The sequence below is a fragment of the Marmota monax genome, unplaced genomic scaffold (genome assembly GCF_021218885.2).
Source record: "Marmota monax isolate L192 unplaced genomic scaffold, Marmota_monax_Labrador192_F-V1.1 WCK01_AAM20220418_F8-fsc00118, whole genome shotgun sequence".
Taxonomy (NCBI): Eukaryota; Metazoa; Chordata; class Mammalia; order Rodentia; family Sciuridae; genus Marmota; species Marmota monax.
In genome coordinates, this window is record NW_026695231.1 from 551,656 (window position 1) to 612,804 (window position 61,149).

The window sequence follows — 61,149 nt, forward strand, 5'->3', positions numbered from 1 at the left end:
CAGAGTGATAACTTCCCTCATCAGACTGATCATAGACCCTGAACACTTGGGTTGAATCCATGGACATAAGCTCCATTTGGGGTGCATATTTGTTTGCTAAAGTTGCCAGAACAAAGTGCCACAAACAGAGTGGTATAAACAGAAATTGGCGGTCTCATACTTCTGGAGCTGAAAAATCTGAGATCAAGGCATCAGCAGGGCCATGTTCCCTCAGAAGGCACTAGGGAAGCATCTGCTCCTGGCCTTTCTCCTGCTTTGGGGAGTTCTTTGGCTGTGGCAGCAGGACCCCCATACTCACATGGTATTCTTCTATGCACATGTCTGTCTCTGAGTCCAAAATTTCCCTTTTTATAAAGACATCAGTTATATTGGACTAGAAGCTCAACCTCTCCAGTATGACCTCATCTTAACTAATTACATCTGCAGTGACAATATTTCCAAATAAGGTCACATTCTGAGTTGCTAGAGGTTAGAACTCCAATGTAAGAATTTTGTGGGGGAGGGCAACACAATCCCACCCATAACTGGGTGGGTCTTCTTCTTTGTTGCCAATGGAGGCAGAAAGAAGCTGCTAGTTCCTGTGTGCCAAAGTTCCTCCTTCTCCCCCTAGCTTTTTCCTTCCCCCCTTCATACAGCCATGGCTTCTTTTCAATGTATGTCCCTTTCCCTGGCAAGGGATACGACTTCTCTTCTTGACTCTCAGACAATGAAACATGCTGGGAACAGATGTCTCCAAATCTGTTTCTGCAACAGTTTTGGATTCAGATGAAGGCCCAGCCAATATCTCTGAGCTGCTTTGCGTGTGTTTTCACATACCTTGCCTCTCTGAATCCTCAAAATTCCCCTCTAGAGTAGTATGATACCTACTTTTGAGGAAAATAAAGCTAAGACATTAAGTAGCTTATCCAAAATCACACCATTCACAAGTGGTAGGGCTAGAAATACGATCCATCTGGACAGGAGTTTGTCTTATCTTTGTGATTCCAGAAACTGAGACAGTATCAGCAGCTCTTCTCATTCCAAACCTTTCCACTGCGCTTCTCTGCTTTACCAGTCACTGTGCCAATGAATGGAAGTGACTGTGCTCTTAGAGGTTGAGCATCTAGTTACCCAGGTGTCACAAATTGGTCTCATCCCACCGCGTATATACATAGTTGTGCCAAGCTAACTATTGGAATTTTCAAAACCCCTAAATCAATATGGCCTGGGTTCACTTGAGTGTCCTGTTGATCAAATACCCAAAGAAATGAAAAAAATTGGATGTAATCTAGTGCAACTCTCAAGTGCAAAGGAACTCTGAACAGGAGTCCTGACTCACAGTGCCTTTCCTGGGACAGCACACTCCACCTCCATGCCACCATGTTGGAAAAGTAAAAATCTCAAATCTCACAACTGTCTTAATATGCTTAGGCCCCTGGCTCTCCACCCATCCCACCCATGGGAAAGAAGAAAACACATGACCGGAATATTAGAGGCTAACAATAAATGCCCTCCCTGTCAGCTGTCAGAAAATCCAAGGTGCTTTGAGGCAGAAAGATGAACAAACACTCCCCTTTGGCAGGATACAGGCCCTGGCTTAGTAGTTGTAGTCATTAGCTCCTGCTTGGAGAAAGTGTTTCCCAGGAAGGCGACCTGTGCTGTTTGATGTTCACTGACTGATCTGGTTAGGCTCTGAATATAGGACCTCATCCTGAAATTCTAGTCTTCTAGAGAGGGGAATGGATTTGAGGAATGAATGCAATAAGAAGGAAGAATGTTCCACATGAGAAAACTGAGTACTCTCTGAGGCATGTTTTCCTTTAACAGTGCAACCAAAACTGAGGCAATTATAAGGTGAGAGGATGATTTTATTTCAATTTCCTGATTTTTTTTTTTCAGGTGTGCTTGTTCCACTTGAATTATATTTCATAAACTGACCCATTTCCTTTGTCTGTATGGGCCTAAGTCATCACCGTCATTATTGAGTCTGGAAAGTCCTAGGGCGCGGTCTTTGTCTCAGGGCTAGGTCAGGGCTAGGTCCAGAATTCAGGTCTCTTCACCCCAGTCCTGGCTCTCAGCCACTCCCCAGAGGCCTCTGCTGACACGGATACCTCACCATCAAAGACCCAATCCCACCCGCCAGGTCACTCATAGGGTTAAGCATCCTTAAAATGCATCCTCTGTCTGTGATCCTTCACAATCCCATTGCCATGATGCTTCACTCTCAAAGCTGGCATCCTGGCCTGGAGTTCAAAGAGAAAGGAATTACAGCCAGGTTCCTAAGTGTCCACAAAGAGCAAGTTCTGGAATCAAAGAACCTGATAGCCAGAACTCTGGGAGGGTGAGAAATCTGCTCTCTTCTTTTCAGAAGGAGAGCAGGAAAGTGGCTTGTCCGGGTCACTCAGCTCAAAAAGACAAACCTGGACCTAGAGCCATCCCATAGATCAGTAAATCTGGTCCTTTTCCCACCTCATCTTACTCCTTTCTTTCTGACAGGGAGAGAGGGAAAGAGCGGAGAAAGAGAGTGAATGAGAGAATGAGAATCACCTTTAAGGAAAAGGTGTTTCAGTTGGGAGTGTGGGAGTTGTGGGAGGGCCTCCCACTTCACCCTGGTTTTGAAGGATCTCTCCATCCCCTTCTCTAACCAAGTAGCTGTGGCAGAACAGTGGGGGCCTGGCTGACATCCTGGGCTTTAAAGTCCCATATCAACTTGCGTTTTTTTTTTTTTTAATTTTTATTGTTGGTTGTTCAAAACATTACATAGTTCTTGATATATCATATTTCACACTTTGATTCAAGTGGGTTATGAACTCCCATTTTTACCCCGTATACAGATTGCAGAATCACATCAGTTACACATCCATTGATTTACATATTGCCATACTCGTGTCTGTTGTATTCTGCTGCCTTTCCTATCCTCTACTATCCCCCCTCCCCTCCCCTCCCCTCCCCTCTTCTCTCTCTACCCCCTCTACTGTCATTCATTTCTCCCCCTTGTATTATTTTTCCCTTTCCCCTCACTTCCTCTTGTATGTAATTTTGTATAACCCTGAGGGTCTCCTTCCATTTCCATGCAATTTCCCTTCTCTCTCCCTTTCCCTCCCACCTCTCATCCCTGGTTAATGTTAATCTTCTTCTCATGCTCTTTGTCCCTCTGTTCTTAGTTACTCTCCTTATATCAAAGAAGACATTTGGCATTTGTTTTTTAGGGATTGGCTAGCTTCACTTAGCATAATCTGCTCTAATGCCACCCATTTCCCTGCAAATTCTATGATTTTGTCATTTTTAATGCAGAGTAATACTCCATTGTGTATAAATGCCACATTTTTTTTTATCCATTCGTCTATTGAAGGGCATCTGGGTTGGTTCCACAGTCTTGCTATTGTGAATTGTGCTGCTATGAACATAGATGTAGCAGTGTCCCTGTAGCATGCTCTTTTTAGGTCTTTAGGGAATAGACCGAGAAGGGGAATAGCTGGGTCAAATGGTGGCTCCATTCCCAGCTTTCCAAGAAATCTCCATACTGCTTTCCAAATTGGCTGCACCAATTTGCAGTCCCACCAGCAATGCACAAGTGTACCCTTTTCCCCACATCCTCGCCAGCACTTGTTGATGTTTGACTTCATAATGGCTGCCAATCTTACTGGAGTGAGATGGTATCTTAGGGTGGTTTTGATTTGCATTTCTCTGACTGCTAGAGATGGTGAGCATTTTTTCATGTACTTGTTGATTGATTGTATGTCCTCCTCTGAGAAGTGTCTGTTCAGGTCCTTGGCCCATTTGTTGATTGGGTTATTTGTTTTCTTATTGTCTAATTTTTTGAGTTCTTTGTATACTCTGGATATTAGGGCTCTATCTGAAGTGTGAGGAGTAAAGATTTGTTCCCAGGGTGTAGGCTCCCTATTTACCTCTCTTATTGTTTCTTTTGCTGAGAAAAAACTTTTTAGTTTGAGTAAGTCCCATTTATTGATTCTAGTTATTAACTCTTGTGCTATGGGTGTCCTATTGAGGAATTTGGAGCCCCACCCCACAGTATGTAGATCGTAGCTAACTTTTTTTTCCATCAGACGCCGTGTCTCTGATTTGATATCAAGCTCCTTGATCCATTTTGCGTTTTATAGGGACTTTATTAATTATCACTAATAACAGAAAACCCAAAGCTGTGCCCATTTGATAATTCGGGAGAAATTTGTAGCACTTTAAAAAAATATTGAATTTTGTGCAAACATATAAAGAGCTACTTCCGGAATCACCCATCATCCCGGGTAGGGGCAGTGGACTGTCCAGCCTTTTTCAGGGAATGCTGTTCCTACAACCCTTTCTCTACCCCAGAGTCGCTTCTCTACTTCGGGAGGTTTTGCTTCTCCTATGCTTCCCACAGTTGCAAATCCTCACGTTGCCCAAAACTAAATCTTAAGTTCCATGGACAAATGCTCCAGCCCCGCGGGGCTCCCGGACACTAGAGAGATCGGATTTCGCGTGGCAGCCCAGCTTCCCTTACTCCGCTTTCCTCCCGCCTGAGATGCGCTGGAGCCAATCAGAGCGTCGCCGAGCTCTGGGTTGTAGAGTCCCGAGCCGGGACCCGCCCCTCTTTGTTGCGGTGGCCAATGGACGCATTCGGAACATCGGCGGCTGCCCGGGTGACTCGGTTATATGTCACAGAATAACATTCGAGAATGGGACATGGAATGAGGCGACGACCGCAGCAGCCCCAGCAGCCCCAGCAGCCCCAGTCCCAGGCTCTGCAGCAGGCGCCGAAGCAGCAGCCCCCGCCGCCCGGAGAGGCTCCGCAGCAATGAAGCCCACCATCCCGAGGTAGGTCCCGGAGCGCCGCGCGCCCTTTCCGAGCCCCGCCTGCGGTCAGTCGCTCCAGGTACCTGGCCCTGGAATTTGGGGTGCGGGAGGCGGATGCAGCTCTTTCCATTGGAACATAGGGCTAGGGGCGCCCCTTCTCCTGCCGGGGTCCGGGAGGGTTTTCTGGGAGAAGCGGGGCTACCTTTGCAAGCGGAGGCTGCTGCAGCGCCCTCGCGTTAGCCCTGGGCGCTCACGTGTCGGCACGTTCTGGGCTCGTCTCCTCTATCGTCCACTACTGGGACCCAGGAATGAGTGGAGCCTTGCGGGGACCTCCTGTGTCTTCACGCACCACGGGCTGTCTTTCTTCTGCCTACACGGTCCACTCCGCATCCCCCATGCTCCTCGTTTCCCCCACACCCTGGTGTTTAGGTGTGTGTGAAGCTTTGTGGCAAATTCAAGCTGCCTTTCTGTGTAATCGGAAGGCTGAAAGCTCGTATTCAATTCCTTGGGGGAAGGGGGTCTTGTCAGCGTGCAAGGGGCAGCGGGAGGTGACGTGGAGACACTCCAGGGCTCCCACTCTGTTCCTCTGGATGTCCACTTAGCCGTGGTGTCTGCTGTCTCCACTGATTTCAGGCACGGCCCGTAAGCCGGGAGCCCGGCCGCCTCCGCGGAGCTCTCGCCGCCGCTACCCCTTGGCGCGTCCTGCCGCAGAGAGAGGCATGGAAAAGGCCACCCCCGCGGGGCGCTGATCCCCGCGCCGCGCCCGCGCGCACACGCCCCCCGCTGCTGCCGCTGCCGAGCACCCCCCTCACCTTGTCCCCCGCGCCCTCTCCCCACCATGACCGGCTCTGCGGCCGACACTCTCCGCTGCCCCCACCCCAAAGGCTCCAAAGGCACCCGGTCCCGGAGCAGCCACGCACGGCCCGTGAGCCTCGCCACCAGCGGGGGCTCGGAGGAGGAGGACAAAGACGGTGGGGTGATGTTTCACGTTAACAAGAGCGGCTTCCCGATCGACAGCCACACCTGGGAGCGCATGTGGATGCACGTGGCCAAGGTGCACCCCAAGGGGGGAGAAATGGTGGGCGCTATCAGGAACGCCGCCTTCTTGGCAAAGGTCAGTGGCTTCGCATGAGAGGGTGGGATGGGCAATGATGGGACCATTTCAACCAGAACAGAGCAAATAGAGTCAATCTCCATGTCATTGGTCCTGCTACAAACTCCCTCCTCCCAATTGCTCTTGTCAGCCCTTTTCCTAATTGTCATGTTTGCCTTGGAAGCCTTAGAAATGGGGGAGCACCATCCTGGAACTATATGATAGGATTGTGGCAAGGTTTCTTTGAATCTCCAAACTGTTATTTACTCAGTCCCATGTCCATCCCCCTTCAGCAAAGACTAGCGCCACCAGGTAACACCAGCGATGCCAAAAATGCATAGACCCCAAGGATACCACTCTACTTGTCCTCTTTGGAGTTCTCGCTCCTTCCCCCATCCTCCCAGCCCCCCACCCCCAGCAAATGATTTATTAAGCTGTGAATGAATTTGCAATCAACCAGTCAGACTTCTCAGTGTGAATCATTTCTAGACTTTTTGCCTTTTTTTTTTTTTTTTATGACAGTGACTTTCACCTCTGAAACTTGCAAAACAGTGAACTGTCTCTTTACAGCGTATCTGGACTCCAAGAAAAAAAAAAAGAGTTTTGGCAGTGGCTTAAAAGGGACTTTCCAGTACACATGATGAATTAGTCTCACTGGATAAAGAAAGAGGCTCAGGAGTGAGCTGACTGGGCTTGAGGGCCAAGGATATTGTGTCAGAGGGAGGAAGATGTTCCCTGGTGGGAGTAACAGCATTATATAAAATACCAAAATGAAACTGGAGAGAAATGCTGCAGAGCTTGGGAGTTACTATGGTGGATAGTTTCCCCTGGATCTTGGGGACACTGGTATGGCTGAGAAGATTCTTGAGTAGGTCTAGGTATACAAGACCAGAGTCCTAGAGGGCCATCTGATAGAATTTGGTGACAGCTGAGCATGTGAGCCTGCAGGCTAGAAGGCTGTGTGCCCTTGGGGGTGTGACAGGGCCTCTAAACTTCCTGCAGCATCAGTTGGAGTATTTTATTACTCTTCTGGTCAAGGAGATCTTCAGTATGCCCACCTAGAACCTGTCCGCATGAGTGTCAACCAAAATTACCCATGCTCCATTCTCTTAAACAGTCCTGTTTCTGGTTTATTTTTACTTTATATTTTGAGACAATTCTGACTTCACAATTTTTCTTTACTTACTTGAGAAGCTGGAGCCCTTAAGCCTAGAAGATGAGGTCACAGGGAACAGAGGCTAGATGCTACTGTCCTGGGTTGCCTTTCTAACTTGCACACTTATTACTGTCTTGGTCTCTAATTGTGCATTCTTCTTCCATCCTTGTAGTACTTTTCCATGTAGGAATCATGGAATCTTAGTAGGTAAAATAGTCTCCCATCTCACTGAACCCCTTCCCTTCCTCTTCCTGAACACTTACTTGTCACCTCCCAGGGCAGGTGATTCCAGGACTGGCCAGATTTGAATGTGAGGAAGCTCTTTTCTTAGACTAAACAGAAATCCACCACCACTTCAGTCACATTTCACTATGGACTCTTGTATTGCCCTTTGAATCAGTGCGCAGTGTGCTGACTTCCTTGCTATTATTCACAGCAACCCTGAAGGCTACAAGGCTCTTATGGTGGAAGGCACTTGAAGTAAAAATTAGGGACCAAATTCTAGTTTTGGTTGTGCTAGCTTTGTGACCAGGTCACTCACTTAAAATCTCTGGGCTTACTTTTCTCATCTATAAAACAAAAGTAGAGCTGATTTCATGTAATGTTCTTTGCAACTCTCAAATCCCATGATGTCATGATCCAGGAGTCTGCAGGTCTCTAATGCTGACCTGTGTGACACTAGAGCCCACTGGATGAAGAACCCTTAGAACTGTGACATTTCACATTATTCTTTAGTCCTCTGTGTCTACTGACAGTGCCTTTTACCTTTTCTTATGTGTCATAGTTCCCAGACTAACTCATTCTTGTCCTCTTTCTAAGGACAATTGCTAGCTTGTCATCAGTCCTCTGAAATAAGCACATGTAAAATACAATATCCTCAATGTTGTCTGAACAGTTTAGAACATAGATTTCTATTTTCTGATATCTGTACTTAATACCTACTATTATAGCTGAAAGCTATGCTCTTAAAAGAGAATGTTTCTTTTTTCTTTTTCTTTTATTTTTCATACTTGGGATTGAAACCGGGTGCTTTACCACTGACCTTTGACATCCCCAGCCTGTTTTATTTTTACTTTTTATTTTGAGACAAGATCTCACCAAGTTGCTTAGGGCCTCACTAAGTTACGGCGGAGTCTGGTCTCAAAATTGCAATCCTTCTGCCTCAGCCTTCGAGTTGCTGGGATTACAGGCACCTGGCTCAGAATGTTCCTTTTTTTATATGTCAGCTGCATCATTACTGTACTTTTATAGGAACATGGAAACTGCAGTTAAGCCAGGACTCTGCCAGCCCAAATTCGGGCAGTTGGTCTTTGAACCTAGGGAAAGGGCTTAACATTTTTCTCTCTCTCAGCCTTGCCTCTTAATGCTTGGCTCTCTATCTTCAGTGGTCAGATGGTATCTCCCTGGGCCCACCTTTCTGCAAACCCTGACCCCTGCCCAGTCTCTGACATGGGAATGATGTCAAAAGCTCCTGTGTTCCTCTTGGATCAGGGGCAATTTCCTGTGCTTAATTTGGCAGACTCTTCTCTGGGACCAAGTCCTTTCCTCCTTCCTGCAAATCAAAGTCCCCCTGAAGCATGAAAGAACAGTGGTAGGGTAGTGGTTGTGGAGAAAGGTCGGAGAATTTCAAGGCATTTAACTATTTTTTTTTTTGGCAATTGAAGATGCACTAACAAGCAAAAAGAAGTAGACGGGGAAAGGTTTCAAGGGCCTAGGAGAAGGAATGAATGACAGACCCTTCCTGTCTACAGGATGTTCCATTAGTGGCCATGGTCAGCTTTGCCTGAGAGTCCAGCTGTCTCCTCTTGATTGAAAGAAGAGTGTTCACTGAGATCCTTCTTCCAAATTTGTGACTACAGGCCTCTTCTCTGGTGGTTGCTGAGTCTGAAGTTAGCACTTGAACAGGTCAAATCTGAGGTTTTTCAGGGATAGTTTGACCCATTGAGTTCTTAAGTCTTCAATTCTGTGAGCATAATAATTATTTCAGAGTTACTACAAGTGGTATAATTCTTGCTCAATTTATGTGTTTATACGTGTTCCACATGTGAGACAGTGGGGTAGAATGAAGGAAACAGCAAGAATCATTTGGAGGTTTCTAGAAGATGGGAAGGGAGGGGCAGAGAAAGTGGAAGCACTCCTAGCACTTCTGTCTGCCTGGGGCTGGCCCCACTCAGGCAGGAAACCAAGATGGATTCAGCAGGAAACATCCAGTGTTTCTTGCAGCCCTCACACGTTTGTTTCTCATTCTCACATTGATTCTAAACCGGGAAAGAATTCATGTTTAGAGGTCTGAATTTTGCCTCAGCCAACAAGTGTGAGTTCTTGGGACTTGAGACTTTGCTGCAAAGGGGGCTCCACATGGGCCCCCAGAGGCCTCACACGGGCAGTTAATTCCCTCCTCTGCCCTGGATTCAGAACTGTCTGTCTTGTCTGTGCACCCTGCTCTGCCCAAGGACCTCTGTACCAAGCCACCATTAACAGATTTGAGGTTGCTCCTGATGCAGAACCCTGGGCCCCACCCTGAGATCATGGGTGCTGGTTGCTCTGTGCTGCTTCTCCCCAGTTGCCAGGAAGATTCTTCTGCCTGATGCCTGTGCAGTATATTTTTCAGAGCAGGGAAGACAAAAGCCTTTGCTTACTCCTCATTCTTGTCAAAGATTGCTAGTGCCTGGGCCTCTTGCTGCCTCTCTGGCTCCTTTCCTGGCCTCCCCTTTCTCTCCACCATGACAGTGCCAGCTACACACCTGTGCTCATCCATATCCCTTCCCCTTGCTTTCTCCTGACAGATTGTGTTTGGCAAGAATGGAGTCGAAGAGAGGCTGTCTGCAGAAGTCTTGCCTGTGGTTTGTCTCATTCTTCGTCTTCTTGAACAACAGTCTTCCTGCCCACTCCCCTTCCCCCTCTTTCCTGTCCACTAAACCTCCCAGGGCCCTTGTCTGTGGAGAGGTTAGGTCTGAGCTGTTCCCTCTAGATTCTGCCTTCATCAACTTAGCTGTGGTTTGCTGAGCAGGATGTAGGTGGCAGGATATGAGACCCTGGGGGGGAAGAGCCATGGAAAATCAAAGTTGGAGTATGATGAAATCTGGCAAGGAAACAGCATGAGGAAGGACCCTTCGGACCCCAGTCAGGGAGAAGAAAAACGGTGTGCCCTGGGCTTTTCCTGAAAAGGTCGCACCAATTTATGTTCCATTATTGTTGGGTGAGAGCATCCTCACCAGCATTGGGTATTTGCATTTCAAAATGTCTTTGCTATCTAGGGAAGAGGAAAATGACATTTTGCAGGGACTTCAATTTGCATTTCTTAAATTATTAGCGAGCTTGAATGTTTTTTTCAAATATTTATTCCCTCTGCATTTCTTCTTTTTGTGATCTTTTTATCGTGATAAACCTATATAACATAATTTACCATTTTAACCATTCAAGGTGCACAGTTCTGTCGCAATAAGTACATTCATGTCACTGCCATCCATCTCCAAAACTTTTTCATCTTCCTCCATTGACACCGGTACACATTAAAAACACGATCTCCTCATCTCCTTCTCAACCCAGCCTCTGACAGTCAGTCTCTACTTCCTATGAATCAGGCAACTCTATAATCCTCATTCAAGAGAAATTATACAATATTTGCCCCCTGCTTCCCCCCCACCCCCAGGACTGGGGATTGAACCTAGGAGAGCTTTGCCACTGAGCTTTACCACGAATTGCCAGTTCTTTTTATTTTTTTAAATTTTGAGTCAGGGTCTTACTAAATTGCTGAAACTGGTCTCGAATTAGCAATTCTCCTGTCTCAGCCTCGCAAGTGGCTGCGATTACAGGCATGTGCCTCCATACTTGGCTCAACATTTGCCCTTTTATGACAAGGTTATTCCCCTACCAAATGTCTTCAAGGTTCATCTATGTTCTAGCATGTACTAAAATTTCCTTCCTTTTTAAGCCTGAATAACTATCCACTGTATGTACGTGCAACATTGTGCGTATTCCTTTCATTCATCCATAGACCCTTGTGTTGCTTCCACCTTTGGGGGCTCTATTTTTTTCCATTGAGGCCTAAAGAGTTTTCTTATCGTTCTGTATGAACTCTTCATGAATTAAGGATATTAATTTATTGTCACCACGCATCCCCAGGGGAATGTGGGTGTTTTCATCTTCCATTAGTGTGAGAAGACATCTTCGTGATTCCAAGTTCTGAGTATCTGAGAATTCAGGCCCCTGCTGATTCTGTTTTCAAGTTCTAGAAAGGTGCAGACTCTACAGGCCTCCCTGGTCTAGACCCCTGAGAACCTGTTGTTGATGAGCCATTACAGTTTAACACCTTTGAATGTTTACACATTAGCTCATGTAACCTCACAACCAGCCTGGAAGGTTTAAAACAGGTAATGATATGATTCCTCTGTTATCAGGAGGAAAGCGGAGACTTAGAGAGGTCATGCAGCTCCAAACAGGGTCCATAGCTGGTAGGTGACAGCAGAGATTTGAACCTGATTGTGTGTCTTGTGATAATACCCCAAAGAGCCCACCCGGCCTTATAGTCCAGGTCCCATGGGAACCCTGGCAGCCTAAGGCACCAGCTGGAAACTGCCCCCCTCGTCTGAGCCCCCGCCAGTTCTCCCAGACGTCGGGTGAGTTGTAGCCGATGACATCATCCCCGCAGCAGTCTCTGCTCCTCTCCCCACCACAGCTCAGCTCCCCAGCCTGGGTTTGGGGAATGTCTACATTTGTCCTCCCGACTGGGAGCAAATGTGGCCGCAGCCCTAGGACTCTGCTCACAGCCGGGCTGAGGTAACCATGCAGCTGTCTTGAAAAGCCCTTGGGCGCCATTGGGCTGTTATTCTGAGGACCAGCTGTCGCCTGACTCCCACCCCCACCATTCAGCCTGTGGAGCTTCAGGGGAGTTGAAATAATTTGGTGGTCAGCCCTGCAGCGAACTCTGAACCGTGTCACTGGCTGTGCACAGTTTCCCAAGAGGTTTACCCTCCCACTTCCCCACATTTACCAACTTTTCCATGAAGTAGGTACAAACAGCACTTGCCTGTGGAGAAATGCTCATGGCTTCATAAACTGTAATTTCCCTCCTCCCTTCCTCTGCTCCTGTACTTTCTGTCCCCTCTGTATCTGGCCTAGAGCTTGGAACATAGGAGATGCTAAGAAAATGTCTGTTCAAATCTCCCCTTCTTTCTTTACTTCTCTGTGAAATTTCTGGCACGTTTTTTTTACCCAGAATTCCAGGTATGGGTTTTTGTAGATGTTTCTGAAAAGAAACAAAAACAAAAGCAGGGATAAGCTTGACACTTCCTGGTGTTTGTTGAGCAGAAATGCAAGTGTTCTTTCCTAACCCTTTTTTTGGTGATACCAGGGATGGAACCCAGAGCCTCACTAGTGCAAGGAATGTGCTCTATCACTGAGCTATATCACCAGCCCTGCCTGTTTTTTTTTGCTTTTGTTTTTGTTTTTGAGATGGATTCTTGCTATGTTGCCCAGGCTGGCACTGAACTCCTGGGATCAAGAGATCCTCCTGTCTCAGCCTCCAAAGTAGCTGGGACTACAGATATGTACCACTGAACCCTGCTCACTTCTTATTTTGACTCTGTGTGTGTGTGTGTGTGTGTTCAAATTGAAACATTTGCTCCTCAAAATAACTCTCTCAGGCTGGAATGTGATTCATTTGAGTTGAGATGTTGTAAAGAAAATGTAGCTTGCAGAACAGTTGTGTTTGCAAGTACTGCCACTTAGCCACACCACACACACACACACACACACACACACACAGGACTCACACATAATCCTTAACTGTGAGGTAGAAAGTGTGACTTTCAGCTGAAGGAACGCTGGCTGTGAAGTAGTATGTCTCAAGGCCAAGATAGATTAGAGGCAAGATCGGAAATGAAGGTTAAGGCACATTTGCAGTAAATGTAGCCAAAGGGGCAGAAGTATGGAAAGAGCCTGCTGCCCCATAGGAACTTGTCAGGGAAACAGCCAGGAATGTCCTAGGCAACATCTGGCTCTGCTGCCCAGCCAGGCTTCCCAGGGCTGTCCTTGAATCTCTTTACCAGCAACTTCCCCTTCTATCTGCTTAGTATTATCCTAGGGCTTTCCTGGTCCTGTTTTCTCCATGGATGGGACTATCTTTCTTTTAACCAGTTCTACTTTTTCCTAAGAGGCTAAGGAACCTCCTTTCTCCTTCCTGGGTCCATAGTTCCTCTCACCAATGACTCTACCCCACCAGACAGCAGAGGCAAGGAGACTGAGAAACACATAATGGGGAATAAAACAAAACCAAACCAAAGCAGAATCTTAACATGCCAGGCACCCTGTAATCTCAGCATCTGAGGAGGCTGAGACAAGAGAATCACTAGTTTAAAGCTAGCTTCAGCAAAAAGCAAGGTGCTAAGCAACTCAGTGAGACCCTGTCTCTAAATAAAATATAAAATAGGGTTGGGGATGTGGCTCAGTGGTCGAGTGCCCCTGAGTTCAATTCCCAGTGCAAAAAAAAAAAAAAAAAATCTAACATGCGTACAAGACAAAACCATGCCCATATGTTGTTTCTTGCTTCCCAGGAGTCGCTTAATTGGACACCTCTGTTTATTCTTGCTCTTGGCCTCCTTGACAGGGTTGCTCAGAGCTGAGTGGGCGTCTTAGCTCTAAATTTCCCAGGAGACGCACTTTCCTTCCCCTTCCCAGTCCTTGCTTGCCTTTGGTCCTTTCTCTCCCTGGCAGGGGTTAGAACTTCATATACTTGAGTGTTGACCAAAAGGTAGACTAGGAAACAAAATTGGCTGGGGTGTCCTCTGGGTAAAAGCCCAAGTTCAGGATTTTCTCCCGAAGAGCCACTTCTTTTTATCTTGCTGAAGCACACATACATACTTTTACACGCACGCTGGATACATGGATCTTTGGTTCTAAATTATTTTCTGAATTATAGGAACAATTTCAGAGAGCCTCACCAACTGTGGTAGGCCTGCTCATGGTGCTAAAGGACTATGATTTATGAAAGTTACAGGTGCGATATGAGAGGTAGCGTCAGCATTTCCCCAGACACAGGGTGCTAGGAGGTTACCCAGAGGTTTGGGTGCTGCTCTTTTCCTTTCCATGGATTTTTATGAGTCAGAGGAGCTGCACTTGTCCAGGAAGAATCAAGGCAAGAAAAGGAATCTTTCTGAATCCACTTGGTTGTGGGACTTAGGGGACAGAATACAATGGGTGTTGCAGGGAAGTATATTGAGAACGGGGCCCTTAGCACTATGTTGTAGGGCACCGTGTACCTGCATTTTGTGTAAATAAAGACCTGGAGTGATGACCCATAAACTGGGTCATCATTAGCCGTGCAACAAAAGGTGTCATGTGCCGGGCGCGGTGGCGCATGCCTGTAATCCCAGTGGCTCAGGAGGCTGAGGCAGGAGGATCGCTAGTTCAAAGCCAGCCTCGGCAAAAGTGGGGTGCTCAGCAACCCAGTGAGACCCTGTCTCTAAATAAAATACAAAATAGGGCTGGGGATGTGGCTCAGTGGTCAAGTTACCCTGAGTTCAGTCCCTGATACCAAAAAAAAAAAAAGTGTTTTACAGTAAAAGTGTGGCCATGAATGGAGCACTTCTGTGTCCACCTGGGCCAGACTCAGTGGGGAGTATATGGCCCCTGGTCTCAAGGAAGTGCTTAGGCTCCCACGGGAGAGGCCAGTTGTGTTAACACAACACCAGGAGAGCCACAGGGAGCCCCCATGACCCAGAAGAGAGTATGTATAGAGGGAGAACTTCCATTGATGCACTGGCAATTCTGGGGAGACCTTGTGGAGGAGGCACCCTTGGAACAAGTGAGCATGCTAAGGTGGTTATCTGCGCTCGGGAGCAGCTCCTTCTCTGGTAGTTATAGCTCTGCGCCTGCCCCCAGAAGCTATCTCCTCAACAAAAAGATCCTTCTCTATTTCTCTACAGCCTTCAATACCCCAGGTCCCAAACTACAGGCTGTCGATGACGATTCCAGACTGGCTGCAGGCAATACAAAATTACATGAAGACACTACAGTATCCTTCCACCTGGCATCTGAGTGGACCTGGCTGGGGGTCTGGGGATGGTAAGTCTGGTGTCACGTCTGTCCCCAGTTGGTCTTTAAGGCTGGTGAGGCATACAGGAAGGCCCCAGATGAGAGTCTGAAAGTGATAACAGAGGATGTAATTGCAATGATCAGCCCTTCTTCCTTTAAGTAGGATGTGGGCAAGAACAGCAAGGGGACAGTGAGCCAGACCCTCTGGCCTCTCTTTTTCCCTCCCCTTTCCTGGGCTTTCCGTGAGATCCCCTCTTCCTTACATCTTCTTCCTTTTCTCTGCTTCCTTCCTCTTGGTCACTTACTCTCCTCCCCTCTTCCTCTACTGAACCAACTGTCTTTCTTCCCCTTCCCCCTATTCTTTTTCTTTTATTTCTTCTCTCACTTATTTACCTTGGTCCCTGGTCACTCATGATCTCAAGAGACCTACCCCATGCTGCTTTGGGCTCCCACAGCAATCCAGGATGGTGACCTTGCTCAGATTCTGCATAAATTGGTTGGGGCTCTGCAGTGGGGGTCCTGTCCCCGACTTGAGCTTGAAGAATTGCTGAGGAACCCTGTGGGCCCAGGCTGGTTCAGACTAGCTAGATTTTTTTGATCTCCATGTCCTCGGCTTGTTGACAATCAAGATTAGATCAGTTCAGAGGGCTCCTCATGAGCAACCCTGTGGGAACGAAGGGGCAGAAGTGATGGTCCTCTAGACACTTCTGGGATTATACCAAGCATAGGTGTCCAATGGGGAGCAGGCCACAGCACATTGTCCGGGAGGCCAAGCTTCTGTTGACCCTTGCTCTTTCTCCATAGACATGAAACTTAGCCTGTCCTGCAAAACCGTCACATTGCTTTGATTTCTATTTGTCTGTTCCTATCCAGCCTTGAGGCCAAAAGGACTTCAGAAAGCACCAAGCACCTGGCCAACATATTCCAAAAGAGCCTCCTCTTCTCTGTATTATAGGCAAGACTCTTTCTGGTGGATTTTTTTGGGTCTCCTCTAAAGGGACGAAACATCAGCACCTCTCCCATAGGGCTGAGTGTTACCAGATGGAAATAACACCAATTTCTGCTCATTTGGGTAGAGAGATTACTTGATTAGCCTTAGTTCCCATTTCATGGATCACCAGCTCCCCCATGTGACATTTTCTCAGTGGAGTCCTGCGGTGATATTAGCAGGAGAAGGTGGAAGCAACCTCCAGAGGGAGGTCAACAGTTCTGGCCCTGGGAAGACTATGGGTATGGTTGCTGATCCACTTGGGAGTTCACTTGGGAGTTCTTTGTAGTCCAGAAGCACAAACTCCTGCCAGAGTAGACCTGAATCCCAAGAGCTGATTCTTTTCAAAGGTGACCTACTCTTCATCAAATATTCCAAAAGGTGACAAATGAGAATGGCTTCTATTTCTATCTAGGACTTAGTCTTCCCAAGGATCACCAAGCCAGAGAGGCAAGAGAATGAGTCTGGGCTGGGATGGCATTGATGGGGGCAAATTGTATGTGCTTTGTGTAGCACTTGCCCATGTTCCCTTCAGCCCTGCAGCATGTACTCAGCTAAGTTTCATTGTTGCCCTGAAGGATCTGCATTTTAATTTTTCTTTTCTCTGAACTTCTGTGATGGTCAATTGAAGAAGATCACTGATGGCAGAAGGGGCAGGAAAAATCACCAGGGGGCTGTTGGGATGTGCTCCTGGCCTTTGGAGCCATCACTCCAGGAAAGCAAAGCATGGACTTTTTCTTTTTTTTTTTTTTTAGAGAAAGAATTTTTTTTTTTTTTAAAGAGAGAGAGAGAGAGAGAGAGAGAATTTTTTTTAATATTTATTTTTTAGTTTTTTTGGCGGACACAACATCTTTGTTTGTATGTGGTTCTGAGGATCGAACCCGGGCCGCATGCATGCCAGGCGAGCGCGCTACCTCTTGAGCCACATCCCCAGTCCCGAGAAAGAATTTTTTAATATTTATTTTTCAGTTTTTGTTGGACACAACATTTTTATTTTATTTTATGTGATGCTGAGGCTCGAATCCAGTGCCCCGTGCATGCCAGGTGAGCGCTTGAGCCACATCCTCAGCCCAAGCAAGGACTTTTTCTTCTGACCTGATTTTGGTTTAGTTCATTGGGACCCCCTACTACTTTGGCCTGGACACTGTAGCAGATGTCAATTCTGGGAATTGCTTGGGTCCAGACCTGACTATAGATGGTCTCAGCTGGCTGTGGAGTCATGAAAAAATGAATCCTGTTTTCCCCTGATACAGCCTCCAAGTGGCAGCCAACTGGTGTGCTGATTTTGCTTGGGATTCTGGAAAGAAAGGTGCCTCACTGGCTGTGCTAGATGGGGAGAAATCTTCTGAAGAGCACAGGGGAGAATGAATACCTTCCTCTGCAGAGAGTGTGCTGGGAAGACTATTTCCACCCATTCACTTTCAGGGTCTCAATTATCCATTGTAAAGAACTGAGAGAAGGGTGGTCAGGTAGTTTTTCATTATTTAATTATCAGTTTATCTTACTTTATGTACTGGATGTATACATTAAATATATAAACAGGGAAAGTTGAGCATATAGCTGCATGTTTGCCAATTGAATTCTTTATATTTACTGGGAACCCCACTTTTTGAGTAAATCTTTGGTTTAAGTAAAAAAAAAATCACTTTAGAATGAGAATATTTAGTCCCTCATTTTCTCTTTTACCTCTAATATTTTGTACATGGTGTTTTCAGAAATGCCACCAAGCCTGTATTGTTCGTGGTTAATCTCACAGCCTAGTCAGTAACTCCCAAGCTGGTGAGTTCGTGAAAACTGTCCTTTGCCCCACACCCTGCAGCTCTGAACTCAGTGATCTGAGTTAGGGTGAGTTTGAATGGCAACTATGGTTAAGAGGCATGGCCTGAAATCACAGTTTCCAGGGTTGGTGCCTAGAGTCTGCTTTTGAGCTCCCCAGATGGTTGTCACATGTGCCTGTGTCCGAGAGGCCAGACACACTGGTGCTGGAAGGGACCCCAGCCCCTCTCAGGAGGGTGTGAAGTGTCTCCTCTGCAGCTGCTTTTTTCACTCAGGGGTGCATCCGTCCCACAAGTCCTTCCTGGGCTGCAGTAGCTCTACGTGTTCCTGCTTCCTTAGTGCCCTCCCAACACGCACTTTTTCTATGATTTGGTTTGAGGCAAAAAAGCCAAACACACAAAGCGATTTTTCCATAGAGTGAGAAAAATCAAGATCCAGACTCAGAGAACATTAGGAAATCATTGATCTCCTCCAGAGTCACCTGGTGCAGGTTTACCAATTCCTGGGAACTTCTGGGTAGCTGGCTAAATTCTAGATGTGGATGGTGGTGCCATCTTTTTAGGTTTAGTCATCAATGTTAAGTGTCAGTGCAGCCATGAAAGTGATGTTTCTAGAGTAAACTCTGTTGCATTCTGTCTGTGTGCAATTAAAAAACTTATTGCCATTTATTTACCCTTCATTCCATTTCATCCGTGCATCTGAATCCATCCTCCTTTCCTCCATCCATCCTTCCATTCCACCTATTCATCCATCTTTCCATCCATCTTTCATCCTTCCATCCGTGCATCCTTCCATTTCACCCTTCTCTCCTGACATCCCTTCATCAATCTCTCCATTCATCTATTCATTCACTTCTTCCTTAGTCATTTAATAAAATTTGCTAACTTATGTTGGGATTCTGCCAAGCTTTATGGGGATATAAAGATGATAAAAGAACAGTCCCAACTCTCAAAGAACTTGTAGTCTAGTAGGTAAATTAAGATTGTGTGTGTGTGTGTGTGTATATATATATATATATATATATATATATATATATATATATATAAAACTAATCAGGATTTAACAGAGCTTACAAAGGTCCAAGGTTCTCTTAGACCTAAGTTAAAAATTAGATTAAACTTTATGACAGGACAGTGAAGAATTAGAGGCTACTGGCTACTGTCTATCTTTGAAAAGCTCCTGCTGTTTAACCCCATTGAGAAACCAGAATGCATATTTTCCTCTGCTGAGTGACTGGGATCTTTGGAGTTTTCTGTTACTTTTCCTTTACATACTTTACACAGATATAATCACACAGGGACCCAGTTCTTTGAAATTAGGAAAATGAGACCGCTGAGTGGGTAAGTGGTGCATGATCTGTGGGCCAGATGCCCTCTCTCTCTCCTACCAAAAAGAGCTGCCAATTCCCTCTCCCAACCTCTAGTCCTATATCCTGGTGCTCAGATATCCTAATCAGTTGGGGGTATATGTAGAGGGTGTCCCTGGGCCCAGGTTGAAGGTGGGGCTGAGGACTGAGCCACTCCAACTGCTGTGTCTAGTGGTGAAGTCTGACTCTCTGCATTGGAAGCTTGTAAGATTCACTTTCTGAGGCCTCATTTGCCTGTTCCATTGGGAATGTGCCATGGAATACTGGCACTCACCTCTGGGATGTAACTCTTGGAGAAGAGAGTGGAGAATTGAGGGTTTTAGTTCTGCCAAGTGCAGATACGCTTTGGTGTCTTCCTGTGAATCAAGCTCTCTCTTTCCCCTATATTCCTGCATGGTGCCTAGGGTAGAGACAGGCATGCTGATGAATTGATAGACAGACTGACTACTGCATAATTAAGTCCTGAGAATCCTTTGCTGTGTTCTATCCTACAGGTTAATGGAAACAGCGAAAGAAATGACCCGAGAGTCCTTACCTATCAAATGCCTTGAAGCTGTCATCCTGGGCATGTATCCTTGAAGTTATGTATGCTTACAGTTACTGCACAGATGGTGACCTAACTATGGGGCTTGTTGCACCTTCAACATCTTTAATTAACAGAGATGATGCCCATTTCTCTTTGAATGAAGGGATCAAACTCTGGTGCTTCTCTTTAGCTTTTACTTTGGGAGTTGAACCAAATCAATGCTTGGCTTCTTGGACCAACAGTAGTCAAAACTGTTAGCTCTATCCTCTATGAGGGCTGGCTCTCAGGCCAGTGGGGTTGCAGGTTCCCTGGTCACAAGGAGAATTCTAACTTAGAGGGACTAGAGAGAGAGAAAGAGAATGTTTCTTTCTTGCATTAATTTGACATTGTCACAGGAAAAACACTCAAGGGAAAGTGGAATCAGTAACAAGAGGGCTAGTCGCCAAAACCATCTCCAAGGAAAACGTAAGGGCAGATTGTGGAGGAGACCAAGCAGAGGCAGTGCGTTCCCACTTGATGGAACACAGCTGGCACAAGGGTCTGGTCTCTCTCACACTTTCTGTTCCATTTTCCACCACACTCTTGGCTCTTCAACCTGAGAGGAGTGCAGTCCAGAAAAACCGTGATGACACTTATTGGTGCTGATGGTAATTGAACATGATCAGATAGAAGAGCAAAGAAACTCCAAGTTCTCTGGGTGGATGGCTGGAAGGGATGGTGGCAAAGGAAACAGAGTAAGATATGAGCTTGAGAGATGGGGGAACCAGTTGGGTCCTTGTGTGCTGTACTGAGAAGTTATCTTTTCCTAAAAGGAAGTGGACAGCTCAGATGGAAGTTCTGAAGCAAAGAAGTGACATGATCATATGTACTTTTTAGACAATAGCTTTCTATTTTATTTTATTTGGTTCTAGGGGCGCTTAACCCCTGAGCCACATCCCCAGTCCTTTTTTAAATTTAGGACAGGGTCTTCTAAGTTGCTTAGGCTGGCTTTGAATTTGTGATCCTCCTGCCTTAGCCTCCTGAGCTGCTACTATTACAAGCGTGTGCCAGGTGAGAGTAGCCTTCTAAAGGATAGACTGAAAAAGGACAGTTGGAGAAGGCTGGGACTGGATCTGCAAAGCCCATTGGGAGCTATTACAGGAGGAAGGGTGATGTTTGGACCATGGCCCTGGTGATAGGAATGGAGTTGAGGGGATGGTTTCAGGAGTTGGTAAGGAGGCAGAATGTACAGAACTTGGAGACTAGATGAATGCAGGAGTTAATAAGCAATCAACAAATACAGGTTTCCTGATTGGGTGACAGTGTGTGGAGGATGGGCTGGAGGGGTGAGAGTGACAGAGAAGTGGATACTTCACTTCAGTGCAGACCTGAACTCAGGAAGTAGCAGTGAAGGAGGAGGGAAGGGGTTGGAAGTGAACCAACACTTGTGAACTGCTGAGAAGTGAAGAGCTAAATGAGAAAGAAGGAACCCTATATTTCTGGCTTGCATAATAAATAGGGTCACACACCAAGGGAAGGACTTAGAGGGAAGTATCAGATTTATGGGGACCTGAGTTCAGATTTGGACTAGCTGAGTTTGAGGCATTGAATTCAGGATGCAGGATGGGCTGTTTGGAGAGTGGAGCTCACCAGGAGGATCTACACTAGAAATACTGATTTGGGAGCTGGGATATTTTGGGGGGTTGTAGCTGCTGTTCAAGACGTTAGAAGGGAAAATGATCAAGGACAAAAATCTCAGTATTTTTGGTCTAGTTGGATGCAAAGAACTTATGAGAGAGACTCAGGAGGGGAAGTCAGAGAGGTCAAAGGAAAGGCAGAAGAGAAAGGAGCTCTAGCAATCAGCAGGACACGGGATTGGTCTAGTCTGTTTTTGGACATTGTCATGGGAGGGGGAATGCCTTTGGACATTGTCATGGGAGGGGGAATTTCTTGCCTCTGCTGTCTGTGGAGCACTGGAAGGTCTGATCTGAAACCAGATTGTGCACAGGTGCCTTGGTGGACTTCTGAAACAAACAAACAAAACAAAAAACCCCAGAAACTTGAGCCTCTTGGAGGCCCCTCCCCAGCTATGCAATGATGCCTGCTCCCAGCTTCCCACAAAGGAGATGAAATGTGTGCCTGGGGAGCGCAGCAGGAGGCCAGGGCTGAGGGTCAGGGCAACAGATGGCTGAGGGCCCCAACTCTTTAGTGACAGGAATGAGCCACAGCTGTTTAGCAGAGCCTCTTGCAAGTTTAATAGGGGCGAACAATTGGCCAGAGATCTGGTGGAGATCAGTGAAGAACACTAGCCCAGGCCCTTTTCTGGATGGATGAGCTAACCTCAGGCTCTGCTGCTGGACATCTAAGTGCACCTGCATAGAGTTATCCGCCCCTCCTCCCCACACTCCTGCACAGTTTTCTGCATCTAAGCTCCCTGTCACTGAAATTATCTGCAATCTTTGGGGATTGCAGGGAATAGATCTGTGACAAAACTTCTGGGCTTGTACTCTTGCTTTTCCTTTGTTCTTATCCGTGTTACATTTCAGAACAGTCCAGGGAAGGTGGGGAGGGTGGAGAGATTGAGCTCACACTGCTGAACACAGTGAAATCTGACTCTGGGACGCAGACAAGAAACACAGACCTAAATTCTAAAAGTTGCAGCATCTTTGTCTTCTCTTTGCTGTGCGTCAGCATCTCTGTGTCCTGCTTTGCCCTCAGGGATAGTGAAGGATGGCTTGGGCATCACCTGTGTCTCCCGCAGACCCTTGTGCAGGTCCAGGAAAAGACCTGGATGACTCAGAAGCTGTATATTTGGCTGCACACTGTGTCCCTTGACATTTTCTGCCTTGTTTTCTTTTTGTACTTTTTTCCCAAGTTCAGGATTTTCTCCCAAAGAGCCACTTTTTTTTTTTTTTTAAATCTTGCTGAAGCACATATACATATACTTTTACATGCATGCTGGATACATAGATCTTTGGTTCTAAATTATTTTCTGAATTATAGCAACAATTTTAGAGGGCTTCACCGACTGTGGTAGGCCTGCTCATGGTGCTAAAGAACCATTTTTTGTGAAAGTTACAGGTGCGATATGAGAGGTAGCCTCAGCATTTCCCCAGACACAAGGTGCTAGGAGATTATCCAGAGGTTTGAGTGCTGCTATTTTCCTTCCTAAGGAAAAACTCAGGCTGCTTCCCTACTCTCACCCAAGGCTTCACTGACTGCCATAATGATGGAACAAGTCCTGGAGATCGGTGACTTGTGATGGGGTGGTCTAGTGGTCTCTCCGGTCTCCTCCCCACTCCCACTTCCCTACCTAGCTGAATACTTGTCCTCCAAGACTAATTCCAGTGTTGCTGTGCTGAGGCTCCACTTCTGTCCACCCACAGATTACTAGGCTTGCCTCTCTTATGGCAGGTATCACACCGTGTTTTGGTCTTGTTTTTTTATTGTAAAACATATATAACAAAGTTAACCATCTTAACTATTTTCAAATATATAATTCAGTGACATTAAGTCTATCTGTAATCTTGTGTGACATTATTACCGTTCATATCCAGAACTTTCTCATCACCCCAGTTGGAACTGCACACCCATTAAACAGCTCCTGTTGCCTCCTTCCAGCCCCTGGCAACCACGATCCGCCTTCTGTCTCTATGAATTTGACTATTCTAGGCACTTCAGATGAATGGAATTATACAGATTGTGTCCTTTTCTGTATGGCTTATTTCACTTGGCATCGTATCTGCAAGCGTTTATTCATGTTTTAGCATATTACAAGATTTCTTTCTTTCTTTTTTTTTGGCTACTAGTAATCAAGCCCAGGACCTCATGCATGCTAGGCAAGCTCTCCACCATTGAGCTAACTCCAAGCCCAGGATTTCATTCTTTTAAAAGGATGAATAATACTGTTTGTTGTACAGATACTACATTTTGTTTATCCATTTATCCATTGGTGGACGTTTGGATTGTTTCCACTTTGGTTATTGTGACTAATGCTGCTGTGAGCCTCAGGGTACAGATGTCTGGAAACCCTGGTTGCAGTTCTTTTGGGTACTGTGACTAACTGATATCAGTCAGCTTGTTATTGCTGTGACCAGACTACTTGGCACCGGTTTAGAGGAGGAAAAGTATGTTTGGGTTTGTGGTTTCAGGGGTTCAGTACCTGGATAGCCAGCTCCATTACTTTAGACCCCAGGTGAGGCAAGACATGGTGGAGGAAAGCTGCTCAGCTCATGGCAGCCAGGAAGGAGAGAGAGAGAGAGAGAGAGAGAGAGAGAGAGAGAGAGAGAGAGAGAGAGAGAGAGAGAGGAGAGGAGAGGGAAGAGAGAGAGGACAGAGAGGTGCCAGGGACCCCTAGTGATCTATTTCCTCCGGCCACACCCTACCTGCCTACAGTTACCACTCAGGTGGATAGTCCTTTCACATTATTCATCCATCAAATGGACTAATCCACTCATTAGGTCACAGCTCTCATAATCTAATAAGCTTTGGGGGGACAGAATGAAATTGCTGGATCATATGTTAATTCTGTTTTGTTTTTTAACTTCTTAAAATTTTTTTTTTTAGTTGTAGATGGACACATGATATCTTTATTTATATTTATGTGGTGCTGAGGACCAAACCCAGTGCCTCACACATACAAGGCAAGCACTTTACCACGGAGCTATCAAGGGTCCTCCTGTCCATCAGTGTTATAGCTAGGGTAGGGTAGGGGGAAAATGGGATTGTATAAAGGTGTAATGAGCAGGGGTCAAATCGTGGCAGGATGTGGACTATGTCCTGGAGAAGATGAGTCATTGAAAACTTTTAAGTGGAAGAGTGACATATACCAAATTTTGACTTAAATAGGTCATTCTGGCCACTGCATGGAATTGGAGAGGAGGCCAGCATTAGTGAAAACACATTCTTAGAGTGGAGAATGGCACCTGCTATGAACACTGACTATGCACAGGACTCTGTGATGAGCACCTGGATTAGTATTTTCCAAATATTTTTAGCAGAGGAGTGACATTATATCCCCCCGCCTTTCAGAGGAGTTTTCAATAGCCCTCTCCAGAAAAGCTGGGCAGAGGGACTCACAGCCTCAGCAGGACTGGTTGGGATTTCAAGATGGACTTGAGAATGCAGTGTCTCTTGTCCATCGTTTCTGTACAAGGAGGCAGTGGGACCATTATTTGAAGCTGCACCTGTGGAGTTGCTAGGTCAAAACCAAGGTAACAATAAGAGACTGTTATTAAATCCAAATGGGCCAGTGAGTGGAGAGAGCCTGCCTATTGACTGGGGACTGAGAGGAGCCTTGGAGTTTGGGTGTGGAGGCAGCTGCTCCGCATGGTACCCCAGGAGTACCCTCTGGCACGGGTACTCCGGGGCCTGGGAGGACCAGATGAGGTACATATTGACCCCTTATGACTGTTCTCTGGCCCTTGCCATCTAGATCATCCACCAGCCTGCCTCTCACATCTCTATTGCCTGGATTCTGGTTTTCATTTCTCACTTTGGACTCCAGCGTATTCTTGGTCTATTTCACACAAGGTAGTCTAGCACATCATTCTGACTGCATAAAAGAAGAAGAAAAACAAAGACACCTTGAAGAGCTCTTAATCCCCCGTAGAGAACCAAGCAAGGAAAAAGTGCCTTCATGTTATGTTTTGCATTTTTTTGTTTTCCATTTAATTACTAAAGATGGCAAGCTGTTCTCTTTGTCCCATATTAATTCTGTTTTGGTATGTACCATTTAGTTGATACTTGAAGATATCAAGTGGATCCTTTATCAAAAGATCTAGAAAGCTTAGATGTCGGCCTGCTCAGAGGCAGAAGTATAGGCTCGTTGACCCCTATGAGTTTGTTTTCCTTTCTTGGGAGTCTGTCCTCTGTGAATTTTCAAGACCTTTGTTCCTTCCTTGACTCAAATCGTCTAAGATACTTAACCAATGGACAGCCTTCCATCGAGCGATTCCCCATCAGCTTTAAAACCTACTTCTCAGGAAACTACTTTCACCATGTTGTGCTGGGGATTTATTGCAATGGCCGCTATGGCTCACTGGGCATGAGCAGAAGGGCTGAGCTGATGGACAAGCCATTGACCTTTCGGACTCTGAGTGACCTTATCTTTGACTTTGAAGACTCTTACAAGAAATACCTGCACACAGTCAAGAAGGTCAAGATTGGGCTGTATGTCCCCCATGAGCCTCATAGCTTCCAACCCATTGAGTGGAAGCAGCTGGTCCTCAATGTCTCCAAGATGTTGAGGGCTGACATAAGGAAGGAGCTGGAGAAGTACGCCAGGGACATGAGAATGAAGGTAGGTGCTGGCAACACAAATTTATGCCTTTTTCCCATTTCCTCTCTCTCCGTACCCGCACCTCTACCCCTTTTGCTCCAGGCCTCAAACTTCTAGGATGGTCACACAAGTTTCCTGAGGTTATCTTGCTTGGTGGTCACACTAGTAAATTCAGAAATATAAGTCATTTATTACTTGATAAAGACAATTGAAGTCTCTCTTTGTATGTAACATAGTTGGCCCTTCATACCTGTGGGTTCTGCATCTGCAGTTTCAACCAACCTTATTAAAAATATTTGGGAAAAAATTACATCTGTTCTGAATATATACAGACCTGTGTATTGTCATTATTCCCTAAACAATACAGTGTAACAACTGTTTTCATAGTACTTACATTGTGTTAGGTATTGCAAGTAATTTAAAGTACCTGAGAGGATTGTGTAGGCTATATGCAAATACTACACCATAGATTTTGGTAATCTGTGGAGTTCCTAGAACCAGTCCCCTCTAGGATCGAGAGGACAATTGTTTCTCAAAAATCAGAACGAAAACCAAATTAGATCTTAAAATTAAAGCAATATCTTGGCCTGCGATTTCTTCTGTGAAATCAGATGTAAAATGTAGTCATTTCACATTAAAGCTCTAGTTTTGTTCTGTTTTCACCATACAGTAGGGTGGCCAATTGTTCCAGTGTGCTTGGAACTGAATGGTTTTCCAGGACAGGTTTTTCAATATTAAAACTAGAAAAGGAGGGGCTGGGATTGTGGCTCAGCGGTAGAGCACTCGCTTAGCACGCGTGAGGCCCTGGGTTCGATCCTCAGCACACATAAAAATAAATAAATAAAATAAAGACATTGTGTCCAGTTACAACTAAAAAAAAAAAAAAAAAAAAAAAAACTAGGAAAGGAGCCAGATGCAGTGGCACATGCCTGTAATCCCAGCAGCTCGGGAGGGTGAGGCAGGATCATGAGTTCAAAGCCAGCCTCAGCAAAAGTGAGGCTCTAAGCAACTCAGTGAGACCCTGTTTCCAAATAAAAACCAAAATAGGCATGGGGATGTGGCTCAGTGGTGAAGTGCCCCTGAGTTCATTCCCTGGTACCCAAACAAAACAAACCAGGAAAGACCCAGGGAAACCAGGAAGAGTTGGTCTCCCTGCTTTATGATGTGTTTCAGAGTCACATTACGTCTTTGGTCTGCCATCTAAATTGCAAAGCCCTTTGACATAAAATTCTAATCAGGCGTCACAATAGCCAACGAGGGAGTGTTCACGGGGCAGGCCTTAGATAGAACATACCTATAAGCCTTTCTTCCCTCTTCCAGGTTTCTCTGCAGTGACTTGATGCCAGCTTATCCATGTCCCTCCAGGGCTTGTGGGGTCACTACAGAAAAGCCCCTGCACACACTAAAGTCCTGGGGTGGGGGTTATGCTAACTTCAGGCTTGGTTATGTTCAGCACCTGGGGGCCTGCCATCTTCACTCTGTTGGCCCTGGAGTGGAGCTTTTGATAAACTGCAGCCACTCTGTGTACCTGGGCTGGGAGATTCTGAGGACGAACATGCTGGTCCCTGAGGCAGTGCAGCTGAGCAGAGAATCTTGCCTAGAGACCAAGCAGCCCCAGGAGGGCGAGGCATTTAACTCAGTTCCCCTGTCTCCCATGGAAAAGGGGATGTGATGACCCACATGGCTCTCTGGGAAGCGGTGCCCTTCTTGTCAGTGCAGGGAGGAATGTGTGTCGCTCTGGAAGTCTTCCTGTCGGTGCCTCTGAACTGTGGGATCATGGGTGGGCTGGGGGTTGGGATGCTGTGCTGTAGGAGGATATGGGGTGGGGGTCCTTTAGGAAACAGTGTGGTTGATGCCTCGTATCTCCTCCAGATCTTGAAACCTGCAAGTGCCCGCTCTCCAACCCAAGTGAGAACCCGGGGAAAATCCCTGTCCCCCCGAAGGAGACAAGCAAGCCCCCCAAGAAGGCTTGGCAGGCGAGACAAGTCGTGAGTAATATTCCTCTTCCCCAACACGAGGCTCAGCACACACATTTGTGGGGTTGTCCTAGCCTATGGTGACAAAGCTGTGTCCTGGATTTGGCATTTGAACAGACAATGATCCCCAAGAGAACTATCCTCAATCAAGGGTCAAATATAGAAAAGGATCCACTAGGCACATCCCCCCCATTACTCTTACCCTGCTGATTCTGAGTTGTGTACACACCCAAAGGGCCAAGCTCCAGATGGCCCTAGAGGAACAGCCTGGAAGCCAGGTAGAACCGAAGGAGCACTGGATCTAGATTTAGGAAACCTGGGTCTGGAACCAGCTTGGCCACTTAAGCTAAGACATGTGACCTTGGGCATGTCTTATAACCTTTCTGGATATATGTTTTGTCACCCATAAAATGAGATTGTTAGAATTTATGACTTTCCTAAAACTCTGTAGTCAACTGTACCCAGCAAAAGTATGATTGCCATCAGTGGATGGTGGCATCAGAAATACCCGCAGGCTCATCCTTTTCCTTGGCTAACCCTCCTGTTTTAGCCCCAGGACTAGCAATTCCACACCTACTTCTTAGGTCATAATGACCCACTTAAGATATGACAGATCAGAGCTGCCAAGGATGCCCAGAGTAACCAGCAATAATCCACTGGCAAACACTTGAGCTATAATTATACTGGGAGAAATGCTGCTTGAACCTCTGGCCATGACGGGGACAGTGCACACAGTCTTAGTTGAGTCCCAGCTCTGCCACAGATTGGCTGTGCAGCTGGATAGATCCTTGGTCCTCAGGGAACCTTAGTTTTCATCTATAAAAGAGAGTAAAAATGCATCCTCACCTATCTCACAAGGTTGTTGAAAGGATTCAGTTAGATCTTGTGACAAGAGTGACTTGGGAATGGTGAACTGCTTTTACACAAGCCCGTTAATCCTACATGGTAAGCAGGGAATGGTTTTACAATGTTTATTTTCAGATAAAGAAACCAGAAGACAAAAACGTGTTCATTATGTCCTATTCCCAGTAACTAGTCAAATATGAGCTGGGGCTCCTGTTTGGAGGCTGGAAAGAGACTTGAGAGGGGAGGTATCTTGACTAAAGTTTAAAATGGATTGAGTTAGATGAGGAGGGGCAATTCCCTTCTGGTTTTCTTTTTTTTCCGGGGGAGGGTGGGTGGGTACCAGGGATTGAACCCAGGGGCACCTGACCACGGAGCTACATCCCCAACTCTATTTGTGTTTTATTTAGAGACAGGATCTTGCAGAATTGCTTAGTGCTTTGCTGTTGCTGAGGCTGGCTTTGAACTTGTGATCCTCCTGCCTCAGCTTCCCGAGCTGCTTGGGATTACAGGCGTGCACCAATGTGCCCGACTCCCATTTTCTTTTAAACCTTGATATTTCTGAGTTGCAGATCCAGGGAAGGGGTTGTGGGGCTACTGGATATGGGGAGAAAAAAGAGGGACATGGATGAGAACAAAAAGAAGGGCTGCCAGAAGTGGGACGTACCAGAAGCCCACCCCAGGCCCCTCCTTCCCTCTCTAGATGTCAGCTCTGTCGTTGCTCAGACTAGATCCCAGCACATTCTGGCTCCCAGAGTTATGTCTGCAGAGAAACAGCTTCTCTGCTTCTGCCCATGGCCTTTACCAAGCAGGTTTTGCTTTTGGCAAGGAAGAAAGAGACAAGTATGACTATGAGTTTAAACTCCAGGAATCCTACCATGGGACAGTGGGCACCACAAAGAGTTTGGTGACCTTATTGTGCTATTATTTCAGCATTACATAAGGCCAGCAAGTCAGCTTTAAATGTGTTGGGTACCAGAGGGCAGCATGGGAGTGGCCCTAAGGATGGAAATGACCTTAACAGGCAAGAGGCCCATCAGCTGTGGGGTCCTAGCCCCTGTCTATGCATGAATAATTTTAGTGGCTTTATATCCCCAGCCATTTCCTCCCTACAGCTGAAGCTACTGAATTCCACTCTATTTTTGCACTTGTCTGAATAATCCCTTTAAAAAGGAGGATCCGTGTCACTGGGCTGACACAGCTGAGTGGGTGGGTAAGTGGAGATGACTGTATGAGCATCAGCTGAGACAGTTTCCAGGGGGAGACGGGGAAGCCCCTCCACCCATGCATCCTTTCTCCTACTCTGCTGCCCTAGGAACGTGTAAAGTATCTTCTACAGAGAAAGGTCAGTTCCCCCGCCCCATGGTTCTTAGAAAGGGTGATGGAGTTTGAGGTTCATGTATCAAAGTCCCTCTGTGAACCTAACCCAGCTCCTCCCCAGCTCTGGGCCTCAGTGCCCTCATAGCTCTTCACAGAGGTCCCTCAGTGGCGATTCAACTGGGGCCAGCTTGCAAAGAGCAGGGTTAGATGAGCAGTGGGAGATTTTGCCTCTCTGGTGGTAAGCAAGGACACTCTCCATTAGGTCTGGGGGACCAGGGATGGTTAAGGCTCTGCCAGGCCCAGGACCACCATGCCTCATAAGCAAGCTTTCACTGCACGTGTCAGTAGAGCCCCCACTGAGCCTGCGTGCATGTTCCCCGAGGTCCTTCCCATCTCTGACAGGTCACAACTCTCGGCTTGCTACCAGGGACCTGGGCCTGGGAGTGTAAGAGGGAGCTGATGGGAGTTTTCTGGCTTGGCTGGCTATGTTGGCAGTAGGGAGCACCTCCCATTGGAGTGACCACAAGGGAGAGTCTTCTTCATTGGGGCCAGTGTCCATAAGGACCCAAGAGAACCTCTTTGTTCTCTCTCTCCATATGGCTCCTTTCCCCTCCTCTGTCCCTCCCCTGTTCATGTTTCTTCTTCTATTTTTGTTTCTTCCTTTTTGATTTCCCTCTTTCATCATCCTCCCTGGCATCTGTGGCTCTAGTGGGCTCTGCTCACCCGATGGGAGACCCTCTGGGTCCCAGAGGTTACCAAGCCTCACCTCAAGATAAGGTCCCTTGGCCACAGGGTCACAGTTGGACAATGCAAATCCTGCTTCATTCTTTCAGGGAGGATTACACATCTCTAGGCTTCAGGGTGAATGAGGACAGAGGCTGTTTATGAAGTCATAGAGAATGAGTTTGATTCTGTGGTTTAATCACATTGAAGATATTGTTTTAAAATATGTTTTAGTTGTAGTTGGACACAATACCTTTATTTTAATTATTTTTTCGTGGTGCTGAGGATCGAACCCAGGGCCTCACACATACTAGGCAAATGATCTACCACTGAGCCACAACCCCAGCCCACATTGAAGATATTTTGAATAGGATCCTTCAGTGCAGTCATTCTCCTCAGATCCCAGACAAGAAAACATTCCCAGGATAGAAAGAACACTTCCTTAGAACAGAGTTAAAAAAAAAAAAAAGAAGAAGAAGACTATGGAGGAAAAGCAAACTTCCCAGATTATGTGAACAGAGCAGTCTCTACTCAAATGACTTACCCATTAGCTCCTCATAGGATTTCATATGACCCGGGGTCCCTAGGGACACTTGAAGAAACCAAGATGGAGCGGTGGGCCTTATCAGGACAGATCAGGTCAGGCAGAGTGAGCCAAGAACCTCTGTGAGCTCTGCAGGGTCACACAGGGTCAGGGTTCCTGGAGCTGGGATTCTGGGTCACAGAAAAGAGAGGTAACATCAGAGCCTGGAAGTGGTGCTGTGAAGTTTCAGACAGTGGCCTGTGGCTCTTGAACTCTGGCCAGAGCCTCCTGCCTGGGAAGGGCGTAAGGGATGGGCCCATTCTGTCTTGGCAAGGCCTCCCTGTTTACGTAACAACCTCAGCTGTCTGCCCCATTAGCCGCCAACGGTGGTGCCTGACATCCTGGGAAGCAAGGAATGTGAGGGAGGAGTGGACTGGTCTTGAATGAGGGTGACAGGTGTGAATGGACCCCTCTGCCCTCCCAGTGTTCTTCCAACTGACTCCATGTTTCTCTAGGGCCTACTCAGATAAGCCATAAATGCTAAATTGGGGTTTGGCCTGATCTGATTCCTGTCAGACCTGACAGGAGAGGAGGGCATGGGGTTTCTGTTTACAGTTGTAAATGCTGGGCCAGTAGCACCCTTAACATGGAGGACTAAGGGGTTAATGTTAGGGTGCACCTTTACCATGCATCCCTTCCAGGAATCCCAGGTCTGCATGTGACACGGCGGTACTGGTCCTCTTGAATGTGTGTGTGTGGGTGGGTCCTGCCAGCATGTGTGCCACACACAGCCCCTTGTCAGAGGGTAGAAGAGAGACTGGGGGTTTGGGAGTCCTATAAGCTTTCCTTCCACTTACTACTTCTTTTCTTTTTTCTTAAATATTTATTTTTTAATTATAGGTGGGCACAATAGCTTTGTTTTATTATTTTATTTTTATGTGGTGATGAGGATCGAACCCAGTGCCTCACGCAAGCCAGGCGAGTGCTCTACCCCTGAGCCCCAGCCCCAGCCCACATCTTTTCTTAAACCCAGCCTCAAGGGGACACACACCTCCTTGTATGTTAAGCCCTAGGATGTGGTGATGTCCCCACAGTCCCCAACATGCTGCCCTCATTTTCTGGTTCTGAGGCTTCTTGTGGCCTCACGGGTAGCAGTACTTAGACCGTGCTGATTGGTGTGCAAAGGACTCAGTGTGCCACTGTCAAAGCTCAAGTAGCAGTGGGCAAGAGCAGCCCAGAGGTGTTGTCCACATAATACCTTCTCTGTGGAACCACCACGCTGTCCTCCCCCTCTCAGCCTCTGACCTGTTGGCTCCCGGGATGCCAACCCACAGTCAGGGTTAAGGGTAGACCAGATGGGCCATCAGGCTTTTGCCTGAGTTCACCCTACTCTCACATTTATGTGAGAACAGATGAGGCTGGGCCCCTTGTTCCTCCCACAAAGGGAGTCAAAGCAAACAGAGTGTCACCCCTTCCCCTTGAAACAGAATGCTGCTCCAGAGCCTTGCAGAAGGGAAATCCTTTGATTCCCTTGCCATGTTTGGACTGGGAATGAGCCTGGAGAACAATGTTCAATCTAAAATAACCCGGGATCTGATGAGAGGTTTTGGGCAAGCACAGACTCAGCTGAATCATCATCCTGGTGTTCGTGTTTCTTAAAAATAACCCCTTGGCAATATTCTAAGTATAAATGGGGGAGCACTGGAAGAGGCCTCCACACACACCATAGCTCCCCCAGCTCTGGCCCTGAGATGAGCTGGCGAGGACTGAGCGCTATTTCTGGCTGCACCCAACAGGCAGGTGGCATGCTGTGATAACCCACTTCTATCCTTTGCCAGACCAGGAAGCTGCAGTCACTGCCACTGAAAGGAAAGGGTTTCATCTCCTGGGCAGTTCACCAGGAATCTCAGCCTCACTCTTCTTCCACCAGAATTAGCCTTTCTTCCCCTGGATCTGGAGGTCCAGGGGTGGCAGGCAGGGTGGGAATACAAAGGGAGGAGACACCTCGTCACTTTCCTTTAGGAGTACACAAGCTGTCTGTCATTACAGAACCATAGTCAGCTTACTGAGTAGGCAGGTTCCCTACATGACTTTGAGGAATAAAGCCTCTCTAATACAGAAGAAAAAATCTTCCCACTTGTTAATTCTTCAGATGTTGTCCTGGTAACTTGAATTCCTGGCTTAGGACTTGTTCAAATAAGATATTACATGATAAAAGTAGCGTATGAGGCCCTATCAGCCATTTACACATTAGGCTGGAGAGGTACATACTCAACAGAGGGACTCACAGATGAATTTACTTGGACCCTGCTCTCAATCCTTCAGTTTTCAAGGCACAAGGATTGTGAATCAGCAGGATTCTTGAACAGATGAATGTAAGAAACAGCAAATAGTGAATTGTCAGGAAATACTTCATGGAATAGGGGGCATTTGGGTTGGACCTGTAGGGATGACAAGATATGGGTGGGGAAGGGCATTTCAGACAGGACCAAATAGGCCAAGGTGCAGAGGCAAGAGTGACCATGGCATCCTCAGGTGCTTTGATTGGGGTGGGGGTGGGTTGGGGCAGCTTGCTCATAAGGCATGGGCTGCAGGTTCTGGCGACCAACCCTGGCCAGTGGTGTGACTCTGCTTGCGCAAATTCCCTAACTTCATTGCTTTCTCTTCTATAAAAGAGACAGTAACAGTATCAACCTTGGTAGGTTATGATGAGAATTAATAAGCCCAACCTCATAGAACAGTGCCTGGCACGTTGTATGTGCCTGATAGATTCAAGCTATTTATAAGTGATTTCTTGGCTCCTGGAAGACACAGGGGAATTGGTGGAGGTGCTAAGGAAAGATCTAGAAAAAGGAGGCCAAAAACTCGCAAACTAAATTTCATCTATTTTCAGATGTGCCAATAACAGAACCTGGATAAAAGTAGAGTGAAATTTTAGGAACTCATGAACTGTGAAAAGTATGGTGAAAATCCTGTTCCTCAGGTCTGAGGAGCTCCAAAGTGACTGGCCAAAAAGTGACTTCTCTGTGGTGGCCTATGGCCAGTTAGCTACAGTAGACACAGCAAGCCCACAGTTCAGGAACCAGGGGGCAAACTTTGTCTTATTGACCCTGTCCTGTAGCCTGTTCTGGCCACTGACTTCCCAGGAGATGCTGTTGGGCACAGGACTGGGAGTGAACAGCCAGTATAGATCTATTTCAATACCTGGAAAATATTAAGCTAGCATCTTACTGGCAGTATTTTCATACATGAAGGGCAACTTATTTAGCTTCAGAATGAGAGGTGCATCTTGGTATTGAGGATGATGCCAGGCCAGAAAGAAAGTGTGCACTTGAGCTGGGCATAGTGACGCACACCGGAAATCCTGATTATCTGGGAGGCTGAAGTTGGAGGCAGCCTAGACAACTCAGACCCTGTCTCAAAACAAAATGAAAAGGGATAAGGCTGTAGTCCAGTGATAGAATGCTTGCCAGTATCTGTATGACCCTGGTTTAATTCCCAGTACCACAAAAATAATGTACCTGAAAGGTTCTAGGGCTGGGGCTGTAGCTCACTGGTAGGGAGCACATGCTTACCCTGCTTGAGGCCCAGGGTTCAATCAGTGGTAGGTTGGGCAAGGACTCTGGAGCAAGGGATTCTCTTGTTAAGCATAGGAACTGCTTACTTTCCAGGGACAACAGGAGACCCAAGGAGCCACCATGACTTAGGTCCTACATTGTTTAGCAGGGTTACAGGGAAGACAACTGACCCTGAGAAGGGAGTGTGTCTCCTGACTTCACTTAGGTACCACCATTTCTCATGAGTGGAATTATAACTTGCTAGGAACAAGTTCTAACTCCACACACTAACCTTCCTCAGGCTGACTCAACACCCATTGTTACCAGCATTGGGTGTGTATAGCAATTTTGGGTTAATGGAGGGAAATGGTATCAACAAGGATCAGGTTTAGCTGTGGATAATGTGGGGTTGGAGATGATGACTTACAAGATTCCCTATTACATGAAAGCAGCTCAACCGAAGTGGTATGGGGCTTCTTACTGCTCTGACTTCTTTAGTGACCAACTTGAGGTTCAAGCTCCACATCACTTCCACATTGTCCTCAGCAGGAAGTTAGAGGGAAATAAAAAGATGAAAGGCACATGCCAGTTGTCTAAGAGGAGACCTGGTAGCCGACTGCCACACACTTCCACTTCCATCTCATTGGCTGTGTGTCAGCCAAACCCCGGCTGGCTACAGGAAGACTAGGGGATGTAGTTTGTATTCTAGGCAGCCAGGTGTTCAGCTAAAAGTTGGGGGCGGGGATTTCTCACAAAGGGGAGAGTTGATATTGAGGGGCAACTAAGGCTGCCACACACAGATCATTGAAAACATCAGTTAAAAAATCATCTATTACAAATGTAGTTTCGATTGGGATGAGGAGAATGTGCTTTTTCATAGTTACACCACCAGAAAAAGTGGTGTCCATATTTTAGTTGCTTTAGGAAATTACTTTTATTTATTCCTTCTCTAAAGTAATGAATTGCATATACATACTTCTGGCTTCTCCCTGGGCAAGTGTATTTTTTATTACTGAATTTTCTTAAGAGTAGAACATGCCAGGAAGGTGAGAAGTTGACTTACCTTTCTGAACACGTGTCTTAGGCTGATACTAATGTATGGAGAGAATGCTTTGAGGGAGAAAGTCTCAAATTAGCTGTTTGTAAAGATATCATCTCAGGCAAGGAGACAAAATAGAGGCTTCACTTCAGGCTTTCTGACAAAGTGAACAAGAAATATATGGACTCTTTAAACCTGATTTGTAAGAACCAAAGTTCTCTCCACATCAGCGGGCTGAGGACTAGGGCAGAAATCTAAGTTTGAATCCTCAAGCAAAACTGTGTTTCCTTTAGCTGTCAACCCAAGCAGGGCCCTCACTTGGGAACTGGAGGCCACTCTTCAGGCCTGTGGTAGTGGTCCTATTTAAAGGGAATGGCTGAGGACTGGAAACCTTGGGCTCTTTGATAAAAAAAAAAGCAAGAGTCTACACACAGTGTTGGTATTCTACCAGCAGTCAACTGTATTTATTAGCATTGTGGGTGAGCCCCAGGAACCATAAAAGACACAAAGAAGAAGGAGGCATGGATCTTGACTGATAAAGCAGGACATGTTGTCTAGCTGAGAAATAAGCCCATGCAATACAGAGAAAATAAAGATTACACTTTTTGTTTTTTAGTGGGGCCAAGTTCCAAGTCAGGGACGTTTCTGAAGTCAAGTTTCAGAGAAGAAGGGTCATGGACTTAATAAGGTCAAGAAGGGAAGTACAGAATTTATTGGCAGTGCTTAACACCATTCATTGAGCTGAGCTGACTGAAGCTGGAAGTTTATTTCTAGGTGAATAAACTGGGCTATCTTCCTGCCAGGGGAAAACCATTTGCTGTTAGGAAAACTTTCAAAGGTATAAACTAAGAAATTTTTTACATTTATATTTTATTTTTTATAATTATGAACAAGGTTCATATGTAACCTAAAATATTTTTTTTGTAAAAATGACCAAATGTGAAGCTTTTAGATTAGAAATCACTAGACATTAAACATCCCAAAGCTGGTTTATAGTCTTGGTTACTTCTTATCCAAGGTGAGAAAGAGGCTCATTAGGAATAGGAAAAATTGCAAGATAAACCACAAAAAGGCTTAGGCACTGTTATATTAGAAAGTCACTTAGAAAATGTCTTTAATGACAACAGATGATGTGCTACTAAGTGATTTCTACCACCTCCCCCCAGCTTCAAGTACTTTCTTACATAAATACATAGGCATAGTTTTATATTGATATTGGAAAGTACTTTAGAGAATGTTTCTTAGGAAAGAGACATGCTTTGCCACTGAATAACTTCCATAATGACATGTTCTTTTCAGATAAATTTTGAAAAATTCACCTTGATTTTATATATTCAAGTCTGGAATATAAACCCTCTGTCAATGGTAACTGGGATCCTCTCCCAGAATCTGGGTCACCTGAGTCACCCTGTAATATCTGAGCTTCCTTGGAGACACAAACGCTAGGAAATCAGTTTCCAGGAGAATTCCACTTTCAGTCTGTGGCATATGTGACTTTTTAGACTGTTGCAATGTATAGCGGAACTGGGTTTCAAAAGTTATCATGGGACTCCATTGTCTTACAGCTGAAAAAGTTCATTCAACACCCTGAAAATTTTTGATTTCTACATTAAAAGCCTGCTAGAATGTTCCTTAAAACCTATAAAAGCAGACCTAAGAACAAGAACCAGAATTGGGAGCTAAGGCTAGTAGAGTGGGGGTGGAAGGTGGAAAAAGACAAGGATCAGAAAGGTCAGGAACTCTGAGTAGAGGCCCTTGAAGATGCTCATTATCTTTCTTTGCCCTGTCCCCTCTCTCCCACCATCTTCCTGTCTTTTAACTTTAGACCTGCTCTGCCTGAAAAGAAGGTGGCTGACCTCAGCACTCTGAATGAAGTGGGCTATCAAATCCGAATCTAGCCAAGCCATACCGGGCAGCAAGAGGGTTTCTGTGGTGCTTCTCTCTGCACTTTACCCAGCATCTTCAGGAGGAACTGCAACTATTATTTATTAAGAACTTGAAAATTTTATTTTTAAGGATTCACCTGGAAACAGAATCTGAGTGGGTGGGGATAATTAGCTTTAAAAACTCTGACCATGAAAAGGCTAAAGTAATAAACCCCACTGGGGCTGGACTGTCTCCCTCACTAAAGATCTCAAGGATAACAAACATCCACAATAGTTTTATATTTTTCCATTTACTGACTTTCTTTTACTTGCTTTGAACATTATGCCTCACCAGTAGTAAATGTTCATAAATCCTCTCCCACTTTTGGTATAGTAAGGTAACTCAATCAGTATTAGTCTTTTTCAGCAATAACAGAAGCAAAGAATGGTGGGTTTTTTTAAGCAGTTAATATTACCTCAGCCTTTTGACATTAGATATGCAAACTTAATGGTATTTTGGTTTTTTATATTCTATTTGTATTGTTTCCCCAACATTCCCCATGGGGATCTCCACAAGTTTGGAGTTTTTTCCTGGTGCACACACGTGATGAGATTTAAGGTATTTTATGCAGGTGTTTTATTAAAAAGCACTGAAATTCTCCTGGCAATACGGGAAACCATTTTTAGGATCTTGGAATTACTTGTTTCTTAAAACATTTGCTGAGAGCATTTTTTGTTCTTTCAAAACAAAACAAGCACAGTCAAAAGCTAGTCTATGTTCTGTCACTAACATTTAAACTTTGCAGAGTCTGGCAAAATAGGACATGAGGTCATACACTCCTTCCACAAATTTAGCAGTATTGAGGTTACAATCTCTGCCAGCAACACACTCAACGTCAGAGAGACAGGAATGAATCGGGGGTCCTGAGAACCTGATAACCTTTTCTCTCACATTTCATCTGATTTTTAAACTCTTGAGTTAAGTTTTGATTCTGAAGAACTTACCATTGTTAAAGATGTGTTCTGATGTCTTATATTAAGGCCAAATGTGATACAATATGATTTTTTTTTTTCCAGTTCTTTGCTTTTAGATACCTCTCATGACAATTTGGAAGTACTGGAAAAAATCTATGGATTAGCAGAACATTTTTCTTTCTTTTTTTTTTTTTAGAATGGAAGTCTTCTGGTACAATGTTACATATGAAAGTGTAATTTAGTCCATGGGCACAGAATGCACGTCTGGCCGCATTTAACAGTTATGGTGTAACTTCTGGCTGCAGACCAGAGCAGTTCTGAGGGCAGACATGTGTAATCTGTGTTACAAATATCAAGAGCAGAACTTCTATTTCATTTGTTTTATCTTAGCAACCATGCTAACTTGTAAGACCAAAGGACATATTTAAGTCAAGTCTGATTAAGCTTGTCAACAAAAGTGTTAGTTCAGTGTTTCTCCTTTGGCTTTGACTAAAGGTAGTTGAAAGAAGGGAGTTAAAAAAAAAATAAAGGTAAGAATCTGTTCAGTGATAACTTATACCAATAAAACCTCTGGGGGGTGTCATGAAAGCACAAGGGATTCATCCTTTAGCTCACTTTACCCTAAAAATCAGTATTATTAATGAAAGTACTGCTGTTCTGGAAAAGGAAGTCTAATGTCCCTTAGTGACCAAATAAGTATACATTTCACGTAGACTAATAAATGCAGCATGAGAGAAAATTCGGAACAGTTTTTAAGAATAGTTTTTTTGGACTAGGGCTATAGCTCAGTGGTGAAGCACACTCAGCACATGCAAGGTCCTTCCTGGGTTCAATCCCAAGCACCAAGGGGAAAAAAAAATGATGCCTTTTTATCTTTACACAGTATATTCACTGGCAGTCTTCATGGCCCATGTGTTCTGATGCTCCAAGTAACCAGTGAATCATTTCATTCTCTCTCTGAAACAATACCAATTTCGCCATGTATCTTCTATTATCCATCTGAAACTTTATTATAAAACTTTATTATAAACAGACTGCTCAATCAACTGTAATGTCAGAAGAGCTTAGAATAGCATTTGCCAAGTACTACTTAAGGATTATCCCATCCCAAACACAAAATGTCAAATAGTTGCAGAGCCTCTTGTTTCTCCCAAGAAAAGGTAAAAGAACAGGAATATAAAACTGTTCCCAGTATGCTGATGTATAAGCCTTAAAATTGCCAACTGGCCTGATGATTCAATTAGCAACCTAATTTCTTTGACATTCTGTGATTTTTAGATTCATTTTTCTTAAGTAAGGGTTACTCACAGCAACATGTAAACTTATTTAAACTGTTCACAGTTGTCATTTTACTTCTATTGCCTACAGAATATGTTAATTTTGAAAAGATATAGGAAAGTCACCAAATCCTAAATTCTAATGTAATAATTAAAAAAAATAATATTATGGCAAAAACCCCAAATAAGCAACCAAACAACAAGCCCAACATGTTTTACCTCTCAAAACTGATTTTAAGAATAGCTGTAATTCAAAAGATAAAAAATTAAGTTACAAGATGATTTGGAGTCTAGTTTTTAAAGTTATTATGCGAGAGAAATTTTATGCTTAAGCCACATGGCATTATATGCAAAGTTTAAATGAATGACAGAAATTTTGATCTGAGACTATGTTGTGATGTTTTGAGTACACTTTATTTCAGAAAGTGATATTTAGTATTTTCTATACACACTGAAATCATGAGCATTTCACTTTTTCTAAGTCAATTATTTCATAAGGATTTTATTAATAGATATTGGTAAATAGAACTTTGGAAATCTTAATTCAGTATTCTTACTATACCTGAGGCTTTTGTAAGCTATAGTTTTATGTACAACCTTGTACAGTTTTTTTGACATACTATTGAAATCTTGTTTATTCTCCTGAACTTTGTTCTGGCCAATACATTTTTTTTAAATCTTTTAAGAAAATCTGTGATTGTTTTAGTGGGTATTTTTCTAAGTAAACGAAAACTTGTATAATGGTATTTTAGAGAATGCCAGATAAGTGCATGTTTCAAGTTAATGTTTTTCTCATCACTTGTATGTTTATACATAGCATGGAAATTTAATAAAACCATCCTGGAAACTTAACAATTGTGTTCTTTTTTTTCCACTAAAAATATCAGATGGTACAATTTTATTCCTTGGTCCTCTATTTTGGCATCTTAGCTTGTAGCATTACCCCAAGTAGTAATAAAGGCTGAACAGAGTATTGAACTACTTTTGAAGAGGCCAAAGGCCAACTTGTGCAGCTTAGTACATCTACCACAAAACTTTCAGGCACCAGATGTACAATTCTAATAATTTATTACATAATTTACAGGTACAAAGTGCAAATGACTTGACTCCTCCATTTCCCCAAGCCCTTGAACTCTCTGGCTCCCAAATAACTTTGATTATTATTTATTTTTTTAAGGAAAGCAAAGTGTTTAAAGCAGACAGTTGTTAAATTAAAAAAAAGAGACAAGATTTCTAACATGCATATTATCTTGATATTAAAACATAGAGTAAAATAGAAATTTAATTATTTCACAATCTCCCTTTGCTTGAATAGTATATAACACTTTAGACTGTGAGATTTGGTTTCTGCAATTAACGATTGTTTTTGGCAGGTAAAAATGAGGATCCAGAAGCATTACCAACTCTAGTGGCTAAAAAAAGGAAAGACAAGTAGATAATTACTTTTCAGTGGAGCTTTAAAAGCTTGTGAGAAAGTTATAGTGACCTGTTGGCTTCTGGTCCACAAAATAACACTTCATTGATAAGTTAAAATAGAAAGCAATTTTATGGATTAACTCTTCTCAAAGTGAAGCACATGAAATGGGCCAAAATTCACAATGTATTTATTAGGATATAAAATTTTCACAGAGGTTTTCAGGGATATTAGATTGCTAAAAATGACCTACATATAATAAAGTTATTTTAAAATAAATTCATTCAACATGAAGCACTAATCAATGAATTTTCATTTTTATTTCCCCAATACTGTAAAGAGATTCTATTATCATTATAATTTTATAATGATAATTCTATTAACATTATAATTTGATGATGACTATATCTGTTAATCAGGACCTATATTATTCTACACACTACTAAAAAATGAGGAAAATCTTTGAACTATAGTTGACACTAAATAAAAAATTAAAAAAGAAGGGCTTGGGATGTAGCTTAGTGGCACAGTACTTGCATAGTACATGTGAAGCACTGGGTTCAATCCTCAGCACCACATAAAAATAAACAAAATAAAGGCATGCTATCCATCTACAACTACAAAAAAAAAAAAAAAAGTAAGCAATTAAACATTTCAAAGTACTCACTTATTACAGATTTTAATAGATAAATTTTTATCACCTGCACATCTTCTTGGAGGCTTTCATCTGGTTTATTTTTTAAAAATAATTGTAGCAAATGATTTAGTACAAAAATTTTAAGTCCAAGACTATTATGTTTTTTTTCCAACTGAAGACAAGACATTCTAGTAATAAAATTCACTGTAAAAATGTTTATAATTTAGTGAAAAATGACTACTTAGCAAAAATGTTTATAATCCATTGATCCTACTCTCTACAAAATAAAATTTTAACTTTTTGTGTTTTAAAATTTTTTGATTCAAGGGGCTGGGGCTGTAGCTAAGTGGTACAGTGCTTGCCTAGCACGTGTGAGGCCCTGGATTTGATCCTCAGCACCACATAAAAATAAATAAATAAAACAAAGTTGTCCATATACAACTACAAAAAAAATTGTTTAAAAAAATTTGTTTTTGATTCAAACACATAGAGCCACCTACAGGATTTTATCAGACCTCATAAAAACCTCTCATAATCCACTCATAAATAAGCACCAACTTTCACTGGTGCACCACTATAAAACAAAATAAAGGTGGGCTCAGTAGTACACACCTATAATCCCAGCAGGCTTGGGAGGTTGAGGCAGGAGGATCTTGAGTTCAAAGTCAGCCTCAGCAACTTAGCAAGGCTTTAAGCAACTCAGCAAAACCCTGTCTAAATAAAATATTAAAAAGGGCTGGGGATGTGGCCCAGTGGTTAAGCACCCCTGGGTTTAATCCCTGGTACCAAAAAAAAAAACAAAAACCACTGAAACTGATGGCTTTTTAAAGAGCTCTTCTAGAGAATTAGGTATCCAAGTTGGTATCTCCCCTAGAGTTTTACAACTTTCTTAGAACCCTGATAGCTGCTACTTTGTTCTGATGAATTTTCCTAATAATATATAGTTCTACAAAATCAGTTCAGTAAAACAGAATCTCTCCCCTAAATCAGGGATCTTTTCTTTTTTTGTGGGGATCATGGAAGGTACTGAGAACTGAACCCAGGGGTGCTATACCACTGACCTGTATCTCCAGACCCCCCTTTTTAATTTTAATTTTGAGGCAGGTTCTCTCTTAAGTTACATAGGGCCTTGCTAAATTGCTGAGGCCTCAAACTTGCAATTCTCTTACCTCAGCCTCTGAGTCACAGGCATGTGCCACTGCACCTGGCCCCACAGATCTTTTCTTACAGAAAACAGAAAAACACAAAGAAAATCCTAGGTAAACAAAGGTATAACTCAAGTCCACTACTTTTAGGTCCACCTATATCTGTTATGGGGTGAAAAGAGTAGACTTATAAGACCTCATCCTCTTATGGTGACCTACATTTCCCAAACCTTTTCTCCAAACTACAGGCATATCACATGGCTCAGGACAATAATAAGAAGGATTAAGCATTCTGTACAATTTAAAAGCATTATTACCTTCAAAAACTAAAATGGTAGGCTGGATACCTGTGAATGACCTGATGATTTCTGAGACAGCCAATTGGGACTCAAAACACATAGAGTTCTCCCAAAGAAATCATGCCTACAGGACAGAAACAAATTGTGGTTTGCAAGAACTCAGATATTCTGGATCCACTTAAAGCTTTCCAAAAACATGAAATGAAATTCTTCACTAAACAGACTAAAGAAGATGCACTATATTTTAAAAACATTGTCAACTTTACTAAGATTTAGAATAAAAAATATTTACACATCTTTTATAATAAAGAGTATTTACATCTCAATTGTCAGGAAAATATTTTTCATCATTAAAAAAGAAAATTGTTGTAAACTTCTTTCTTCCGATATCTGTTTCAAGCACTTGATCTCTTCAGAAACTCCACAGCACAAAAATAAACATGCAAAAGCCGAAGAACAACTTTATAGTCTTTGAAAAAGAATATAACCAGAAAGAAAATTATGTATATAATCAAAGAAGAGTCAGAGCTCAAGTCTGAATTTAGCCAATAAAGGCAGATGATCTGAAGAGTTATTTTCATTTGGAAGTCCATTAACAGTCCATAAGTCTTGTTCTGTAAGAAGTGACAGTCTAGCTAGAAGTTTCAAGCCACCAACCAAAGCAACTTCAGCTCCTACATTAAAGAAGCAGATAAATGTTTAGTGAAACTGTGTCAATGAGTTATTGTAAATTAATTACACAAGCCTTTTTTTCTAAACAGTGACAAAGAACTTGAGACTCCCACAAAACACTAATATGAAAGTTTTTAGAATGACTAATTGTTTTATTGAGTTATAACAATAATTCTCAAACTCACAGCAGTTTCTGATATTATTTGTACTTCAAATACATTTTTCTATTTTAAGTTTTGCAAATAATCTTTAGAGGAAAATATTAATGTAATACATAAAAAATGTTAAGAGTAATTTCAGATTGATAACTACCCAATAAATCATCCACCAATCATTTTGCAATTGCAATAAAACCAAACAGATCCAACCACACTTATATAGGAAGCTTATCAGGTAACTGGAGAATAAGTATAATTTACAATTTACTCCCAGAAAGGCTGCCCCCACAGAAGTAAAACATGACACGCTCTCAACTGTGAAGAGATTTGAGATGCTGATCCATGATACTCTCCCGCCACCTAGTGAACTTTTGTAGGCATGACATCTTCCAGAACCCTATTATAGCAAGCTATTTCATAAAATTGATTTTAATAGGAAGAGTAAGCTATCTCCTGAGTGTTACTAATAAAGTAATCCCCAGAAGGAAGGGGAGGTAAAATAAAACAAAACAGGAACAAAAGGGAAAATATAAAAAAGCACACATATACACACAAAAAAGAAGAGAGCTAGGCATGGTGGCCCACACCTGTAATCCCAGCAACTAGGGAGACTGAGACAGAAGGATCACAAGTTTGAGGTCAACCTGGCCAACTGCCAACTTGTAAGACTCCATCTCATAAAATAAAAAGTGCTAGGGATGAGAGACAGAGAGAGAGAGAGAGACAGAGACAGACAGGAAAATCAGGAGAAAAAAAAAAAAAAGCTGTCCACATTTAAAACTGCCAAAAGTTCTACTTTATATTCTGATTATTTTAAATTCTCCATTTAATATCCTTTGATTAATGTATACAACCTGATTTTCACTTGAGTCATATAAGGAAAGATGTTATCACTTTTGCTTTTTAGAAACACATAGTCACGCTTTCTTCCTCAGAAAGATCCAATATTCCAAAGTCAATATACAAAACTGTTGTTGGCAGGATAAGTGTGGTCCTACAACAAAGGCAGCATGCCTTAGTAAATCTTAACCACAAAATTGTATGATGACCATTGACAATTTATTCAGTTACTATCAACTACGGATATAATTTTTAAATAATTTCTTTGGAGTACTTTCCTGCTTTCCATCATATGCAGGCAAGTAACTGATTGACACCATCAACTGTTTCTTTCAGAATATTTTAACTTCTAAATCTGGAACTTTATCTAGAGGTTTAGCTAACTTTCTTAACTTCAGCCTTGGAGTTTTAGCTACTGGGCTCTCTATCAGAGTCAGGAATACATACAGTTTTTACCTGGGTGCCTAGCAACATCTTCTTTTTCTGCAGAGTAGAAAATATAATCCACAGTTATGGCACTTCGAGAATGACAAGTGGTAACTTCTGGAATTCCAGTGTCAGGAAAGAAATGTGAATAAACGGATGACAAGCTGAAATGGTGCTGTAGGTTTGAAGATAATCTAAATTGAAAAGAAAAAGCATTCAGCATCCATCAAGTTTTTCAAGCCTCCTATTTAAAGTACTTTTTCATTCAATTTCTACATTAAGACCAGACATTAGGACAAGTTTTATATATGCAGACCATATCATAATTTAGCATTCACTTATGCAGTGATATTCAAAATCCAATATATCAATAACCAACATACTAATGAAACTATTTATGTTCAAAAGCCTTCACTTGATAATTAACATGTATTCTAAGACAACTTTCATTTTTTGTTGTTGTTGTATTTTTAAGAAAGAAAAAGACTTCTGACATCAGAGGGACCACGTTTTTCTGTTATTCTTGCTCTGATGTATGAGATAACTTCAGGCTGCATCTGAAGTCAGCTTCTATAATGGCTTACATTTACTATAAATACATGTGATGTTATGGGCAAAGGGTTTAAAGATCATTTTCTAGTAATACATCATAAATTTTAAGGATCATTTATGCCATGAAGAAAAATAAAATCTTCAGAACATTTTGAAAATTCATTCAACAAACATTTATCAAACATCTAATAAATTCTAGGCACCATCTTAGGTGCTGAGGCTACAGATAAAAATGAGGTTTTAATGTGGTTTTGTTTTTGATGAGCTAGTATGTCAATAAATAAAGATAATTCCTTGGAATTGCTCTTAACTTCCAACTTTTAGAAACATCTTATGTTCAGGAACATATATTTACAGAATTATTAAATGTAAATAGGTTTTCTGCAAATTTTCATCTTACCATAAATTTTTCAGTTTACAGATAAAAGCTGTACATATAAATGCACTGCATTCATGTGCAGATAGTCAACCTATCTTTTCTCATACTCCATCTTATTTTAAAACAATTTAAGAATTACTTAAAATTATTACTTGTTAGGTTAATCTTCTTTATTTTTTTTTTCCTTTAATACTGGGGATTGAATCCAGGGTCTCACACATGCTAGATAAACTCTACCACTGAGCTATATCCCCAGCAGCCATCCTCCCACACCCCACCACCCACTTTTTTTTTTAAAACTTTGAGACAGAATCTCTCTCACTAGTTGCCCAGGCTGTGGGTCTTATTAAGTTGCTTAGGCTGCCCTGGAACTTGTGATCCTCTGGCCTGTTGCTGGGCTTGCAGGTATGTACCACCACAGATGGCTAAATATTCCTTTTTGAAAACCAAAAAACTGCTTCCTTTCTTACTGAGTTTTTATGATGTGAGAATATGTTCTCAAAACAAGGTATACAAAATAAAATTAAGAAAGCAGATAAGGGGACTAGGATTGTGGTTCAGTGGTAGCGCACTCGTCTGGCATGTGTGAGGTACTAGGTTTGATCCTCAGCACCACATAAAAATAAATTAAAAAAAACAAAGGCATTGTGTCCACCTACAATTAAAAAAATATTTAAAAAACGGATAAAATGTAGGAGAGATGCTCCTAATTAGGTTCCTAAGTTAAAATGTTAAAACAAAAACTTATTCACAACATAAAACAATCAAAATATTTCAAAAATCTCCCAAAGAGATAAGACATAGATCCCTGTCTTGTTATGCTAACATGAATCCATTTCTCAACCACAGCCCGAAACATTAATGTTTCTTTAATAAGGAATCCAGGCATCTTCATCCGCTGATGTTCTTTTCCTATAGTTCAAGATATTATAAAATTTCTCTTTTCTAATGGTATACTCTTTTTTTTGGATCAATTCTCCTGTAGACTGTTTTGAGATCTAGTAAGTCAAAGAACACTAAGGATCCTCCTGAAAACCAAAAAATATTTTTCTGCAACCTTGACCTTTGTTTAAATATGAAATGGCAATAAATTTCAGGGTACTTGAGCTGGTCTAGGTCCTTTCATAACACCAACTAAGCATTAAACATTAAGCTGTATATATTTTATCTCTGTGAATCCTCACAACAACCCAAATTATATATCAGGAAACTGAACCTCAGAAATGTTAAATATCATGTGCAAAATCACACCACTAAAAAAGCAGCATCAACACTATCTTCCTTTTTTATCCAAGTGTTTTTTTGAGAAATATTTTTTTATTCAACTGAAGTCAGGAAGTGCCCAACTGCTTTCCAGAACTCACTTTTCAGCTGTTTCTAGGACCTCTGTTTTCTCCAGCTGTGTTTGTGTAGGATCACTATCTGTAAGAACAAAGAAATGTATTAAGCTTACTTACACATTCTTTTGTTCTAGTTTGTCTTAGTATAGTCCTCTTACTACAGAATGATATTTAAAAAAACACATCTAGTTTAAATTCTACTCTGCTACCTGCCACCTTACGTGTTTTATCCTGGAGTCTGTTTTGATAGTCTCCAGAATTAGGAAAAATAAAATGCAGGGTTGGGGTTGTATCTCAGTGGTACAGCACTTGCCTAGGATGTGTGAGGCTCTGGGTTCGATCCTCAGCACCGCATACAAATAAATAAATAAAAATAAAGGTATTGTGTCCAACTAAAACAAAAAAACATTTTTTTTTTAAACCAACCAACTTTTTTTTTTTTTAAAGAGAGAGAATTTTTTAATATTTATTTTTTTAGTTTTCGGTGGACACAACATCTTTATTTTTTTATTTTTATGTGGTGCTGAGGATCGAACCCAGCACCCTGCACATGCCAGGCGAGCGTGCTACCGCTTGAGCCCCACAACTTTTGTTTTTAATAAAATAAAATGCAAACATTTCAAAGGCAACATAACATGCAAGTAATCATGCATATATAATTTTGGAAGTTCAACTTTACAAGGTAAATTTAAAGCTCTTTGAAAAAAGGAATGAGCAAAATAGATAAATACTTATACATATATATGAATATTCATCCCTGAGATGCTATTCCTTTAAAATTTTCATCTTACAGCTTCAAAAGAAATACTATTGCCCAGCAGACTGCCAAAATGTACTGCAAACGCTTACCTGTCTTTTCTACTTTTGGTACCTGCTGTACCTCATACACACAGTTCTGTGAGATACCTAGGTTTGGGGGCCAAATTGGAATAGATAAAATTCTTTGTCCCCGTGAAGACTGTTCCTGGCCAGATACCTAAACAAAATTTCAACAGGTATCTTAGGTGAATAGATTTTAAATAATTTATGTATTGAAAAATTTATGTCTTAAATAAAAGGTAATCCAAAAATAGTAAACATTACCCATTATTCATTATGTTAAGTAATTATCTGTGCTTATAAAAATCATGTTCAAATACAGTTCAGAAAGTACTTATTTATATGAAAACAAGTCTTTTCCTATATACACATTTTTCTCTAATTTAAACATCCAAACCATTTAAAGCTTTGACTAATATTGCCTCTCCTTTTTTGCTACCTGCAATATAATTCCTATTATATCAAATACTAAGAGGATCAATTCTTTAAATTTATGATTACTCAAAACTCCAGGAGTATAGTTTACTTTGGTTAAATATACTGAAGATCACATGATTAAAGCAAAGGAAAGCACAATAAAAATAATAGCACCAGATAAATTATTATAAACTAAAGCATTAAAATATTACTCATTATGTAGAGGAAAATATAATGAAGACTAGTTTTGCTAAGAGTGTTGCCTGTATCCAGCATTCAAAATTCTATCCTGCCACCTTATGAACAGTTCTTTATTTGTGAGGTATTCATGTCTGGCAGTTTTTTTCCCCTATTTTTCTTTCTTGCTTGCTTGCTTGCTTGCTAATTCCTCCAAGCAGAATGTTGCTACAGATGCACAGAAAAGATAAAATTAACCAAGTGAATAAAGACTGATTAGGAGTTGTGGAAAATCATCACAGCTTGGTAAAGTGAGATACTGGATCATCCAAGGTTTTTTCTAACAGCCACAAGATGACTATCCTCACATTACAATGAATGGAGCAACTACCCACCTCTTAACAATGGAAAAGTGAGCACTTACCTTTCCTATGGCAAGTCCTTCATAATTCAATTTTCCTTCCTTTATGAAACTATAGAGTGGAGAACCAGGAACAGAATTAAAGTCACCACACATAACAATAGGACAGAAACTGCCATCTTTCTGATGTGCAACACTGGAAATCTCTGCCAGCAGCATTGCCAATTGAGTCAGCTTAATATCTCCTCTCCTTGGATTATACAATAGATGTGTATTAGCTACACAGATCGAAGGAGAGGTAGCACATGGAATTTTGGGCTGCAAGAGTAAAACTAATCCAATATTGTCTCTGTCCAAGAGAGGAATATCAGGGCGGAAGAATTCCACTGGATTCACTGATAAGAGCGAAAATTTGGAATGCTTGAAGCAAATGGCACAGCCATCAGGTTTCCTTCCTGTCCGCATCTTATATTCACAGTGATAACCTACAAGAAAGAAAGAAATGTAAAACAAGGAACTGTTTATATATGTCAAAACACAGCTCTTATAATATTTCTCAACAATGTTTAACAAAGTGTATTCTGCAGAACATTAGTAATATGGGATATAAGTAAGTGCTGGAGTCCAAAAAGATTAGCACTGGGTTTAATAGATCTCTTTACTGGCTGAGTTAAGTCCTTACTATGCTAATGTGCATGATCATTCTCTCAGTTACAAGTCATGACAATGACAGTAAGGCTCTATAATCATCTCCTCTCTCTTCACCTCATCTCTAATCTTTCAGCCAATAGCTCTTTCCCCTTGCTCTGTTCCTATCTCCAATTACCTGTCTTCCTGCTGCCTGGAATGTTCTAGGTATGGCTTGTTCCTCTTTTTCAAGTCTTTGTTAAAATGTCACTTTGATCATTTTGATTAGAATTGAAATCTCATTCCACTTTCCTACATTTCTCTAGATAAGTATCTCCTGATATATATTATAATTCTAAGTGTGTGCTGTACAAGGGAGGAGACATTTTACCTGTTTTGCCCAACTCCACTGTCTAGAACAGTGCATAGTATATAGTAAGCACTCAAAATTATTTGCTGACTAAATAAATATAAAGCAGGTACATTTCTCAATCTATATGACCAAAGATGACCTGTTTCTAGAAGTGTTTATTCATTAAACAGGTTTTAAGCTTTTATCTATGAAGTACTAGAGGCTCTGCTATGTCATGAACTAGGCAGAATCATCCCTGATCTCATGGAGATCAGAATATTAATATTCTGGTGGTAAGCACAGCAACTGCTGGGAATACGAACTATTAAACATATTCTGATATACCTATCCCTTTGAATTAAAACTACATATCAACATTAAAAAGGTTCCCATTGAAATATGTATTTTTGACCTTCTGAAAATAGGTATTTACATTTTCAAAATTAAAAATTTTAGCTTACATCTTACATCTTTCTTAGCAAGTTATGCTTAATAATACACAAATCTTCAAAAGTAAAAGTAAATTTGGCTAAAGTAAAAGTTACATTGTACCCAGTGATTCCAAACTTGGCCTGATTTCTGTTCCATAATGATCTTCTTGAACTTCTTGCAAACAAAGTACCTTGGAAGAAAAAAATAGCTTGAATTAAAACACAGAAATGCAAATATGAATTTTCTGGTGCTTTCACCTTTAAAAGGAGGTTTCATAAATTCTAAACCTGGTGGGAATTGAAAAAAATGACTTAAAATCCCTTTTTCCTGTTATTTTTAGATTTAACAAATTAATGTTTCCCAATTTGACCAATCTCAAAACTCTGGCCTTTAATCTTGGAGCTTTCTTTCTATCCAAGATTGATATTTCCCAAAAGAAATGTTTTAAATTTACATGTCAGGCTCTTTATCCTGAATTCCCATGTTCTTTTGTACTAATCTTTGGAATCCTTTCTAAGAGAAGTTGATTTTTTTTAATACTATCATTTAGATGAAATTTTTACATGAACTATTGAAATTTTGAACCAAAGAAAATATTTTCTTAATATGCCAGCTCATGTTTCAAAACTGATCATACTTACAACTTTTCAGATAATTTTTGAAAAGTTAGATAATTATTTATACAAACAAATGATTCTCTGGAAGTCATGATAACATGTTAAGAACTGTTCCACCATGTTTAAGATGTTCTTAAACATCTCTCCTTCTTATCCTCCCCAACACAAAAAAGGATAAAAATCACTTCATTCACAAACACACAAATGAAACATTTAACTCAACTATTCCTTGTGTGAAGAATTTTGGTAATATTTTACACTTACATCTGCATCAAAGTGTTTAATTTCTTTCAGAATATTGGGAAACCTAAAACTCCAGTGTAATACTGGCCGTCGGCAGTGTCTATAAAGGTGTGAATTATCTTCCAGTAAATCTTGTGAAAGTATATTATAGGACATCACTGAAAAGTCAAACTTGTTCTCACTGTCTTCACATTGGGGGTCAACATTTTCATCTCCTAGGATCTTCGTTTTTTCTTTTTTATGGTTACATATATATTCCCAATTCCTTTTGATCATGCCTGTTAAAATACATTGGACAAAATAAGAATTAGTAAAAACTTTATTTAAAATGCTATTTAAAAATTCCTATAATGAGTCAAATGTTTTCTCCCTAAAAAATGGCCATATAGCACTAAATAACTAGCAGATGTCATAAAATAAATTGCAAAGGCAGCAAAATGCTATACTGACTAACACATATACAAATTTAAAAGGATCTACAAGACATTCTGAAGGCTAAGAGTATGTGCTAATGAAGTTAATACTATACAGGGGTTGTGGTTTCTTACTTCTCTATGGTTAAGAATAGTTTGCCACAGACAACTATAATGGTGTATTTGTATGTCACAGTTGGCTTTTCAATGAGATGATTTCATATTATATTTTATTCCCTATTTAGTAAAATAAAATCAACAAATGATTAAGTTCCAGAATAACTCTTTAGTTCAGAATTCTGGTATATATATGAATGAAGGTTACATAATGGCAATACAGGGAAGTAGTACTTAGTATCTAAAACATTGTAGGGGAACAATGAAAACAAAATGAACAAAATACCAAAGTAAAAGCTAAATGTGATTTATGGAAGGCTAGTAGATAATGGCTGGTTGACAAACATAGCATGCAAAAACCAGGAATGTGTCATAGTTTTTATTCCGCAAAGACATAACATACTCTGAAAAAGCAATGAGAGAATAGAAAAGCATGAGATTCTGCATTATAGATAGTCCTTGACTTAAAAATGATCACCATTTATGTAGTGTCCCTCACCGCACCATTAAACGGGATACTCTTACTGCCATGGAAGCTATGAAGAAAAATTTGGAACTTTTAGAGATCTAACTATGAGCTCAAAAGGAAGAAGAAATAAAGAATGGGAAGAAAATATAGTAGGAGATGGACTTCCAAGCATGATTAGATTATATGAAAAATCAGCCCTAGAATATCTTCTTCTACTCTACATGAACGTTTTCACTTTGCTGGATTATAATGCCTAAAATCCTACCAATTAAAAATTAAATTGAGGTTAAAATATCCTATAAATTTATACATGAAGTGAAAATAAAATTAAAAGGAAATACACTAGTATTTTTGTAAATAGTTATCTTTGAGTAGTAGGATTGTGACAGAATTTTCCAAATCTACAATAATTATCTATTTACCTCAAAATACCAATATACCACAAAAAACTGCCAATAAATACCTTCTGGTAAATTAATATAAAATAATAATACCTTCTGGTTAATTACTTTAATCAGACTGCTTTCCTCAATATCTAAGTATCTGATGCACTGAGGGGACAGAAATTTTGACCAGAGGACACAAGAAGATAACTAGTATGACTAGTGCAGTCTGGAGGGAACAAAGGAATTGGAGACTTATGATACCATGAACATATTAGGAGAAGGGTAAAGGAAAAAAAAAAAGAGGAAAGAAACAAAACCAAACTAAATGAAAGTCCTCAAGTATTCCATAATTTTACATGGAGCTTGTCCTATGCACAGAAAAGGGAAGAAAATTATTCTTTTCTCTATCCTTCACCAAACATGCAGAAACCTACCTCAAAAGGCTCAGTACTAGGGCTAATTATACTACCTCCACAGAGCTACTTATAGATTTATAGAACACTATTCATAAACTGGGGTTAGTCTATGATGGTTTTAGCCACCAATCAGTCTTCAAATGTATACAAATGTATATGAGATGGAAAGGGCTCTAGTCATGCAAACAAAATGTAAGCTATCATCATAAATAAAGCACTATCTTGGTCACTGCCATATGAAAATAGGAAAGATGAGGGTCTAAAAAATGTGTTTGCAGTTCCTTATTAAATATATGCACATAATGGCATATAAATGCTTTAAGACTTTTACAGTCCTGGTAATCAATTTGTAAATCAACTTTTTTGCAATTTTACTTTTAAATAACCAGGACCATTCAATTATCTGATTAATACAGTGGCTTTCAAACTTTGATAGCTTGTAGAACCTTCTGTCATTATTTTTTGTCATGGAACACCAATCTCTGGCATAATGGGACTAGGAATGTGATGATAGAGTAAACACACATTTTATTTGCTTTTAATAAAAGTACATAAATGTGTTTCAAGTGCTAGGGTTCCATGGAAGACAATTTGAAAACCACTGACAGAGTGGATAGTCTTCGACCTTTATATACTTCACAACATAAATTCACACTGCAAAAGCTTATATACCTTCCATGTCAGGAGGAACAAGATGATCACAGCAGAGAAGATAGATGAATCAAAGAAAGTAAGCAATAGGCCTGATCAGGTTTTTGGGCTGCCTAATTAAAATATCATAATTGTATCACACAAATCCTTCAAATACCACTTTAAAGTGATAGGCAAGTTAGCAATGCTGTTCTCTTGATTGAAAAGTATTAGTGAAATATCGGAAGTCACAAATATGGCTTAACGAAGAGCCTTTTCCTTATTCACAATACCTAGGAAGAATGGACATATAAAGAGTCAGGTTGCAATCAAAGATTATCAGTATGTAAATGTAATTCCCCATCCATTAAAGGGAAAACAACACCACAGTTTTCTGAGTACCTACAATGTAGCCAACAGTGTGGTAGGCACTTTGACATGCCTCATTTCTTCCACAACAGACTTGCAAGGTAAGCATTACCTTACATTAGGAATCTAAGGAGCAAGGAGTTTCAGTAATCTCTCCACGTTCACACAATCAGTGGTAGAGTAGAAATGAGGGCAGGGAGTGGTTTCTAAGTCCATGCTAATGTCAAATGTCACTATGCCACTGCTCTGAGAGCTCACCAAATTTATAAGAGGATAAACAGCAGAGAAGTGTATGTTAACCTGATGAACAACAAATATATAAATGAAAAGCAATTCAAGGTCATCATATAGACCTGGACTTAGATAATGATCCGTTCTTAGGAACCTGATTCTAATGCCTTTAAATATGCCTTCATTCATTCAAATAAATATCTCTTTATCTTCACATGTAATAATTTAGTACACAGATTTTCACTTTTGAGGGATTACAATTTCTGTTTCTCGACCCCCCACAGTAGGTTCTTTGCAACTATATGATAACAAATTATACATTTACTTGGATATTAGCTGGACCTAGAATCCAGCTTAAGCCTGTATACTGCTTTTGTGTAATAAGGGCAGAGAGAACTCAAAAGAGTACTAACTAATCAATTCTTCTAACCCCGATTTCTGGGCAAAACTCACTCAATGTCTTGCTCTGAAAAACTTGTATGTCATCTCCTTCCATGTTAACACCCACACAAGGCCACGTTCAAATATCTTCAAAGGAATTATCTTCACTGAAAACTATGGTTCAATAAGAAAGACAATTCCAAATTCTACTTGACACTTCCTTTATATTTTCAGGAGGTTGGAGTAGGGTTAGGGTATTGTGTAGGGCTGGTGACAAAGAGGGAGCCTAGTGAACTGTTCAGAAGAAAAAAAAATATGAGAAAAATAGACCTAATCAACGTATTTGAAAAAAATGTTTCCTCAGAGTTGCATAAGATATAGATCCCTTTCTAAAAGATATTTCTGACTGACTCAATTTTGTAGATCTGTTTGAGAAGTACAGATTTAATAAACTAAAACCTCACTCTGTAAGAAACTGTCTTTCACTTACAATTTTTTCCTTCCCCCCTTCCCCCCGTACTAGGGACTGAACCCAGGAAGTTCTACTACTGAGCTACATCCCCAGACCTTTTGATTTTTCAACTGGAGATAGGGTCTTGCTAAATCGACCAGGCTGGTCTCAAAGTTGTGATCCACTTGCTTCAGTTTCCAGAGTAGCAGAGATTACAGTATATACCACCAGGCCAACTTCACTTTCAATTATTTCTTCTTAAAAATAATCTTTTTATATTTAAAAGCTAGTGTTAAAAATGAAAACTAAATTGATTTTTTTTTTAATATCTGTGACTTCCAAGAATACACCCACCAATTTCTAATTCCTGAAAGGCCTTCTGTTTCAAAAACACTGGATGTGAAAATTATTCTTAAATTAAACTTAGTGTTTTAATCTATTTCTCCACTCTTTTTCAACTGTATTTTGTCTGAAATTTCTTTTTTTTTTTCAGCCAGAAATACACAAGTAACTGGAAAAAAAAAAAACAAAAAAAAACTTCACTGTAAAAAGATTTATTTTTTCCTAATAGAAAACTACTGGCTAAAAATAAACACCAAACATCTCTAAAATCTGTAGATTTAAATATTACAAATAAAAGTGTCAACTTAGTCTATAATAATTTATATCTATTCCTTCACCAAGATAAATGTCACTTTTACCTTGGTGTTTTCTTCGTTTTGATGAAGGCTCATCTCCCTCAGAGTTCATGATGTAACTAGAGAGATGAATCAAAGAGGTCTGGCTCAGGTTGTCAGGTCTCCAGTTACTGTACTGAAACTGAGTTCTAGACTCAAATAAACAAGGTGGTCTCCAATTTAGTGAAAAATGCCTACTACTGAAGTATGGGTAAGGAGCACGAGAATAATGTCCAGGCCACCTCATACAACTAGAAATATGTCTGTTCCAGCAACACCTTTGCAGATTCTCCCACGGTGTAGTCCAGTCTCTGCCCAGACTCTTCGGGTGATGGGAAAACATGGGGTATCTAAAAGAAATAAATACACTCCTTGAGGCACCACTTTTTGTTCAGCTATAATACACAAAATCTAAACTTAATTCCTCAAGGGAAGATAACATCTACTATTTAAAATCTGACTTCTATATCTGTGAAGGATGAAAGGAAAAGCACGCATGGTTTAGCTATGAGCATCAATACCTCAATACTTTCCCCCTAAACAACCACGAATGGTATTCTAAATACTTAACAAGAAAATGCAACCTCAGCTCCCAAAATGCCACAAACGCTCCCAAAATGTCCACAGTCCAACTAAGAGAGTAATCAACCATCAAACTAGAATTCAGAGTAGCTCTCTGGCACCAAACTCCATAGAAAAATAAAATCCACAGCAAACATAATACTTAATCAAATATGGAACACATATTAGACTGCAATTGAAGCAAATCTCTCCTCCAACTTGGATTTGGAGAAAAAAACATGTTTCTGAACAGGTTTTTATACTAAGGTAGATTTTTCCAAAACACTTGTAAAGCTAAGAAAACAAGCCTATCACAACCTTACAAAACTACTTGCCTTGCGCATCAGTGGGTGGACAACTTATTTTTACATTCTTCTTGGGGGAAATTAAAGAGGGTAAAGATCACGTACTAGGAATCACTCAACAGCACTTCAAGCCCAACAGCATCAATTTAACCTATCATCCAAAGTATCTCCAAAGTAGTGCTAAGATTATCTTTGATATGTTGCTCTCAAGCTCTAAAAAAAAAAAACACACTGGAGCTAAGTACCATCTTCTTACTCTTAAAGTTGAAAAAAAAAAGTTAGGATTCAGAGGATTTCTATCCTTGCCTCTGGAATTCAATATAAGTACATTTCTCAAAATACTGTCAATAATGTTGACTTTTATGTTATTTTTCATTTTAAGAGCATAAATGCTGTTTATGTGGTCGCAAACTGTTCTCTAACAATCAACCTAATTGTACATCTTTAAAGACTTGACACGTGCACTCTGTCCTGTTTTGTGATAATTTTTTAAAAAAATTTTTATACTTATTTTTTAGTTGTAACTGGACACAATACCTTTATTTCACTTATTTATTTTTATGTGGTGCTGAGGATCGAACCCAGGGTCTCGCATGTGCGAGCGCTCTACTGCTGAGCCACAACCCCAGCCTTGTGATAACTCTTGAAAGCCAAAGGTATTTGGGCACTTGGTCTCTGCATTTCCTACCTCTCTAAGCTACTATAATAAAACTTAAAACTTGGACTACAACATGTATTCTCTGTATTTTTAATTATTTAACGCCTTTTTCTCTTAAGATATTGAGCTCCTTCAGGGCCAGAATCTTCTTACTCATTTTTAAGCCGGTATCTTCACAAGTGCCTAGCACAGTGCCTGGCATACAGCTGGTACTCAGGAAACATTGTTGAACTGAATTGCCATCAAGTCCCAGGCCCACAGGAGTTAAAACCAGACCCTCATGACTTTTGTGATAATTAATAGTGATGTGCATCCCACGCGTGGTACACCAGTCGGTTTAAGAGAGTACACAATTAAATCTTCTGATTTGCAACATATTATTTTAGTTTATTAGGAATAAAAGTAATCCCAGGATTTCGCGGGCACGAGTAAGGGCGACGCTAATGTAAGTAGCGCCTACTTCAGTGCTTTTTAATTTTTTTTCTTCTAAGTACGCCAATTGAAAGAAAACATCCAGTCAACACCACGGCTGGAACGAGAAGTTGGCTATAACCGTAAAGGTTGGTAAGAAAGCGACCCAAGTTTGAAAGATGCTAACATACCAATAACCAACCACCCCCCAGGCGTGTGCCACGCACCGCCTCCCTGGAGGTCAGGCCCGCCAGGACCTGCTGCGGACAGGCTGCCAGTCCCGGGTCGGGCCGCGGCGTCCGGGGAGGCAGAGGCCGGCTTGGAGGCTGAGCCAGGGAGAGGGCCAGGGCGCCGAGGCCAAGCCGGGTCCGGAAGGCCCGCGCCTTCCCGGAAGGCGGCCGACGCGCTCGGCACCCGGACCCGGCGGCCAAGCGTCCCGCCGGCCTGGCGCCGGGTTTACCTATCCCTTTGGGTCTCCGGAGGAACCGTCCCGGCCGCACCATCTCCCAGACCCTCTTCCTCCTCCGCCTCCCCAAGCCCGCCCCGCCCCGGGCTAACCTGGGCCGCCCGCCCCTTCCTCCTCCCTCGGGTCACCCAGCCTTACTGACCGGCCTCTCCCCACCACACAGCGGCCGTAGCCCCTCCTCATACAACGCCAAGCTTCCATCTTCTTCCTCAGCCGTCGTCCAATTCCCAGGCCCAGGGCTCCACCTGAACCTTTACGACCTACTCGGCGGCTTAAGGCACCACGGGGCCCCCATCACTCGAAGTCCCGGTTCCCGGCCCGGCTGCAATGCATGCTGGGAGCGGCAGTCTCGCCGCCGGCCATGTCTCCATCCTGCCCAGTGAATCCCTTTAATTCTTACACACGAATTGTGCTCAAGGAGCATGCGCAGAGGATGGAAGCTTTGCCAGCCATATCCGAACAGGGCAAAATTCCCGACCTCCGTCTTAAAGAAACAGAAAGAAAGAAATGACTGGATTGCTTTATTAAGACCCGTGGGCAGGTGCACCGTTGTTACTGTATGAGAGCTAAGAAGGAAAATAAAAGTTATTTTATCGTATTTTTAAAATGTAGATATTCAAAAGGTGAATGCCCAAGTTGAGGAAATACCCTCTCAGTTCCCATGAAACGAGGGTACCACAGATTTTTGGCAACTAATTTTGTGGAAACACCACCCACATAACTATAGAACTCACTTTTAAATGTGTATGTGTGTCTTGAATGCTCATCTGTATCAAATATAGTAGGACTCTAGATTCTTGGAAAACATGAAAAGAGAGATTGAGAATAAAGTGGGGAGAGAGGAGGAGAAAGGCATACTAGAAGGTAAGATCAGTGGTGTTTCATAGGCTGTTGGAGTGAAGTTGTTTCTTGGAAAACTTTTTTTTTCTTCTTGTGTTACTTTTAAGAATAATTTTCCCTCAGTATATAGTTGATTCTCATCATTAATAGTAGTTAGATTCTATCATCAATTTGCACAAACACTGAATTAATGTATACTACGCCATTACTATTTAGGGAAATACAGGGTTAGGTTTCTGTGTGACTTCAATTACATTTTCATCAACTAATCAATACCTAATCTTGTTTTATTTGTGTTTCTATTTAAAGATCCTTATTTAATATTGTTAATTCATTAACACTGAACTAACTCAAGGCCAACAGCAGTTACCCCTAAACAAAGTTTATCTAACAGAAATATTTTCTCTGTAAATTATATCACAGGCTTCTTGCACTTAGGAAAATTTGACAGTGAAATCTGCTAAGGCCTACACACACAAGGCCATGAGTTCCTTAACTTGTCTTCATGGAAAAGCCTTCAGGCCATTCATTAATGATTATTGTTTGGAAGCAGCTTTTCAAGAATGACGAGCTGAAAGCCAACTCTGCCATCAGTGATATCCCTAGCACAGACCATGACTTCCACTGAAACTGAACTGGCCCCTTCTTTTCATCCAACCCACAAGCAGATTTACCCCTTTAACTTTCTATAAATCCTCTCATTACCAATAGAGGGAAGGCAGATTTGAGCTCTCAGCTCCTAACCTCCTTGCCAGTTGGCTGCACAATAAAGTGTCTTCTTTTTGCAAAAACCTGGTGCTACAGCATTGGCTTCTCTGCATGTAGGGCAGCAAGCCCATGCCCAGTAACAATAGCACTAGCTTTGGGGACCATTTTTTAACAGTATATTTTAATCAATAAAGATGTGGAAAGGGCGGGGATTGTGGCTCAGCAGTAGAGCGCTCGCCTAGCACGGGCGGGATCCGGGTTCGATCCTCAGCACCACATAAAAATAAAGGCATTGTGTTGTGTCCATCTATACCTAAAAAATAAATATTAAAAAAAAAGATGTGAAAAAATGGCACTAGATAGACTGTGATAGGACACTTGTTTATGTATGAGAACTGAAACAAGAAGGCAGAGTGGGCCCTCTTCAGCTGCAGATAGGAACAGGCACTTTTCACTGATCTGTATATGCCTGAGAATAAGTGCAAAAGCACTTTGAGTATTGATTTTGGAATTACAAATAAATTTTAGGGTAGTATACATTTGCAAATACAGAATCCACAAATAATGAGGATCAAGTGTACTTCTGTTTCATAGTGTCCTATTTTCTAATTGTACCCACAATTTTGCTGTTCATTACATTTGAGTAGCGGTTCAGTATAGACATCCCCAGCCCTTTTTTTTTTT

General features: G+C 42.0%; 2 protein-coding genes across 12 annotated transcripts; one reads left to right on the forward strand and one right to left on the reverse strand.

Moving 5' to 3' along the window:
* The first annotated feature begins 4,603 nt into the window (after positions 1 to 4,603).
* Vash2 (vasohibin 2) lies at positions 4,604 to 40,924 on the forward strand. 2 transcript variants are annotated; one of them, XM_046438397.2, is made up of 8 exons: positions 4,604 to 4,794; positions 5,407 to 5,887; positions 14,948 to 15,036; positions 19,104 to 19,160; positions 19,681 to 19,755; positions 25,611 to 25,992; positions 27,844 to 27,959; positions 37,778 to 40,924. In XM_046438397.2, exons 2-8 carry the CDS (start codon positions 5,612 to 5,614, stop codon positions 37,848 to 37,850), a joined length of 1,068 nt encoding a protein of 355 aa, XP_046294353.1. In that variant the 5' UTR covers positions 4,604 to 4,794; positions 5,407 to 5,611; the 3' UTR covers positions 37,851 to 40,924. The 2 variants fall into 2 exon arrangements, with proteins under 2 accessions (XP_046294353.1, XP_046294354.1); XM_046438398.2 differs by having other exon boundaries at positions 4,605 to 4,794; positions 5,658 to 5,887.
* Positions 40,925 to 41,120: 196 nt separating this feature from the next.
* Positions 41,121 to 59,394, reverse strand: Angel2 (angel homolog 2). 10 transcript variants are annotated; one of them, XM_058577040.1, is made up of 10 exons: positions 58,912 to 58,953; positions 57,535 to 57,595; positions 56,541 to 56,863; positions 51,998 to 52,254; positions 51,237 to 51,306; positions 49,769 to 50,190; positions 48,781 to 48,907; positions 47,956 to 48,013; positions 45,691 to 45,854; positions 41,121 to 44,238 (listed from the first exon to the last, which is right to left on the reverse strand). In XM_058577040.1, exons 3-10 carry the CDS (start codon positions 56,857 to 56,859, stop codon positions 44,087 to 44,089), a joined length of 1,569 nt encoding a protein of 522 aa, XP_058433023.1. In that variant the 5' UTR covers positions 56,860 to 56,863; positions 57,535 to 57,595; positions 58,912 to 58,953; the 3' UTR covers positions 41,121 to 44,086. The 10 variants fall into 10 exon arrangements, 9 of the variants coding, with proteins under 9 accessions (XP_058433023.1, XP_046294355.1, XP_046294363.1 ...); XR_006850438.2 differs by lacking the exons at positions 57,535 to 57,595; positions 58,912 to 58,953 and adding exons at positions 45,249 to 45,388; positions 59,060 to 59,394 and having other exon boundaries at positions 44,122 to 44,238; positions 56,541 to 56,866; XM_046438399.2 differs by lacking the exons at positions 57,535 to 57,595; positions 58,912 to 58,953 and adding an exon at positions 59,060 to 59,384 and having other exon boundaries at positions 56,541 to 56,866.
* Between the last annotated feature and the right edge of the window lie 1,755 nt (positions 59,395 to 61,149).

Excerpts from the sequence above, each read along its gene's own strand:
- Vash2 (XM_046438397.2), top strand. The coding sequence starts at position 5,612 with ATGACCGGCTCTGCGGCCGACACTCTCCGCTGCCCCCACCCCAAAGGC. Across the intron at positions 15,037-19,103 it reads AATTACATGAAGACACTACA|ATATAATCACACAGGGACCC; the intron begins GTATCCTTCCAC and ends TACTTTACACAG. Across the intron at positions 19,161-19,680 it reads AAAATGAGACCGCTGAGTGG|GTTAATGGAAACAGCGAAAG; the intron begins GTAAGTGGTGCA and ends TCTATCCTACAG.
- Angel2 (XM_046438399.2), bottom strand. The coding sequence starts at position 59,118 with ATGGAAGCTTGGCGTTGTATGAGGAGGGGCTACGGCCGCTGTGTGGTG. Across the intron at positions 56,867-59,059 it reads TGTGTGGTGGGGAGAGGCCG|ATACCCCATGTTTTCCCATC; the intron begins GTCAGTAAGGCT and ends TATTTCTTTTAG. Across the intron at positions 50,191-51,236 it reads GCCAAGTTTGGAATCACTGG|GTTATCACTGTGAATATAAG; the intron begins GTACAATGTAAC and ends TCTTTCTTGTAG.